Genomic DNA, 68,891 nt, shown 5'->3' on the forward strand with positions numbered 1-68,891 from the left:
CCTCTCCCCCTCTCGCTCAACCCCTCTCTCTCACTCACTCTCTCAATCACACCCTCTCCTTCTCACTCCACTCTCTCTCTTACCACCTCTCCACTTTCTCTCTCTCAATCACCCCTTGTCTCTCTCATCCTCTCTCTCACCCCTCTTTCTCATTCCCTGTGTCTCTCCCCCCCCCCACCACCCCCTCTCTCAACCCTCCTCACTCTCTCATCCCCTTTCACTCTTATCCTGCGCTCTCTCTAACCCCTCCCCCTCTCACCCCTCTCGCTCACTCACTCTCTCTTCCCCTCTCTCTCGCACCACTCTCTTTCTCTCTCAACCCCTCTCTCTCACCACTCTCTCTCACACTCTCTCTCTCACCCCTCTCTCTCTCTCACCCCTCGCTTTCTCAATGAACCCCTCTCTCACCCCCCTCTCTCACCACTCCCCCTCTCTCTCTCACCCCCCTCTCTCCCATCCCCTCTCTGTCACTCACTCCCACCTCTCCCTCTCAGCGCCCTCTCACCCAGCTCTCTCTCTCACCCCCTCTCTCTCACCCCCTCTCTCTCACCCCCTCTCTCTCACCCCCTCTCTCTCTCACCCCCCTCTCTCCCATCCACTCTCTGTCACTCACTCCCACCTCTCCCTCTCACTGCCCTCTCACCCAGCTCTCTCTCTCTCACCCCCTCTCTCTCATCCCCTCTCTCTCACCCCCTCTCTCTCACCCCCTCTCTCTCACCCCCTCTCTCTCACCCCCTCTCTCTCTCACCCCCCTCTCTCCCATCCCCTCTCTGTCACTCACTCCCACCTCTCCCTCTCACTGCCCTCTCACCCAGCTCTCTCTCTCTCACCCCCTCTCTCTCACCCCCTCTCTCTCACCCCCTATCTCTCACCCCTCACTCTCTCACCCCTCGCTCTCTCACCCCTCTCTCTCTCACCCCTCTCTCTCACCCACACTCTCTCACACACCTTCTCCTTCTCACTCCACTCTCTCTCTTACCTCCTCCCCACTTTCTCTCTCACAATCACCCCTTGTCTCTCACCCCCTCTCTCGCACACCTCTCTCTCACTCCCTGTGTCTCTCACCACCCCTCTCTCACTATCCCCTCTCTCAACCCCCTCACTCTTTCACCCCTCTCTCTCTCACCACAGTCTCTCTCTCTCTCTCTGTCCCATCAACTCTGTCTCTCACCCCTTCTCTCTCAACCTATTCTCACCCCACCCCCTCTATCTCACCCCTCGCTCTCTCACCTGGTCTCTCTTTCTCACTCACTCTTTCTCTTTCTAACTTACACTCTCTCTCTTTTTCACTCACTCACATTCTCTTTCTCACTCCCTCTCTCTCACGCCCTCTCTCTCAACTCCTCTCTCTCTCCCTCAACTCCTCTCTCTCCTTCTCTCTCTCACTTCTCTCTACACCCTCTCTTGCCCCCCACTCTCTACCCCCCTCTCTGCCCCTGTCTCTCACACCCCCTCTCTCTCACTCCCATCTCACTCTCTCACCCCACACTGACTCTCTCACCTCACACTCACTCTCTCACCCCACTCTCTCTCTCTCTAAGCCCGCGTCTCTCTCTCTCTCACCCCTTATTTCCCCCATCTCTCTCAACCCGTCTCTCTCAACTCCTCTCTCTCAACCCTCTCTCTCAACCGCGCTCTCTCAACTTCTCTGTCTCTCAATTCCTCTCTCTCTCTCCCCTCTCTCTCCCGCTCTCTCTTGCCCCCACCCTCTACCCCCTCTTTCCCGCGTCTCTCACATCCCCTCTCTCTCACTCCCATCTCACTCTCTCACCCCACTCTCACTCTCTCCCCCCATGTCTCTCTCTCTCTCCCGCCCCCTCTGTCTCCCACCCTTTCTCTCTCACACCCGTTCTCTCTCTCACACCCCTGTTTCTCACCTCCCCTCTCAATTCCTCTCTTTCACCCCCTCTCTCTCAACACCTCACTCTCTCACCCTCTCTCTCCCCCTCTCTCCCCCCTCTCCTCCACTCTCTCCCCCTCTATCCGCCCATCTCTCTGCCCCCTCTCTCTCCCCTCTCCCCTCTCCCTCCCCCTCCCCCGCCCCCTCTCTCTCTCCTCCTGTCTCCTCTCCTCTTTCGCCCCTCTCTCTCACACCCCTCTCTTATGTCTCTCTCTCTCACACTTCAGCTCGCTCTCTTCCCCTTGCGGTCTCTCTCACTCTCTCATCCTCTTCTCACACTATCTCTCTATCCCTGCCTCTCTCCCTCTCTCTTGCCTCCCTCTCTTATCTCACGGTCTCTCTCATTCGCTCTCTCTTGCTCGTGCTCTCTCTCTCTCTCTGTCGCTCATGCTCTCTCTGTCTGGCACTCTCACTCTCTCTCTACCTCTCTCTCAGTCCACCCTACCTCCCTCACCTCTTCTCTCTCACTCTTGCTTTATCTCTCTCTCTGTCTGTCGCTCTCTCTCTCCATCTCTCTCTCAGTATCCCCCCTCACCTCCTCTCTCTCAACCCATCTTTCTCAACCCCTCATTCCCCCCTCTCTCTCACCCCACTTCTCTCTCACCCCCTTCTCTCTCTCAACCCCACTCTCTTTCAATCCCGCTCTTTCTCACCCCTTTCTCACCCCACCATCACCACCACCTCGCTCAAATCCCCTCACTCTCTGATCCCCTCACTCTCTCACCCCATCACTCACCCCTCTCTCTTTTCCACTCTCTCTCTCAACCCTGTCTTTCTCTGTCAACCCCTCGCTCTCACCCCTCTCTCTCTCATTCCCTCTCTCTCTCACCCCCCTTTCTCTTCACCCCCTCTCAATCCCCCTCAATCACTCATCCCCTCACTCTCTCACCCCATCAGTCTCTCACCCCCTCTCTCTCAACTATCTCTCTTTCTCACATCCATCTCTCTCTCACCCCCCCTCTCTCTCCCCTCTCTCTCCGTCACCCCTCTCTCTCCCACCCCAATCTCTTTTACATTCCCCCCTCTCTCTCTCACACACTCTCACACACCCTCTCTCTCGCACCCCCTCTCTCTCTCGCCCCCTCTCTCCCACACCCTCTCTGTCACTCACTTAAACCTCTCCCTCTCACCGCCCTCTCACCCCTCTCTCTCTCACACCGCCCTCTCTCTCAACCCTCTCTTTCTCCCACCTTCCTCTCTCTCAACCCCTCTCTCTCTCACCCCTCTCTCTCACACCCTCTCTCTCACCCCTCTCTCTCACCCCCTCTCTCAACACCCCCTCTCTCAACACCCCTCAAACTCTCATCTCCTCATTCTCTAACCCCCTCAGTCTCTCACCCCCTCTCTCTCAACCCCTCTCTCACACATCCATCTCTCTCTCACCCCCCTCTCTCTCCCCTCTCTCTCTGTCGCCCCTTTCTCTCCCACCCCAATCTCTTTCACATCCCCATCTCTCTGCCTCTTTCTCCTCCCCTCTCTCTCCTTCTCGCTCCCTCTCTCACCCCCATTCTCTCACCCCTCTCTCTCCCACTCCCTCTGTGTCACTCACTCCCACCTCTCCCTCTCACTGCCCTCTCACCCCATTCTCTCTCTTACCCACTCCCCACTTTCTCACTCTCAAACACCCCTTGTCTCTCACCCCTCTCTCTCACACCTCTCTCTCACTCCCTGTGTCTCTCACCACCCCTCTCTCACCACCCCCTCTCTCAAGCCCCCTCACTCTCTCATCCCCTCTCTCTCACCCCTCTCTCTGACACCCCCTCTCACCCCTCCTCTATCTCTCACCCCCTCACCCCTCTCCCTTTCTCTCTTACCCTGCGCTCTCTCTCTCTCTAACCCCTCCCCCTCTCACCCCTCTCGGTCACCCCCTCTCTCTAACCCTCTCTCTCACCCCTCTCTTTCTCTCTCAACCCCTCTCTCTCTCACCACTTTCTCTCACACCCCCTCTCTCTCACCCCTCTCTCTCTCACACTTCTCTTTCTCTGTCAACCCCTCTCTCTCACCGCTCTCTCTCTCACTCCCTCTCTCGCTCACTGCCCCCCTCTCACCACACCCTCTCTCAACAACCCTCACTCTCTCACCCCCTCTCTCTCAACCCTCTCTCTCTCACATCCATCTCTCTCTCACCCCTCTTTCTCTCCTCTCTCTCTCTCTCCGTTATCCTTCTCTCTCCCACCCCAATTTCTTTCACATCCCCCCTCTCTCACACACACTCTCACACACACTCGCTCTCACTCCCCGCCCTCTCTCTCGCCATCTCTCTGCCTTTTTCTCATCACCTCTCTCTCCTCTCACTCCCTCTCTCTCATCCCCTCTCTCTCTTAATGCCTCTCTCTCCCACCCCCTCTCTGTCACTCACTCCCACCTCCTCCTCTCACCCAACTCTCTCTCTCTCACCCCCTCTCTCTCCCACCCCCCTCTCTCACCCCTCGCTCTCTCACCCCTTTCTCTCTCTCACCCTCTCCTTCTAACTCCACTCTCTCTCTTACCCCTTCCCCACTTTCTCTCTCAATCACCCCTTTTCTCTCACCCCCCTCTCTCTCCCACCTCCCTCTCTCACACCCCCTCTCACTCCCATCTCACTCTCTCACCCCTCTCTCTCTCTCACCACAGTCTCTCTCTGTCCCATCACCTCTGTCTCTCACCCCTTCTCTCTCAACCCCTTCTCACCCCACCCCCTCTCTTCACCCCTCACACTCTCACCCCCTCTCTCTTTCTCACTTACACTCTCTCTCTTTTTCACTCACTCTCTCTTTCTCACCCCTCTCTCTCACACCCTCTCTCTCAACTCCTCTCTCTCCCCCCTCTCTCTCCCCTCTCACTACCCCCTCTCTTGCCCCCACTCTCTACACCCTCTCTCCCCTGTTTCTCACACCCCCTCTCTCTCACTCCCATCTCACTCTCTCACCACACTCACTCCCTCACCCCACGCTCACTCTCTCACCCCACTCTCTCTCTCTCTTAGCCCACGTCTCTCTCTTTCTCACCCCTTATTTCCCCCCATCTCTCTCAACCCCTCTCTCACCCCCTCTCTCTCTCAACCCCCTCTCTCAACCGCGCTCTCTCAGCCCTCTCTCTCACTCCCCTCTCTCTCACTCCACTCTGTCTCTCACTCCCCTTCTCTCTCTCTCTTACCCCCTTCTCTCTCTCAACCCCTCTCTATCTCAACCCCGCTCTCTCACTCCTCTCTCTCTCTGACCATCCTCTCGCCCAGCTCTCTCTCTCAACCCCCCCTCTCTCCCACACCCCTCTCTCTCACCCCCCTCTCTCTCATTCCCCTCTCTCTCACTCCACTCTGTCTCTCACTCCCCTTCTCTCTCTCTCTTATCCCCTTCTCTCTCTCAACCCCTCTCTATCTCAACCCCGCGCTCTCTCTTACCGTCTCCCCACTTTCTCTCTCACCCCTCGCTCTCTCACCCCTCGCTCTCTCACCCCCTCTCTCTTTCACACTCACGCTCTCTCTTTCTCACTTACACTCTCTCTTTTTCACTCACTGTCTCTCTTTCTCACCCCCTCTCTCACGCCCTCTCTCTCAACTCCTCTCTCTCTCCCCCTCTCTCTCCCTTCTCTCCACCCCCTGTCTTGCCCCCACTCTCTACCCCCTCTCTCCCCTGTCTCTCACACCCCCTCTCTCTCACTCCCAGCTCACTCTCTCACCCCACTCTCTTTCTCTTAGCCCACGTCTCTCTCTCACTCACCCCTTTTCCCCCATCTCTTTCAACCCCTGTCTCTCACCCCCTCTCCCTTTCAACTCTCTCTCTCAACCTCTCTCTCTCAACACCTCTCTCTCACCCCACTCTCTCTCACCCCCTCTCTCTCCCCCTCGGTCTCTCACCCACCCCCCTTCTCTCTCACCCCTCTCTCTCTCACCCCCTCTCTCTCCCCCTCGCTCTCTCACCCCTCTCTCTCACCCACTCTCTCTCTTACCCCGCGCTCTCTCTAACCCCTCCCCACTCTCTCACCCCTCTCTCTCACCCACTCTCTCAATCACACCCTCTCCTTCTCACTCCACTCTCTCTCTTAACCCCTCCCCACTTTCTCTCTCTCAATCACCCATTGTCTCTTATCCCCTCTCTCACCCCTCTCTCACTCCTTGTGTCTCTCACCCCACTCTCACCACCCCCTCTCTCAACCCCCTCACTCTCTCATCCCCTCTTTCTCACCCCTCTCTCTTTCACCCCCTCTCACCTCTTCTCCCTCTCTCACCCCCTCACCCCCTCCCTCTCTCACACCCTTTCTCTCTTACCCCGCCCTCTCTCTCTCTAACCACTCCCCCTCTCGCTCACCCCCTCTCTCACCCACTCTCTCTCACCCCTCGCTCTCTCACCACTCTCTCTCACCCACTCTCTCTCTCATACCCTCTCCTTCTCACTCCACTCTCTCTCTTACCCCCCACTTTTTCTCTCTCAATCAACCCTTCTCTCTCAACCCCTGCTCACCCCCAGCGCCCTCTCTCTCCACCTCTCTCTGCCCCCTTTCTCTCCCCTCTCTCTGCCCCCCTCTCTCTCCCCCTCTATTTCCCTCTGTCTCTCACACCCCCTCTCTCTCCATCCCAGCTCACGCTCTCACCCCACTTTCTCGCTCTCACCCCACATCTCTCTCTCTCTCCACTTCCTATTCCTTACACCCCTTCTCTCTCACACCCCTTCTCTCTCACACCTCTTCTCGCTCTCACACCCCTTCTCTCTCACTCCATCTCTCTCTCACCACCCCTTTCTCAACCCCCCTCACTGTCTCATCCCCTCACTCTCTCACACCCTCAATCTCTCATGCCCTTTCTCTTTCTCAACCCCTCTCTCTCACCCCTCTCTCTCTCTCTCATCCCCTCTCTCACCCCTCTCTCTTACTCCCTCTCACATCCTTTCTCTCTTGCCCCACGCGCTCTCTGTAACCCCTCCCCCTCTCACCCCTCTCGCTCACCACTCTCTCTCACCCACTCTCTCAATCACACTCTCACCTTCTAACTCCACTCTCTCTTACCCTCTCCCCACTTTCTCTCTCTCAATCAGCCCTTATCTCTCAACCTCTCTCTCGCACCCTCTCTTTCACCCACTCTCTCTTTCTCACTCAAGCTCTCTCTTTCTCACTTATACACTCACTTTTTCACTCACTCTCTCTCTTTCTCATCGCCTCTCTCTCACCCCCTCTCTCTCACCCCCTGGTCTCTCACCCTCTCTCTCTCTCCCCCCTCTCTCTTCCCTCTCTCTCCCCTTCTCTCTACCCCCTCTCTTGCCTCACATTCTCTATCCTTTCTCTCCCCCTGTCTCTCACAACCCCTCTCTCTCACTCCCATCTCACTCTCTCACCCCACTCTCTCTCTTAGCCCACGTCGCTCTCTCTTTCCCACCCCCTCTGCCGCACACACCTTCTCTCTCACATCCCTTCTCTCTCACACCCCTTCTCTCTCACACCCCTGTTTCTCACCCCCCTCTCACTTCCTCTCTCTCATCCCCTCTCTCTCATCACCTCTCTCTCTCAGCCCCCTCTCTCCCCCTCTCTCTCCACCCCTCTCTCTCCCCCTCTCTCTCCCCCACTCTCTTTCCCCCCTCTCTCTCCCCCCTCCCCCTCTCTCTCCTCCTCTCTCTCTCCTCCTCTCTCTCACCCCCCTCTCTCAACCACTCTCTCTCACACCCTCTTTCTCACTCCACTCTCTCTCTTACGCCCTCCCCACTTTCTCTCTCTCAATCACCCTTTGTCTCTCACACCCTCTCTCTCACACCTCTCTCTCACTCCCTCTGTGTCTAACCGCCCCCTCTCACCACCCCCTCTCTCAACCCCCCTCACACTCTCATCCCCTCTCGCTTATCCCTCTCTCTGTCTCACCTCTCACCCCTCCTCCCTCTCACCCCCTCCCTCTCTCACCCACTTTCTCTCTTACCCCGTGCTCTCTCTCTAACCCCTCCCCCTCACCCCTCTCGCTCACCCCCTCTCTCTCACCCACTCTCTCTCTCACACCCTCTCCTTCTCACTCCACTCTCTCTCTTACCCCCCACTTTTTCTCTCTCAATCAACCCTTCTCTCTAAACCCCTTCTCACCCCCACCCCCCTCTCTCTCCACCTCTCTCTGCACCCCCCTCTCTCCCCTCAATCTCCCTCTGTCTCTCTCAAACCCCACTCTCTCCATCCCAGCTCACTCTCTCACCCCCTCTCTCGCTCTCACCCTACGTCTCTCTCTCCCTCTCCACCCCTAATTCTCACACCCCTTCTCTCTCACACCCCTTCTCTCTCTCTCACCCCTCTCTCTCACCCCTCTCTCTCTCACACCGACTCTCTCTCAAACACACCCTCTATCTCACACCAACTCCTTCATCCCCTCTTTCTCATCCTTCTCTCACTCCCCTCTCTCTCTCCTCCCCCCTCTCTCCCCTCTTACCCCCAACCTCTCTCTACCCTGTCTCTCCACCCTCTCTACACGCTTTCTCTCCAGCCCCTCCCCCCTCTCTCTCTCCCCTCTCTCTCCCCCCTTTTTCTCCATCTATCTCTCCCCACTCTCACACCCTCTCTTACCATCCCCCTCTCTCCCCCCTCTCTTTCTCTCTCCCGCTATCTGTCTCCCCTCTCTCTCTGTCGACCTCTCTCTGCCCCCTCTCTGTCACCGTCCCTCTGTCTCCCCTCCCTCTGTCCCCCTCTCTCTGTCCCCATCTCTCGGTACCCCCCTCTGTCCGCATCTCTCTGCCCCCTCTCTCTTTCGCACTCTCTCTGCCCCTTCTCTCTCACCCGCTCTCTGACCCCCTCTCTCTGTCGCCCTCTCTCTGCCCACTCTGTCACCGTCTCTCTGTCCCCCCTCCCTCTGCACCCCTCCGTCTGCCCCCCTCCCTCTGTACCATTCTCTCTGTCCCCCCTCACTGTCCCCTCTCATTGTCGTACTCTCTATGCCCCCTCTCTGTCACCGTCTCTCTGCACCCCTCTCTCTGTCGCCCCTCTCTCTGTCCCCGTTTCTCTGTCCCCCTGCTCTCTGTCCCCCTCTCTCTGCCCGCTCTCTGTCACCGTCTATCTGTCCCACCTCCCTCTGTCCCTCTCCCTCTGTCACCCCTCCCTCTGTCCCCCTCTCCCTGTCCCCTCTCTCTGTCCCCTCTCTCTTCCCCCCTTTCTCTGTCCCCTCTCCCTCTGTCCCCCTCTCTCTGCCCCCCTCTCTCTGTCCCCCTCTCTCTGCCCCCCTCTCTCTGCCCCCCTCTCTCTGCCCCCCTCTCTCTGCCCCCCTCTCTCTGCCCCCTCTCCCTCTGTCCCCCTCTCTCTTTCACCCTCTCTGTGCCCCCCCTCTGCCCCCCTCTCTCTGACCCCCTCTCTCTGACCCCCTCTTTCAGCCCCCCTCTCTCTGCCCCCTCTCCCTCTGTCCCCCTCTCGCTTTCACCCTCTCTCTGCCCCCCCTCTCTCTGTCCCCCTCTCTCTGTACCCACTTTCTGTCCCCCCTCTCCGACCCCCCTCTCTCTGCCCCCTGCTCTGTTCCCCCCTCTCTGTCCCCCTCTCTCTCTGTACCCCCTCTCTCTCTGTTCTCCCTCTCTCTGTACCCCCTCTCTCTCTGTACCCCCTCTCTCTGTCCCCCCTCTCTCTGTCCCCCCTCTCTCTGTTCTCCCTCTCTCTGTCCCCCTCTATCTGTCCCCTTCTCTCTGCCTCCTCTCTATCACCGTCTCTCTGCACCCCTCTCTCTGTCGCCCCTCTCTCTGTCCCCGTTTCTCTGTCCCCCTGCTCTCTGTCCCCCTCTCTCTGCCCGCTCTCTGTCACCGTCTATCTGTCCCACCTCCCTCTGTCCCCCTCCCTCTGTCACCCCTCCCTCTGTCCCCCTCTCCCTGTCCCCTCTCTCTATCCCCTCTCTCTGCCCCCTTTCTCTGTCCCCTCTCCCTCTGTCCCCCTCTCTCTTTCACCCTCTCTCTGCCCCCCTCTCTCTGTCCCCCTCTCTCTGCCCCCCTCTCTCTGCCCCCTCTCCCTCTGTCCCCTCTCTCTTTCACCCTCTCTCTGCCCCCTCTCTCTGTCCCCCCTCTCTGCCCCATCTCCCTCTGTCCCCCTCTCTCTTTCACCCTCTCTGTGCCCCCCCTCTGCCCCCCTCTCTCTGACCCCCTCTTTCAGCCCCCCTCTCTCTGCCCCCTCTCCCTCTGTCCCCCTCTCGCTTTCACCCTCTCTCTGCCCCCCCTCTCTCTGTCCCCCTCTCTCTGTACCCACTTTCTGTCCCCCCCTCCGACCCCCCTCTCTCTGCCCCCCGCTCTGTACCCCCTCTCTCTCTGTACCCCCTTTCTCTCTGTACCCCCTCTCTCTCTGTACCCCCTCTCTCTCTGTACCCCCTCTCTCTGTACCCCCTCTCTCTGTTCTCCCTCTCTCTGTCCCCCTCTCTCTGTCCCTCCTCTCTCTGCACCCCCCTCTGTCGCCTTCTCTCTGCCCCCACCATCTGTCTGTCCCCTCTCCCTCTGTCACCTCTCGCTCTGTCCCCTCCCTCTGTCCCCCCTCCCTCTGTCCCCCTCTCTATCTGTCCTGCCCTGACTGTCCCCTCTCTTTGTCGCCCTCTCTCTGCCTCCTCTCTGTCCCCTCTCTCTCTCTGTCCCCCCCTTTCTGCCCCCTCTTTCTGTTGCCCCTCACTCTGTCCCACCTCTCTCTGGCCCCCTCTCTCTGTTCCCCCCTCAGTCCCCCCGTCCCTCCCTCTGTCCCCTCTCTCCCTGTCACCCTCTCTCTCTGTGCCCCCTCTCAGTCCCCCTCTCTCTGTTCCCCCCTCTGTTCCCCCCCACGGTGTCCCCCCTCTGTCCCCTCTCTCTGTCCCCCTCTCTCTGTCCCCCTCTCTCTGTCACCCTCTCTCTGTCCCCCTGTCTCAGTCCCCCTCTCTCTGTGTCCCCCCTCTGTTCCCCTCCTCTCTGTCCCCCTCTCTCTCTGTCCCCCTCTCTCTCTGTCCCCCTCTCTCTCTGTCCCTCTCTCTCTCTGCCCCCTCGCACTGTTCCCCGCTCTCTGTCCCCCCAGCTCTATCGCCCTCTCTCTGCCCCCTCTCCCTCTGTCCCCTCTCTCTTTCACCCTCTCTCTGCCCCCTCTCTCTGTCCCCCCTCTCTGCCCCATCTCCCTCTGTCCCCCTCTCTCTTTCACCCTCTCTGTGCCCCCCCTCTGCCCCCCTCTCTCTGACCCCCTCTTTCAGCCCCCCTCTCTCTGCCCCCTCTCCCTCTGTCCCCCTCTCGCTTTCACCCTCTCTCTGCCCCCCCTCTCTCTGTCCCCCTCTCTCTGTACCCACTTTCTGTCCCCCCTCTCCGACCCCCCTCTCTCTGCCCCCCGCTCTGTACCCCCTCTCTCTCTGTACCCCCTTTCTCTCTGTACCCCCTCTCTCTCTGTACCCCCTCTCTCTCTGTACCCCCTCTCTCTGTACCCCCTCTCTCTGTTCTCCCTCTCTCTGTCCCCCTCTCTCTGTCCCTCCTCCCTCTGCACCCCCCTCTGTCGCCTTCTCTCTGCCCCCACCATCTGTCTGTCCCCTCTCCCTCTGTCACCTCTCGCTCTGTTCCCTCCCTCTGTCCCCCCTCCCTCTGTCCCCCTCTCTATCTGTCCTGCCCTGACTGTCCCCTCTCTTTGTCGCCCTCTCTCTGCCTCCTCTCTGTCCCCTCTCTCTCTCTGTCCCCCCCTTTCTGCCCCCTCTCTCTGTTGCCCTTCACTCTGTCCCACCTCTCTCTGGCCCTCTCTCTCTGTTCCCCCCTCAGTCCCCCCGTCCCTCCCTCTGTCCCCTCTCTCCCTGTCACCCTCTCTCTCTCTGTGCCCCCTCTCAGTCCCCCTCTCTCTGTTCCCCCCTCTGTTCCCCCCCACGGTGTCCCCCCTCTGTCCCCTCTCTCTGTCCCCCTCTCTCTGTCCCCCTCTCTCTGTCACTCTCTCTCTGACCCCCTGTCTCAGTCCCCCTCTCTCTGTGTCCCCCCTCTGTTCCCCTCCTCTCTGTCCCCCTCTCTCTCTGTCCCCCTCTCTCTCTGTCCCCCTCTCTCTCTGTCCCTCTCTCTCTCTGCCCCCTCGCACTGTTCCCCGCTCTCTGTCCCCCCAGCTCTATCGCCCTCTCTCTGCCCCTCTCTCTCCCCCCTCTGTTCCCCCCCACGGTGTCCCCCCTCTGTCCCCTCTCTCTGTCCCCCTCTCTCTCTCCCCCACTCTGTACCCTCCATCTGTCCCCCTCCCTCTGTCCCCCTCCCTCTGTCCCCCTCCCTCTGTCCCCCTCCCTCTGTTCTCCCTCTCTCTGTCCCCCCCTCTCTGTCCCCTTCTCTCTGTCCCCTTCTCTCTGCCCCCCCCCCACTCTGGTCTCCCCCGTCCCCCCCTCTGTCCTCTCTCTCTCTGTCCCCTCTCTCTCTGTCCCCCTCTCTCTCTATCCCTCTCTCTCTCTGCCCCCCTCTCTCTGCCCCCTCGCTCTGTTCCCCGCTCTCTGTCCCCCATCTCTATCACCCTCTCTCTGCCCCTCTCTCTCCCCCCTCTGTTCCCCCCCACGGTGTCCCCCCTCTGTCCCCCCTCCCTCTGTCCCCCTCTCTATCTGTCCTGCCCTGACTGTCCCCTCTCTTTGTCGCCCTCTCTCTGCCTCCTCTCTGTCCCCTCTCTCTCTCTGTCCCCCCTCTTTCTGCCCCCTCTCTCTGTTGCCCCTCACTCTGTCCCACCTCTCTCTGGCCCCCTCTCTCTGTTCCCCCCTCAGTCCCCCCGTCCCTCCCTCTGTCCCCTCTCTCCCTGTCACCCTCTCTCTCTGTTCCCCCCTCTCAGTCCCCCTCTCTCTGTTCCCCCCTCTGTTCCCCCCTCTGTTCCCCCCCACGGTGTCCCCCCTCCGTCCCCTCTCTCTGTCCCCCTCTCTCTGTCACCCTCTCTCTGTCCCCCTGTCTCAGTCCCCCTCTCTCTGTTCCCCCCTCTGTTCCCCTCCTCTGTGTCCCCCCTCTGTTACCCTCTCTCTGTCCCCCTCTCTCTCTGTCCCCCTCTCTCTCTGTCCCCCTCTCTCTCTGTCCCCCTCTCTCTCTGTCCCTCTCTCTCTCTGCCCCCTCTCTCTGCCCCCTCTCTCTGCCCCCTCGCACTGTTCCCTGCTCTCTGTCCCCCCATCTCTATCGCCCTCTCTCTGCCCCTCTCTCTCCCCCCTCTGTTCCCCCCACGGTGTCCCCCCTCTTTCCCCTCTCTCTGTCCCCCCCTCTCTCTCCCCCACTCTGTACCCTCCATCTGTCCCCCTCCCTCTGTCCCCCTCCCTCTGTCCCCCTCCCTCTGTTCTCCCTCTCTCTGTCCCCCCCTCTCTGTCCCCCCTCTCTGTCCCCTTCTCTCTGCCCCCCCCCCACTCTGGTCTCCCCCGTCCCCCCCTCTGTCCTCTCTCTCTCTGTCCCCTCTCTCTCTGCCCCCCTCTCTCTCTATCCCTCTCTCTCTCTGCCCCCCTCTCTCGGCCCCCTCGCTCTGTTCCCTCTCTCTCTGCTCCCACTTTCTCTGTCTCACTCATTCTGACCCCCTCTCTCTGCCCCCCCTCTGAAACCCTCTCTCTCTGTCCCTCTCTCTCACTGCCCCCCTCTCTCTGCCACCTCGCTTTGTTCCCCGCTCTCTGTCCCCCCATCTCTATCGCCCTCTCTCTGCCCCCTCTCTGTCACTGTCTCTCCAACCCCTCTCTCAGTCCACCCTCTCTCTGTCCCAAACCTCTGTGCCCCCCCTCTCTGTAGCCCTCTCTCTGCCCCCTGTCAGTCACCATCTCTCTGTTCCCCCCCCCCCGTCCACCCCTCTCTGTCGCCCGCTCTCTGCCCCCTCTCCGTCACCATCTCTCTGTACTCACTCGGTCTTTCCCCCTCCCTCTGTCCCCCTCTCTCTGTCCCACTCTCTCTGTCCCCCCTCTCTGTCCCCCTCTCTCTGCCCCCTCCCAGTCACCATCTCTCTGTCCCCCCTCCTTCTGTCCCCCTCACTCTGTCCCCCTCACTCTGTCCCCCTCACTCTGTCCCCCTCTCTCTGTCCCCCTCCGTCTGTCCCCCTCTCTCTGTACCTCCCTCTCTGTCCCCCCCTCGCTCTGTAGCCCCTCTCTCTGTCCCCCCTCTCTCTGTCCCCCACTCTCTCTGTTCCCCCCTCTCTCTGACCCCCTCTCTCTCTGTACTCCTCTCTCTGACCCCTCTCTCTGTCCCCCTCTCTCTGTCGCCATATCTGTCACCGTCTCTCTGTCGCGCTCTCTCTGTCCACCTCTCTCTCTGTTCCCATCTCTCTCTGTCTCCCCCCCTCTCTGTCCTCCCTCTCTGTCCCCATCTCTCTGTCCCCCTCTCTCTGTCACCCCTCTCTGTCCCCGGGCACTCTGTCCCCCTCTCTCTGTCCCCCTCCCTCTGTCCCCCTCTTTCTGTTCCCCCTCTCTCTGTCGCCCTCTTTCTGACCCCCTCTCTCTCTGTCCCCCTCTCTCTGTCCCACTTCTCTCTGTCGCCCTCTTTCTGACCCCCACTCTCTCTGACCCCCCTCTCAGTCCCCCTCTCTCTGCCCCCTCTCTCTGTCCCCCTCTCTGTTCCCTCCCTCTGTCCCCCTCTCTCTGTCCACCCCTCTCTCTGTTCCCCCCTCTCTCTGACCCCCTCTCTCTCTGTCCCCCTCTCTCTGTCGCCATATCTGTCACCATCTCTCTGTCCCTCTCTCTCTGTCCACCTCTCTCTCTGTCCCCATCTTGCTCTGTCCCCCCCTCTCTGCCCCCCCCTCTGTCCCCCTCCCTCTCTGTCCCCCCTCTCTGTCCCACTCTCTCTGCCCCCTCTCTGTCACCGTCTCTCTGTCCCCGCTCAGTCTGTCCCCTTCTCTCTGTCCCCGTGTCCCGCTGTCCCCCTCTTTCTGTCCCACTCTCTCTGTCCCCCTCTCTCTGTCTCCCCCTCTCTCTCCCACACACTGTACCCCCTCTCTGTCCCCCTCTCTCTGCCCCCCTCTCTCTCCCACACTGTACCCCCTCTCTGTCCCCCAATCACTGTCGCCCCTCCCTCTGACCCCCTGTATCTCCCCCCCTCTGTCCTGCTCTCTCTGTCCCCCTCTACCTCCCCCTCTTTCCGTCCCCTCTATCTGACCCCATCTATCACCCACACTCTCTGTACCTTCTCTCTGCCCCCTCTCTCTCTGTCCCCGCACTCTGTCCCCTCTCTCTCTGTCCCCCCTATCTCTGCCCCCCCCTATCTCTGTCCCCCCTCTCTCTGTCCCCCCTCTCTCTGCCCCCTCTCTCTCTGTCCCTCTCTCCCTGCCAACTCGCTGTCCCCCTCTCTCTCTGTCCCCCTTTCTGACCCACACTCTCTGTCCACCACTCTCTGTCCCCCACTCTCTGTCCCCCTCTCTCTAACCCCCAATTTCTGTCCCCCACACTCTGTCCCCTCCTCTCTCTGACCCCCTCTAACTCCTTCACTCAATGTGACCCTCTCTCTGTCGCCCACTCTCTGCCCCCCACTCTCTGTCCCCGCGTCCCTCTGTCCCCCTCTTTCAGTCCCACTCTCTCTGTTCCCCCCTCTCTGTCCCCCCCTCTCTGTCACCCTCTCTCTGTACCCCCTCTCTGTCCCCCTCTCTCTGTCCCCCTCTCTCTCTGTCCCCCTCTCTCTCTGTCCCCCTCTCTCTCTGTCCCCATCTCTCTCTGTCCCCATCTCTCTCTGTCCCCCTCTTTCTGTCCCCCTCTCTCTCTGCCCCCTCTCTCTGTCCCCCTCTCTCTGTCACCCTCTCTCTGTACCCCCTCTCTGTCCCCCTCTCTCTCTGTCCCCCTCTCTCTCTGCCCACTCTCTCTGTCCCCCTCTCTCTGTCACCCTCTCTCTGTACCCCCTCTCTGTCCCCCTCTCTCTCTGTCCCCATCTCTCTCTGTCCCCATCTCTCTCTGTCCCCTCTTTCTGTCCCCCTCTCTCTCTGCCCAATCTCTCTGTCCCCCTCTCTCTGTCCCCCTCTCTCTGTCACCCTCTCTCTGTACCCCCTCTCTGTCCCCCTCTCTCTCTGTCCCCATCTCTCTCTGTCCCCATCTCTCTCTGTCTCCCTCTTTCTGTCCCCCTCTCTCTCTGCCCACTCTCTCTGTCCCCCTCTCTCTGTCCCCCTCTCTCTGTCCCCCTCTCTCTGTCACCCTCTCTCTGTACCCCCTCTCTGTCCCCCTCTCTCTCTGTCCCCATCTCTCTCTGTCCCCATCTCTCTCCGTCCCCCTCTTTCTGTCCCCCTCTCTCTCTGCCCACTCTCTCTGTCCCCCTCTCTCTGCCCCCCCTCTCTGTCCCCCCTCTCTGTCCCTCTCTCTCTCTGTCCCTCTCTGTCCCCCTCTCTCTCTGTCCCCGTCTCTCTGTCCCTCCTTCTCGCTGTCCCCCTCTCTCTGTCCCACTTTCTCTGTTCGCTCTCTCTCTCTGCCCCCCTCTCTATCTCTCCTCTCTCTGTCCACTCCCTCTCCGTCCACCCCTCCCCCCATTCCCCACTCAGTCCACCCCCCTCTCTCTGTCCCCCAGTCTCTGTCCCCCCTCCCTCTGTCCCGCTCTCTCTGTCCCCCCTCTCTCTGCCACATCTCTCTCTGTCCCCCCGTCTCTGTCCCACTCTCTCTGCCCCCTCTCTGTCACCGTCTCTCTGTCCCCGCTCACTCTGTCCCACTCTTTCTGTCCCCCTCTCTCTGTCCCCCTCTCTTTCTGTCCCCCTGTCTCTGTCCCCGCTCACTCTGTCCCCTTCTCTCTGTCCCCGCGTCCCTCTGTCCCCCTCTTTCTGTCCCACTCTCTCTGTCCCCCCTCTCTGTCCCCCTCTCTCTGTCCCCCTCTTTCTGCCCCCTCTCTCTGTCCCCCTCTCTCTGTCCCCCTCTCTCTGTCCCCCTCTCTCTGTCCCCCTCTCTTTGTCCCCCTCTCTCTGTCCCCCTCTCTCTCTGTCCCCCTCTCTCTCTGTCCCTCTCTCTCTCTGCCCCCTCTCTCTGCCCCCTCTCTCTGCCCCCTCGCACTGTTCCCTGCTCTCTGTCCCCCCATCTCTATCGCCCTCTCTCTGCCCCTCTCTCTCCCCCCTCTGTTCCCCCCACGGTGTCCCCCCTCTTTCCCCTCTCTCTGTCCCCCCCTCTCTCTCCCCCACTCTGTACCCTCCATCTGTCCCCCTCCCTCTGTCCCCCTCCCTCTGTCCCCCTCCCTCTGTTCTCCCTCTCTCTGTCCCCCCCTCTCTGTCCCCCCTCTCTGTCCCCTTCTCTCTGCCCCCCCCACTCTGGTCTCCCCCGTCCCCCCCTCTGTCCTCTCTCTCTCTGTCCCCTCTCTCTCTGCCCCCCTCTCTCTCTATCCCTCTCTCTCTCTGCCCCCCTCTCTCGGCCCCCTCGCTCTGTTCCCTCTCTCTCTGCTCCCACTTTCTCTGTCTCACTCATTCTGACCCCCTCTCTCTGCCCCCCCTCTGAAACCCTCTCTCTCTGTCCCTCTCTCTCACTGCCCCCCTCTCTCTGCCACCTCGCTTTGTTCCCCGCTCTCTGTCCCCCCATCTCTATCGCCCTCTCTCTGCCCCCTCTCTGTCACTGTCTCTCCAACCCCTCTCTCAGTCCACCCTCTCTCTGTCCCAAACCTCTGTGCCCCCCCTCTCTGTAGCCCTCTCTCTGCCCCCTGTCAGTCACCATCTCTCTGTTCCCCCCCCCCGTCCACCCCTCTCTGTCGCCCGCTCTCTGCCCCCTCTCCGTCACCATCTCTCTGTACTCACTCGGTCTTTCCCCCTCCCTCTGTCCCCCTCTCTCTGTCCCACTCTCTCTGTCCCCCCTCTCTGTCCCCCTCTCTCTGCCCCCTCCCAGTCACCATCTCTCTGTCCCCCCTCCTTCTGTCCCCCTCACTCTGTCCCCCTCACTCTGTCCCCCTCACTCTGTCCCCCTCTCTCTGTCCCCCTCCGTCTGTCCCCCTCTCTCTGTACCTCCCTCTCTGTCCCCCCCTCGCTCTGTAGCCCCTCTCTCTGTCCCCCCTCTCTCTGTCCCCCACTCTCTCTGTTCCCCCCTCTCTCTGACCCCCTCTCTCTCTGTACTCCTCTCTCTGACCCCTCTCTCTGTCCCCCTCTCTCTGTCGCCATATCTGTCACCGTCTCTCTGTCGCGCTCTCTCTGTCCACCTCTCTCTCTGTTCCCATCTCTCTCTGTCTCCCCCCCTCTCTGTCCTCCCTCTCTGTCCCCATCTCTCTGTCCCCCTCTCTCTGTCACCCCTCTCTGTCCCCGGGCACTCTGTCCCCCTCTCTCTGTCCCCCTCCCTCTGTCCCCCTCTTTCTGTTCCCCCTCTCTCTGTCGCCCTCTTTCTGACCCCCTCTCTCTCTGTCCCCCTCTCTCTGTCCCACTTCTCTCTGTCGCCCTCTTTCTGACCCCCACTCTCTCTGACCCCCCTCTCAGTCCCCCTCTCTCTGCCCCCTCTCTCTGTCCCCCTCTCTGTTCCCTCCCTCTGTCCCCCTCTCTCTGTCCACCCCTCTCTCTGTTCCCCCTCTCTCTGACCCCCTCTCTCTCTGTCCCCCTCTCTCTGTCGCCATATCTGTCACCATCTCTCTGTCCCTCTCTCTCTGTCCACCTCTCTCTCTGTCCCCATCTTGCTCTGTCCCCCCCTCTCTGCCCCCCCCCCTCTGTCCCCCTCCCTCTCTGTCCCCCCTCTCTGTCCCACTCTCTCTGCCCCCTCTCTGTCACCGTCTCTCTGTCCCCGCTCAGTCTGTCCCCTTCTCTCTGTCCCCGTGTCCCGCTGTCCCCCTCTTTCTGTCCCACTCTCTCTGTCCCCCTCTCTCTGTCTCCCCCTCTCTCTCCCACACACTGTACCCCCTCTCTGTCCCCCTCTCTCTGCCCCCCTCTCTCTCCCACACTGTACCCCCTCTCTGTCCCCCAATCACTGTCGCCCCTCCCTCTGACCCCCTGTATCTCCCCCCCTCTGTCCTGCTCTCTCTGTCCCCCTCTACCTCCCCCTCTTTCCGTCCCCTCTATCTGACCCCATCTATCACCCACACTCTCTGTACCTTCTCTCTGCCCCCTCTCTCTCTGTCCCCGCACTCTGTCCCCTCTCTCTCTGTCCCCCCTATCTCTGCACCCCCCTATCTCTGTCCCCCCTCTCTCTGTCCCCCCTCTCTCTGCCCCCTCTCTCTCTGTCCCTCTCTCCCTGCCAACTCGCTGTCCCCCTCTCTCTCTGTCCCCCTTTCTGACCCACACTCTCTGTCCACCACTCTCTGTCCCCCACTCTCTGTCCCCCTCTCTCTAACCCCCAATTTCTGTCCCCCACACTCTGTCCCCTCCTCTCTCTGACCCCCTCTAACTCCTTCACTCAATGTGACCCTCTCTCTGTCGCCCACTCTCTGCCCCCCACTCTCTGTCCCCGCGTCCCTCTGTCCCCCTCTTTCAGTCCCACTCTCTCTGTTCCCCCCTCTCTGTCCCCCCCTCTCTGTCACCCTCTCTCTGTACCCCCTCTCTGTCCCCCTCTCTCTGTCCCCCTCTCTCTCTGTCCCCCTCTCTCTCTGTCCCCCTCTCTCTCTGTCCCCATCTCTCTCTGTCCCCATCTCTCTCTGTCCCCCTCTTTCTGTCCCCCTCTCTCTCTGCCCCCTCTCTCTGTCCCCCTCTCTCTGTCACCCTCTCTCTGTACCCCCTCTCTGTCCCCCTCTCTCTCTGTCCCCCTCTCTCTCTGCCCACTCTCTCTGTCCCCCTCTCTCTGTCACCCTCTCTCTGTACCCCCTCTCTGTCCCCCTCTCTCTCTGTCCCCATCTCTCTCTGTCCCCATCTCTCTCTGTCCCCTCTTTCTGTCCCCCTCTCTCTCTGCCCAATCTCTCTGTCCCCCTCTCTCTGTCCCCCTCTCTCTGTCACCCTCTCTCTGTACCCCCTCTCTGTCCCCCTCTCTCTCTGTCCCCATCTCTCTCTGTCCCCATCTCTCTCTGTCTCCCTCTTTCTGTCCCCCTCTCTCTCTGCCCACTCTCTCTGTCCCCCTCTCTCTGTCCCCCTCTCTCTGTCCCCCTCTCTCTGTCACCCTCTCTCTGTACCCCCTCTCTGTCCCCCTCTCTCTCTGTCCCCATCTCTCTCTGTCCCCATCTCTCTCCGTCCCCCTCTTTCTGTCCCCCTCTCTCTCTGCCCACTCTCTCTGTCCCCCTCTCTCTGCCCCCCCTCTCTGTCCCCCCTCTCTGTCCCTCTCTCTCTCTGTCCCTCTCTGTCCCCCTCTCTCTCTGTCCCCGTCTCTCTGTCCCTCCTTCTCGCTGTCCCCCTCTCTCTGTCCCACTTTCTCTGTTCGCTCTCTCTCTCTGCCCCCCTCTCTATCTCTCCTCTCTCTGTCCACTCCCTCTCCGTCCACCCCTCCCCCCATTCCCCACTCAGTCCACCCCCCTCTCTCTGTCCCCCAGTCTCTGTCCCCCCTCCCTCTGTCCCGCTCTCTCTGTCCCCCCTCTCTCTGCCACATCTCTCTCTGTCCCCCCGTCTCTGTCCCACTCTCTCTGCCCCCTCTCTGTCACCGTCTCTCTGTCCCCGCTCACTCTGTCCCACTCTTTCTGTCCCCCTCTCTCTGTCCCCCTCTCTTTCTGTCCCCCTGTCTCTGTCCCCGCTCACTCTGTCCCCTTCTCTCTGTCCCCGCGTCCCTCTGTCCCCCTCTTTCTGTCCCACTCTCTCTGTCCCCCCTCTCTGTCCCCCTCTCTCTGTCCCCCTCTTTCTGCCCCCTCTCTCTGTCCCCCTCTCTCTGTCCCCCTCTCTCTGTCCCCCTCTCTCTGTCCCCCTCTCTTTGTCCCCCTCTCTCTGTCCCCCTCTCTCTGTCCCCTCTCTCTGTCCCACTCTCTCTGTAGCCCTCTCTCTCCCCCTCCCTCTCCCCCACTCTGTCACCCACTCTCTGTACCCCCACTCTCTTTCCCCCGTCACTATGACCCCCCCCTGTCTCTCGCTCTCTCGGTCCCCCCTCCCTCTGTCCCCCTCTTTCTGCCCCCTTTCTGCCCCCCCATCCCCGTCTCTTTGTCCCCATGCTCTCTCTGTTCCCATCTCTTACTGTCCCCCCTCTCCCTCCACTCTCTGTCCTCTCCCTTTCTGTACCGCACGACCCCAACTGTCCCCCTCTCTCTGACCCTCTCTCTGTCCCCCTCTCTCTGTTCCCGCTCTCTGTCCCCCGCTCTCTGTCCCCCTCTCTCTGTCCCCCCTCTCTCTGTCCCCCCTCTCTCTGTCCCCCTCTCTCTGTCCCCCTCTCTCTGTCGCCCTCTCTGTCACCGTCTCTCTGTCCTCCCTCGGTCTGTCCCCCTCTCTCTGTCCCCCTCTCTCTGTCCCCCTCTCTCTGTTCCCCCCTCTCTGTCCCCCTCTCTCTGCCCCCTCCCAGTCACCATCTCTCTGCCCCCCCTCCCTCTGTCCCCCTCGCTCTGTCCTCCTCTCTCTGTCCCCCTCGGTCTGTCCCCTCTCTCTGAACCTCCCTCTCTGTCCCCCCTCTCTCTGTCCCCCCTCTCTCTGTAGCCCCTCTCTCTGTCCCCCACTCTCTCTGTCCCCCACTCTCTCTGTTCCCCCCTCTCTCTGACCCCCTCTCTCTGTCCCCCTCTCTCTGACCCCTCTCTCTGTCCTGCTCTCTCTGTCCCCCTCTACCTCCCGCTCTTTCCGTCCCCTCTATCTGACCCCATCTATCACCCACACTCTCTGTGCCCCTTTCTCTCTGTACCTTCTCTCTGCCCCCTCTCTCTCTGTCCCCGCACTCTGTCCCCTCTCTCTCTGTCCCCTCTCTCTGTCCCCCTCTCTCTCTGTCCCCTCTCTCTCTGTCCCCTCTCTCTGTCCCCCCTCTCTCTGTCCCCCCTCTCTCGGTCCCCCTCTCTCTGTCCCTCTCTCTCTGTCCCCCCTCTCTGTCCCCCTCTCTCTGTCCCCCTCTCTCTGTCCCCCTCTCTCTCTGTCCCCCTGTCGCTGTCCCCCTCTCTCTGTCCCCCTCTCTCTCTGACCCCCTCTTTCTGCCCCCTCTCTCTGTCCCCCCTCTCTCTGTCCCCCTCTCTCTGTCCCCCTCTCTCTGTCCCCCTCTCTCTGTCCCCGCCTCTCTCTGTCCCCCCCTCTCTCTGTCCCCCTCTCTCTCTGTCCCCCTCTCTCTGTCCCCCCATCTCTCTGTCCCCCTCTCTCTCTGTCCGCCTCTCTCTGTCCCCCCTCTCTCTGTCCCCCCTCTCTCTGTCCCCCCTCTCTCTGTCCCCCATCTCTCTGTCCCCCCTCTCTGTCCCCCTCTCTCTGTCCCCCCTCTCTCTGTCCCCCCCTCTCTCTGTCCCCCCTCTCTCTGTCCCCCCCTCTCTCTGTCCCCCTCTCTCTCTGTCCCCCTCTCTCTGTAACCCTCTCTCTCTGTCCCCGCTCTCTCTGTCCCCCTCTCTCTGTCCCTCTCTTTCTGCCCCCTCTCTCTGTCCCCCTCTCTCTGTCCCCCTCTCTCTGTCCCCCTCTCTCTGTCCCCCCCTCTCTCTGCCCCCCTCTCTCTGTCCCCTCTCTCTGTCCCCCTCTCTCTGACCCCTCTCTCTGTCCTGCTCTCTCTGTCCCCCTCTACCTTCCGCTCTTTCCGTCCCCTCTATCTGACCCCATCTATCACCCACACTCTCTGTGCCCCTTTCTCTCTGTACCTTCTCTCTGCCCCCTCTCTCTCTGTCCCCGCACTCTGTCCCCTCTCTCTCTGTCCCCTCTCTCTGTCACCCTCTCTCTCTGTCCCCTCTCTCTCTGTCCCCTCTCTCTGTCCCCCCTCTCTCTGTCCCCCCTCTCTCGGTCCCCCTCTCTCTATCCCTCTCTCTCTGTCCCCCCTCTCTGTCCCCCTCTCTCTGTCCCCCTCTCTCTGTCCCCCTCTCTCTCTGTCCCCCTGTCGCTGTCCCCCTCTCTCTGTCCCCCTCTCTCTCTGACCCCCTCTTTCTGCCCCCTCTCTCTGTCCCCCCTCTCTCTGTCCCCCTCTCTCTGTCCCCCTCTCTCTGTCCCCCCCTCTCTCTGTCCCCCCCTCTCTCTGTCCCCCTCTCTCTCTGTCCCCCTCTCTCTGTCCCCCTCTCTCTCTGTCCGCCTCTCTCTGTCCCCCCTCTCTCTGTCCCCCCTCTCTCTGTCCCCCCTCTCTCTGTCCCCCATCTCTCTGGCCCCCCTCTCTGTCCCCCTCTCTCTGTCCCCCCTCTCTCTGTCCCCCCTCTCTCTGTCCCCCCCTCTCTCTGTCCCCCCCTCTCTCTGTCCCCCTCTCTCTCTGTCCCCCTCTCTCTGTAACCCTCTCTCTCTGTCCCCCCTCTCTCTGTCCCCCTCTCTCTGTCCCTCTCTTTCTGCCCCCTCTCTCTGTCCCCCTCTCTCTGTCCCCCTCTCTCTGTCCCCCTCTCTCTGTCCCCCCCTCTCTCTGCCCCCCTCTCTCTGTCCCCTCTCTCTGTCCCACTCTCTCTGTAGCCCCCTCTCTCCCCCTCCCTCTCCCCCACTCTGTCACCCACTCTCTGTGCCCCCACTCTCTTTCCCCCCTCCCTAAGACCCCCTCTGTCTCCCGCTCTCTCGGTCCCCCACTCCCTCTGTCCCCTCCTTCTGTCCCCTTTCTGCCCCCCCCGTCCCCGTCTCTCTGTTCCCATCTCTTACTGTCCCCCCTTTCCCTCCACTCTCTGTCCTCTCCCTTTCTGTACCGCACGACCCCAACTGTCCCCCTCTCTCTGACCCTCTCTCTGTCCCCCTCTCTCTGACACACTCTCTGTCCCCCTCTCTCTGTCCCCGCTCTCTGTCCCCCTCTCTCTGGCCCCCTCTCTCTGGCCCCCTCTCTCTGTCCCCCCTCTCTCTGTCCCCCCTCTCTCTGGCCCCCTGTCTCTTTCACCCTCTCTCTTTCACCCTATCTCTGTCCACCCCTCTCTGTCCCCCTCTCTCTGTCGCCCTCTCTGTCACCGTCTCTCTGTCCTCCCTCCCTCTGTCCCCCTCCCTCTGTCCCCCTCTCTCTGTCCCCCTCTCTCTGTCCTCCCCCTCTGTCCCCTTCTCTCTGCCCCCTCCCAGTCACCATCTCTCTGCCCCCCCTCCCTCTGTCCCCTTCTCTCTGTCCTCGCGTCCCTCTGACCCCCTCTTTCTGTCCCACTCTCTCTGTCCCCCTCTTTCTGTCCCACTCTCTCTGTCCCCCCCTCTCTGTCCCCCTCTCTCTCTGTCCCCCTCTCTCTCTGTCCCCCTCTCTCTGTCCCACTCTCTCTGCCCCCTCTCTGTCACCGTCTCTCTGTCCCCGCTCACTCTGTCCCACTCTTTCTGTCCCACTCTTTCTGTCCCCCTCTCTCTGTCCCCCTTCTTTCTGTCCCCCAATCTCTGTCCCCGCTCACTCTGTCCCCGTCTCTCTGTCCCCGCGTCCCTTGGTCCCCCTCTTTCTGTCCCACTCTGTCTGTCCCCCCTCTCTGTCCCCGTCTCTCTGTCCCCCTCTCTGTCTGTCCCCCTCTCTGTCTGTCCCCCTCTCACTCTGTCCCCCTCTCTCTGTCCCCCTCTCTCTGTCCCCCTCTCTCTGTCCCCCTCTCTCTCTGTCCCCCTCTCTCTGTCCCCCTCTCAGTCTGTCCCCCTCTTTCTGCCCCCTCTCTCTGTCCACCCTCTCTCTGCCCCATCTCTCTCTGTCCCCCCTCTCTCTGGCCCTCTCTCTCTCTGTCCCCCTCTCACTGTCCCTGCTCACTCTGTCCCCTTCTCTCTCTCCCCGCGTCCCTCTGTCCCCCTCTTTCTGTCCCACTCTGTCTGTCCCCCCTCTCTGTCCCCCTCTCTCTCTGTCCCCCTCTCTCTCTGTCCCCCTCTCTCTCTGTCCCCCTCTCTCTCTGTCCCCCCCCCTCTGTCCCCTTCTCTCTGTCCCCCTCTCTCTGTCCCCCCCTCTCTCTGTCCCCCTCTTTCTGCCCCCTCTCTCTCTGTCCCCCTCTCTCTGTCCCCCTCTCTCTGTCCCCCTCTCTCTGTCCCCCTCTCTCTCTGCCCCCCTCTCTCTGTCCCCCTCTCTCTGTCCCCTCTCTCTGTCCCACTCTCTCTGTAGCCCTCACTCTCCCCCTCCCTCTCCCCCACTCTGTCACCCACTCTCTGTGCCCCCACTCTCTTTCCCCCCTCCCTATGACCCCCTCTGTCTCCCGCTCTCTCGGTCCCCCCCTCCCTCTGTCCCCCTCTTTCTGCCCCCTTTCTGCCCCCCTGTCCCAGTCTCTCTGTCCCCATGCTCTCTCTGTCCCCATCTCTTACTGTCCCACCTCTCCCTCCACTCTCTGTCCTCTCCCTTTCTGTACCGCACGTCCCCAACTGTCCCCCTCTCTCTGACCCTCTCTCTGTCCCCCTCTCTCTGTCCACGCTCTCTGTCCCCCGCTTTCTGTCCCCCTCTCTCTGTCCCCCCTCTCTCTGTCCCCCTCTCTCTTTCACCCTCTCTCTTTCACCCTATCTCTGTCCACCCCTCTCTGTCCCCCTCTCTCTGTCGCCCTCTCTGTCATCGTCTCTCTGTCCTCCCTCGGTCTAGCCCCCTCCCTCTGTCCCCCTCTCTCTGTCCACGCTCTCTGTCCCCCGCTTTCTGTCCCCCTCTCTCTGTCCCCCCTCTCTCTGTCCCCCCGCTCTCTGTCCCCCCTCTCTCTGTCCCCCTCTCTCTTTCACCCTCTCTCTTTCACCCTATCTCTGTCCACCCCTCTCTGTCCCCCTCTCTCTGTCGCCCTCTCTGTCATCGTCTCTCTGTCCTCCCTCGGTCTAGCCCCCTCCCTCTGTCCCCCTCTCTCTGTCCCCCTCTCTCTGTCCCCCCCTCTCTGTCCCCCTCTCTCTGCCCCCTCCCAGTCACCATCTCTCTGCCCCCCCTCCCTCTGTCCCCTTCTCTCTGTCCCCGCGTCCCGCTGACCCCCTCTTTCTGTCCCACTCTCTCTATCCCCCTCTTTCTGTCCCACTCTCTCTGTCCCCCCTCTCTGTCCCCCTCTCTCTCTGTCCCCCTCTCTCTGACCCCCCTTTCTCTGTCCCCCTCTCTCTCTGTCCCACTCTCTCTGTCCCCCCTCTCTGTCCCCCTCTCTCTGTCCCCCTCTTTCTGCCCACTCTCTCTGTCCCCCTCTCTCTGTCCCCCTCTCTCTGTCCCTCTCTCTGTCCCCCTCTCTCTCTGTCCCCCTCTCTCTCTGTCCCCCTCTCTCTCTGTTCCCATCTCTCTCTGTCCCTCCTTCTCGCTGTCCCCCTCTCTCTGTCCCCCCTCTCTCTGTCCCTCCTCTCTCTGTCCCCCCTCTCTCTGTCCCCCTTCTCTCTGTCCCCCTGTCTCTTTCACCCTCTCTCTTTCACCTATCTCTGTCCACCCCTCTCTGTCCCCCTCTCTCTGTCGCCCTCTCTGTCACCGTCTCTCTGTCCTCCCTCGGTCTGTCCCCCTCCCTCTGTCCCCCTCTCTCTGTCCCCCTCTCTCTGTCCCCCTCTCTCTGTCCACTCCCTCTCCGTCCACCCGTCCCCCTCCCCGTTCCCCACTCAGTCCATCCCCCTCTCTCTGTCCCCCAGTCTCTGTCCCCGGCTCACTGTCCCCCTCTCTCTGCCCCATCTCTCTCTGTCCCCCCTCTCTGTGGCACTCTCACTGCCACCTCTCTGTCCCCGCTCACTCTGTCCCCCTCTTTCTGGCCCACTCTCTCTGTCCCCCCTCTCTCTGTCCCCCTCTCTCTTTCACCCTCTCTCTTTCACCCTATCTCTGTCCACCCCTCTCTGTCCCCCTCTCTCTGTCGCCCTCTCTGTCATCGTCTCTCTGTCCTCCCTCGGTCTAGCCCCCTCCCTCTGTCCCCCTCTCTCTGTCCACGCTCTCTGTCCCCCGCTTTCTGTCCCCCTCTCTCTGTCCCCCCTCTCTCTGTCCCCCCGCTCTCTGTCCCCCCTCTCTCTGTCCCCCTCTCTCTTTCACCCTCTCTCTTTCACCCTATCTCTGTCCACCCCTCTCTGTCCCCCTCTCTCTGTCGCCCTCTCTGTCATCGTCTCTCTGTCCTCCCTCGGTCTAGCCCCCTCCCTCTGTCCCCCTCTCTCTGTCCCCCTCTCTCTGTCCCCCCCTCTCTGTCCCCCTCTCTCTGCCCCCTCCCAGTCACCATCTCTCTGCCCCCCCTCCCTCTGTCCCCTTCTCTCTGTCCCCGCGTCCCGCTGACCCCCTCTTTCTGTCCCACTCTCTCTATCCCCCTCTTTCTGTCCCACTCTCTCTGTCCCCCCTCTCTGTCCCCCTCTCTCTCTGTCCCCCTCTCTCTGACCCCCCTTTCTCTGTCCCCCTCTCTCTCTGTCCCACTCTCTCTGTCCCCCCTCTCTGTCCCCCTCTCTCTGTCCCCCTCTTTCTGCCCACTCTCTCTGTCCCCCTCTCTCTGTCCCCCTCTCTCTGTCCCTCTCTCTGTCCCCCTCTCTCTCTGTCCCCCTCTCTCTCTGTCCCCCTCTCTCTCTGTTCCCATCTCTCTCTGTCCCTCCTTCTCGCTGTCCCCCTCTCTCTGTCCCCCCTCTCTCTGTCCCTCCTCTCTCTGTCCCCCCTCTCTCTGTCCCCCTTCTCTCTGTCCCCCTGTCTCTTTCACCCTCTCTCTTTCACCTATCTCTGTCCACCCCTCTCTGTCCCCCTCTCTCTGTCGCCCTCTCTGTCACCGTCTCTCTGTCCTCCCTCGGTCTGTCCCCCTCCCTCTGTCCCCCTCTCTCTGTCCCCCTCTCTCTGTCCCCCTCTCTCTGTCCCCCAGTCTCTGTCCCCGGCTCACTGTCCCCCTCTCTCTGCCCCATCTCTCTCTGTCCCCCCTCTCTGTGGCACTCTCACTGCCACCTCTCTGTCCCCGCTCACTCTGTCCCCCTCTTTCTGGCCCACTCTCTCTATCCCCCTCTCTCTGTCCCCCCCCCTCTGTCCCCCTCTCTCTCTGTCCACCTCTCTCTGTCCCCCTCTCTCGCTGTTCCTCCTCTCTCTGTCCCCCTCTCTCTGTCCCCCTCTCTCTCTGTCCCCCTCTTTCTGCCCCCTCTCTCTGTCCCCCTCTCTCTCTGTCCTCCTATCTCTCTGTCCCCCTCTTTCTGCCCACTCTCTCTGTCCCCCCTCTCTCTGTCCCCCTCTCTCTCTGTCCCCCCCCTCTCTCTGTCCCCCTCTCTCTGTCCTCCTCTCTCTCTGTCCCCCTCTCTCTCTGTCCCCCTCTCTCTGTCCCCCTCTCTCTCTGTCCCCCTCTTTCTGCCCACTCTCTCTGTCCCCCCTCTCTCTGTCCCCCTCTCTCTCTGTCCCCCTCTCTCTCTGTCCCCCCCTCTGCAAGGGTACGTGATGTCTCTGTCCCCCTCTTTCTGTCCCCCTCTTTCTGCCCACTCTCTCTGTCCCCCCTCTCTCTGTCCCCCTCTCTCTCTGTCCCCCTCTCTCTCTGTCCCCCCCTCTGCAAGGGTACGTGATGTCTCTGTCCCCCTCTCTCTGTCCCCCTCTCTCTCTGTCCGCCTCTCTCTGTCCCCATCTCTCTCTGTCCCCCTCTCTCTCTGCCCACTCTCTCTGTCCCCCTCTCTCTCTGTCCCCTCTCTCTGTCCCCCTCTCTCTGTTCACTCTCTCTCTCTGTCCCTGTGCTCTCTCTGTCCGCATCTCTTTCTGTCCCCCCTCTCTATCCCTCCTCTCTGTCCACTCCCTCTCCGTCCACCCCTCCCCCCCGTTCCCCACTCAGTCCACCCCTCTCTCTGTCCCCCAGTCTCTGTCCCCGGCTCACTGTCCCCCTCTCTCTGACGGACTCTCTCTCCCCAACTCTGTACCCCACTCTCAGTCCCCCACTCTCAGTCCCCCACTCTCTGTCCCCCCTCTCTCTGCCCCATCTCTCTCTGTCCCCCTCTCTGTCCCACTCTCTCTGCCCCCTCTCTGTCACCGTCTCTCGGTCCCCGCTCACTCTGTCCCCCTCTCTCTGTCCCCTCTCTCTGTCCCCCTCTCTCTGTCCCCCTCTCTCTGTCCCCCTCTCTCTGTCCCCCTCTCTCTCTGTACCCCTCTCTCTCTGTCCCCGCTCACTCTGTCCCTTTCTCTCTGTCCCCGCGTCCCTCTGTCTCCCTCTTTCTGTCCCACTCTGTCTGTCCCCCCTCTCTGTCCCCCTCTCTCTGTCCCCCTCTCTCTGTCCCCCTCTCTCTCTCTGTCCCCTCTCTCTGTCCCCTCTCTCTGTCCCCCTCTCTCTGTCCCCCTCTCTCTGTCCCCCTCTCTCTGTCCCCCTCTCTCTCTGTCCCCCTCTCTCTCTCTGTCCCCCTCTCTCTCTGTCCCCCTCTCTCTCTGTCCCTCTCTCTCTCTGTCCCCTCTCTCTGTCCCCTCTCTCTGTCCCCCTCTCTCTGTCCCCCGCTCTCTGTCCCCCTCCCTCTGTCCCCCCTCTCTCTGTCCCCCCTCTCTCTGTCCCCCCTCTCTCTGTCCCCCCTCTCTCTGTCCCCCTCTCTCTGTCCCCCTCTCTCTGTCCCCCTCTCTCTGTCCGCCTCTCTCTGTCCCCCTTTCTCTGACACTCCCTCTTTCCCCCACTCTGTAACCCTCTGTCTGTCCCCACTCCCTCTGACCCCCTCTATCTTCCCCACTCTCTGTGCCCCCCTCCCTGTCCCCTTCTTTGTGTCCCCTCTCTGTCCCCCTCTCTCTCTGTCCCCCCCTCTCTCTCTCTGTCCCCCTCTCTCTGTCCTCCTCTCTCTGTCCCCCCTCTCTGTCCCCCTCTCCCTCTCTATCCCCCTCTCTCTCTGTCACCCTCCCTCTGCGCCCTCTCTCCCACCCGATCTCTGTCCCCCTCTCTCTGTTGCCCTCTCTCTGCCCACTCTCTGTCCCCTCTCTCTGCCCCCCTGTCTCTCCCACTCTGTACCCCTCTCTCTGTCCCCCACTCTCTGTCCCCCTCTCTCTGTACACCTCTCTCTCTGCCCCCCTCTTCCCCCCTCTCTCTGTCCCCGCCTCTCTCTGTCCCCCACTCTCTGTCCCCCTTCTCTGTCCCCCTCTCTCTCTCTGTCCACCTCTCTCTCTGTCCCCCTCTCTCTCTCTGTCCACCTCTCTCGCTGTTCCCCCTCTCTCTGTCCCCCTCTCTCTGTCCCCCTCTCTCTGTCCCTCCTCTCTCTGTCCCCCTCTCTCTGTCCCCCTCTCTCTGTCCCTCCTCTCTCTGTCCCCCTCTCTCTGTCCCCCTCTCTCTGTCCCTCCTCTCTCTGCCCCCACTCTGTCACTATCTCTCTGTCCCCTCTCCCTCTGTTCCCTCTCGCTCTCTCCCCCTCTCTCGGCCCCCCCACTCTGGTCCCCCCGTCCCCCCTCTGTCCACTCTCTCTCTGTCCCCTCTCTCTCTGTCCCCCTCTCTCTCTATCCCTCCCTCTCTCTGACCCCCTCTCCCTGCCCCCTCGCTCTGCTCCCCGCTCTCTGTTCCCCCTCTCTGTCCCTCTCTCTCTGTCCCCCTCTCTGTCCCCCATTTCTCTGTCCCCTCTCTCTCCCACCTGCCTCTCTCTGCCCTCCTCTCTCTGCCCCCCTTTCTCTGACACCCTCTCTTTCCCCCACTCTGTAACCCTCTCTCTGTCCCCACTCCCTCTGACCCCCTCTATCTTCCCCACTCTCTGTCCCCCACTCTCTGTCCCCCACTCTCTGTCCCCCGCTCTCTGTCCCCCGCTCTCTGTCCCGCGCTCTCTGTCCCGCGCTCTCTGTCCCCCATTCTCTGTCTCCCTCTCTCTGTCCCCCAGCTCTCTGTCTCCCCCGCTCTCTGTCCCCTCTCTCTCTCTTTCCCGCCCTCTCTCTGTCCCGCTCTCTCTCTGTCCGCCTCTCTCTGTCCCCTCTCTCTGTCCCCCTCTCTCTCTGTCCCCCTCTCTCTCTGTCCTCCTATCTCTCTGTCTCCCTCTCTCTGTCCCCCTCTCTCTGTCCTCCTCTCTCTCTGTCCCCCTCTCTCTCTCTGTCCCCCTCTCTCTGTCCCCCTCTCTCTCTGTCCCCCTCTCTCTCTGTCCCCCTCTCTCTCTGTCCCCCCTCTCTCTGTCCCCCTCTCTCTCTCTGTCCCCCTCTCTCTCTCTGTCCCCCTCTCTCTCTCTGTTCCCCTCTCTCTCTCTGTCCCCCTCTCTCTCTCTGTCCCCCTCTCTCTCTCTGTCCCCCTCTCTCTCTGTTCACTCTCTCTCTCTGTCCCGGTGCTCTCTCTGTCCCCCCTTCTCTCTGTCCCCCCCTCTCTCTGTCCCCCCCTCTCTCTGTCCCCCCCTCTCTCTGTCCCCCTCTCTCTCTGTCCCCCCTCTCTCTGCCCCATCTCTCTCTGTCCCCCTCTTTCTGTTCTCCTCTCTCTGTCCCCCTCTCTTTCTGTCCCCCTCTCTTTCTGTCCCCCTCTTTCTGTCCCACTCTCTCTGTCCCCCTCTCTCTGTCCCCTTCTCTCTCTGTCCAACTCTCTCTGTCCAACTCTCTCTGTCCCCCTCTCTCTGTCCCCCTCTCTCTGTCCCCCTCTCTCTGTCCCCCTCTCTCTGTCCCCTCTCTCTGTCCAACTCTCTCTGTAGCCCTCTCTCTCCCCCTCCCTCACTCTGTCACCCCCACTCTCTTTCTCCCCTCCCTATGACCCCCTCTGTCTCCCGCTCTCTCGGTTCCCCCCCCCTCCCTCTGTCCCCCTCTTTCTGCCCCCTTCCCCCCCCCCCCGTCCCCGTCTCTCTGTCCCCATGCTCTTTCTGTCCCCATCTCTTACTGTCCCCCCTCTCCCTCCAATCTCTGTCCTCTCCCTTTCTGTACCGCACGACCCCAACTGTCCCCCTCTCTCTGTCCCCCTCTCTCTGTCCCCGCTCTCTGTCCCCCGCTCTCTGTCCCCCGCTCTCTGTCCCCCTCTCTCTGTCCCCCCCTCTCTGTCCCCCTCTCTCTGCCCCGTCCCAGTCACCATCTCTCTTTGCCCCCTCCCTCTGTCCCCTTCTCTCTGTCCCCGCATCCCGCTGACCCCCTCTTTCTGTCCCACTCTCTCTGCCGCCCTCTTTCTGTCCCACTCTCTCTGTCCCACTCTCTCTGTCCCCCTTCTCTCTGTCCCCCTCTCTCTGCCCCACTCTCTCTCCCACACTGTACCCCCACTCTCTGCCCCCTCTCTCTCTGTCCCCGCGTCCCTCTGTCCCCCTCTTTCTGTCCCACTCTCTCTGTCCTCCCCTCTCTGTCCCCCTCTCTCTCTGTCCCCCTCTCTCTCTGTCCCCCTCTCTCTCTGTCCCCCTCTCTCCCTGTCCCTCTCTCTCTGTCCCCCTCTCTCTCTGTCCCACTCTCTCTCTGCCCACTCTCTCTGTCCCCCTCTCTCTGGCCCTCCTTCTCGCTGTCCCCCTCTCTCTGTCCCCCTCTCTCTGTTCACTCTCTCTCTCTGTCCCGGTGCTCTCTCTGTCCGCATCTCTTTCTGTCCCCCCTCTCTATCCCTCCTCTCTCTGTCCACTCCCTCTCCGTCCACCCCTCCCTCCCGTTCCCCACTCAGTCCACCCCCCTCTCTCTGTCCCCCAGTCTCTGTCCCCGGCTCACTGTCCCCCTCTCTCTGATGGACTCTCTCTCCCCAACTCTGTACCCCTCTCTCAGTCCCCCACTCTCTGTCCCCCCTCCCTCTGTCCCGCTCTCTCTGTCCCCCCTCTCTCTGCCCCATCTCTCTCTGTCCCCCTCTCTGTCCCACTCTCTCTGCCCCCTCTCTGTCACCGTCTCTCTGTCCTCGCTCACTCTGTCCCCCTCTTTCTGGCCCACTCTCTCTATCCCCCCTCTCTCTGTCCCCCCACTCTGTCCCCCTCTCTCTCTGTCCCTCTCTCTCTCTGTCCCCCTCTCTCTGTCCCCGCTCACTCTGTCCCTTTCTCTCTGACCCCGCGTCCCTCTGTCTCCCTCTTTCTGTCCCACTCTGTCTGTCCCCCCTCTCTGTCCCCCCCTCTCTGTCCCCCTCTCTCTCTCTGTCCCCTCTCTCTGTCCCCCTCTCTCTCTGTCCCCCTCTCTTTCTGTCCCCCTCTCTCTGTCCCCCTCTCTCTGTCCCCCTCTCTCTGTCCCCCTCTCTCTCTGTCCCCCTCTCTCTCTGTCCCCCTCTCTCTCTGTCCCCCTCTCTCTCTGTCCCCCTCTCTCTGTCCCCCTCTCTCTGTCCCACTCTCTCTGTAGCCATCCCTCTCCCCCTCCCTCTCCCCCACTCTGTGCCCCACTCTCTGTCCCCCCTCCCTATGACCCCCTCTATCTTCCCCACTCTCTGTGCCCCCCTCTCTGTCCCCCCCTCTCTGTCCCCTTCTTTGTGTCCCCTCTCTGTCCCCCTCTCTCTCTGTCCCCCCCCTCTCTCTGTCCCCCTCTCTCTGTCCTCCTCTCTCTGTCCGCCCTCTCTGTCCCCCTCTCTCTCTCTATCCCCCTCTCTCTCTGTCACCCTCCCTCTGCGCCCTCTCTCCCACCCGATCTCTGTCCCCCTCTCTCTGTAGCCCTCTCTCTGCCCACTCTCTGTCCCCTCTCTCTGCCCCCCTGTCTCTCCCACTCTGTACCCCTCTCTCTGTCCCCCCTCTCTCTGTCCCCCCTCTCTCTGTCCCCCCTCTCTCTGTCCCCCCTCTCTCTGTCCCCCTCTCTCTGTCCCCCCTCTCTCTGTCCCCCCTCTCTCTGTCCCCCCTCTCTCTGTCCCCCCTCTCTCTGTCCCCCCTCTCTCTGTCCCCCCTCTCTCTGTCCCCCTCTCTCTGTCCCCCCTCTCTCTGTCCCCCCTCTCTCTGTCCCCCCTCTCTCTGTCCCCCCTCTCTCTGTACCCCTCTCTCTGTCCCCCTCTCTCTGTCCCCGCCTCTCTCTGTCCCCCTCTCTCTGTCCCCCCCTCTGTCCCCCTCTCTCTCTCTGTCCACCTCTCTCTGTCCCCCTCTCTCGCTGTTCCCCCTCTCTCTGTCCCCCTCTCTCTGTCCCCCTCTCTCTGTCCCCCTCTCTCTGTCCCCCTCTCTCTGTCCCCGTCACTCTGTCCATCCTCTCTCTGTCCCCCTCTCTCTGTCCCTCCTCTCTCTGCCCCCACTCTGTCACTATCTCTCTGTCCCCTCTCCCTCTGTTCCCTCTCGCTCTCTCCCCCTCTCACGGCCCCCCCACTCTGGTCCCCCCGTCCCCCCTCTGTCCACTCTCTCTCTGTCCCCTCTCTCTCTGTCCCCCTCTCTCTCTATCCCTCCCTCTCTCTGACCCCCTCTCCCTGCCCCCTCGCTCTGTTCCCCGCTCTCTGTTCCCCCTCTCTGTCCCTCTCTCTCTGTCCCCCTCTCTGTCCCCCATTTCTCTGTCCCCCTCTCTCTCCCACCTGCCTCTCTCTGCCCTCCTCTCTCTGCCCCCCTTTCTCTGACACCCTCTCTTTCCCCCACTCTGTAACCCTCTCTCTGTCCCCACTACGTATGACCCCCTCTATCTTCCCCACTCTCTGTCCCCCACTCTCTGTCCCCCGCTCTCTGTCCCGCGCTCTCTGTCCCGCGCTCTCTGTCCGGCGCTCTCTGTCCCGCGCTCTCTGTCCGGCGCTCTCTGTCCCGCGCTCTCTGTCGCTCGCTCGCTGTCCCCCACTCTCTGTCCCGCGCTCTCTGTCCGGCGCTCTCTGTCCCGCGCTCTCTGTCCCGCGCTCTCTGTCGCTCGCTCGCTGTCCCCCACTCTCCGTCCCCCTCTCTCTGTCCCGCGCTCTCTGTCCCTCGCTCTCTGTCCCCCATTCTCTGTCTCCCTCTCTCTGTCCCCCAGCTCTCTGTCTCCCCCGCTCTCTGTCCCCTCTCTCTCTCTCTTTCCCGCCCTCTCTCTGTCCCCCCTCTCTTTCCCCTCTCTCTCTGTCCCGCTCTCTCTCTGTCCCCTCTCTCTGTCCCCCTCTCTCTCTGTCCCCCTCTCTCTCTGTCCCCCTCTCTCTCTGTCCCCCTCTCTCTCTGTCCCCCTCTCTCTGTCCCCCTCTCTCTCTGTCCCCCTCTCTCTCTGTCCGCCTCTCTCTGTCCCCCCTCTCTCTCTCTGCCCCCTCTCTCTATTTGCCCCCCTCTCTGTCCCCCAGCTGTCTGTCTCCCCCGCTCTCTGTCCCCCCTCTCTTTCCCCCTCTCTCTCTGTCCCTCTCTCTCTCTGTCCCCCTCTCTCTGTCCCTTTCTCTCTGACCCCGAGTCCCTCTGTCTCCCTCTTTCTGTCCCACTCTGTCTGTCCCCCCTCTCTGTCTCCCTCTCTCTGTCCCCCTCTCTCTCTCTGTCCCCCTCTCTCTCTCTGTCCCCCTCTCTCTCTGTCACCCTCTCTCTCTGTCCCCCTCTCTCTGTCCCCCTCTCTCTCTGTCCCCCTCTCTCTCTGTCCCCCTCTCTCTGTTCCCCCTTTCTCTGTCCCCCTCTCTCTCTGTCCCCCTCTCTCTCTGTCCCCCTCTCTCTCTGTCCCCCTCTCTCTGTCCCCCTCTCTCTGTCCCCCCCTCTCTCTGTCCCCCTCTCTCTCTGTCCCCCTCTCTCTCTGTCCCCCTCTCTCTCTGTCCCCCTCTCTCTGTCCCCCTCTCTCTGTCCCCCTCTCTCTGTCCCCCTCTCTCTGTCCCACTCTCTCTGTAGCCATCCCTCTCCCCCTCCCTCTCCCCCACTCTGTGCCCCACTCTCTGTGCCCCCACTCTCTGTCCCCCCTCCCTATGACCCCCTCTATCTTCCCCACTCTCTGTGCCCCCCTCTCTGTCCCCCCCTCTCTGTCCCCTTCTTTGTGTCCCCTCTCTGTCCCCCTCTCTCTCTGTCCCCCCCCCCTCTCTCTGTCCCCCTCTCTCTGTCCTCCTCTCTCTGTCCGCCCTCTCTGTCCCCCTCTCTCTCTATCCCCCTCTCTCTCTGTCACCCTCCCTCTGCGCCCTCTCTCCCACCCGGTCTCTGTCCCCCTCTCTCTGTTGCCCTCTCTCTGCCCACTCTCTGTCCCCTCTCTCTGCCCCCCTGTCTCTCCCACTCTGTACCCCTCTCTCTGTCCCCCTCTCTCTGTCCCCCTCTCTCTGTCCCCCTCTCTCTGTCCCCCACTCTCTGTACACCTCTCTCTGTACACCTCTCTCTGTACACCTCTCTCTCTGTCCCCCTCTCTCTCTCTGCCCCCCTCTGTCCCCCCTCTCTCTGTCCCCGCCTCTCTCTGTCCCCCCCTCTGTCCCCCTCTCTCTCTCTGTCCACCTCTCTCGCTGTTCCCCCTCTCTCTGTCCCCCTCTCTCTGTCCCCCTCTCTCTGTCCCCGTCTCTCTGTCCCCGTCTCTCTGTCCCCGTCTCTCTGTCCCCCTTCTCTGTCTCCCTCTCTCTCTCTGTCCCCCTCTCTCTCTCTGTCCCCCTCTCTCTGCCCCCTCTCTCTGCCCCGGTCTCTGTCCCCCTCTCTCTGTTGCCTTCTATCTGCCCACTCTCTGTTCCCCTCTCTCTGCCCCCTCACTCTCTCCCATTCTGTCCCCCACTCTCTGTCCCCCTCTCTCTGTACCCCTCTCTCTCTGTCCCCCTCTCTCTGTTGCCTTCTATCTGCCCACTCTCTGTTCCCCTCTCTCTGCCCCCTCACTCTCTCCCATTCTGTCCCCCACTCTCTGTCCCCCTCTCTCTGTACCCCTCTCTCTCTGTCCCCAGTCTCTCTGCCCCCCACTCTTCCCCCCTCTCTCTGTCCCCCTCTCTCTCTGTCCCCCTCTCTCTGTCCCCCCCTCTCTCTGTCCCCCCCTCTCTCTGTCCCCCCCTCTCTCTGTCCCCCCTCTCTCTGCCCCTCTCTCTCTGTCCCCCTCTCTCTCTGTCCCCCTCTCTCTCTGTCCCCCTCTCTCTCTGTCCCTCCTCTCTCTGTCCCTCCTCTCTCTGTCCCTCCTCTCTCTGTCCGCCTCTCTCTGTCCCTCCTCTCTCTGTCCCCCTCTCTCTGTCCCCCCCTCTCTCTGTCCCCCTCTCTCTGTCCCCCTCTCTCTCTGTCCCCCTCTCTCTCTGCCCCCTCTCTCTCTCTGCCCCCCTCTCTCTGCCCCCTCTCTCTCTGCCCCCTCTCTCTCTGCCCCCCCCTCTCTCTGTCCCCTCTCTCTGTCCCCTATTTCTCTGTCCCCCTCTCCCCGTTCCTTCTTTTCTCTGTCCCCCCTCTCTGTCCCCCCTCTCTGTCCCCCCTCTCTGTCCCCCTCTCTCTCTGTCCCCCTCTCTCTCTGTCCCCCTCTCTCTCTGTCCCCCTCTCTCTCTGTCCCCCCTCTCTCTGTCCCCTCTCTCTGTCCCCTCTCTCTGTCCCCTCTCTCTGTCCCCTCTCTCTGTCCCCCTCTCTCTGTCCTCCTCTCTCTGTCCCCCTCTCTCTGTCCCCCTCTCTCTGTCCCCCTCTCTCTGTCCCCCTCTCTCTCTGTCCCCCCCTCTCTCTGTCCCCCCCCTCTCTCTGTCCCCCCCCTCTCTGTCCCCCCCTCTCTCTGTCCCCCCCTCTCTCTGTCCCCCCCCTCTCTCTGTCCCCCCCTCTCTCTCTGTTCTCCCTCTCTCTCTGTTCTCCCTCTCTCTGTCCCTCCTCTCTCTGCCCCCACTCTGTCACCATCTCTCTGTCCTCTCTCCCTCTGTTCCCTCTCGCTCTGTCCCCCTCTCTGTGCATCCCCACTCTGGTCCCCACCCCTCCCCCCCTCTGTCCTCTCTCTCTCTCTGTCCCCTCTCTCTCTGTCCCCCTCTCTCTCTATCCCTCTGTCTCTCTGACCCCCTCTCCCTGCCCCCTCGCTCTGTTCCCCGCTCTCTGTTCCCCCATCTCTATCGCCCTCTCTCTGTACCCCCCTGTCACCGTCTCTCTGCCCCCTCTCAGTCACCGTCTCTCTGTTCCCCCCCGTCCACCCCTCTCTGTCGCCCGCTCTCTGTCCCCTCTCTGTCACAGTTTCTCTGTCCTCCCTCTCTCTGCCCCCTCGTCCCCCCCTCTCTCTGTCCCCCCCTCACTGTCCCCTCTCTCTCTCTCCCGCTCTCTGCCCCCTCTCAGTCACCGTCTCTCTGTTCGCCCCCCCGTCCCCCCTCTCTCTGTCCCCTACTTCACTGTCCCCTCTCTTTGCTGGCCTCTCTCTGCCCCGTCTCTCTGCCCCTTCTCTCTCTGGCCCCCCTCTTTCTGCCCCCTCTCTCTGTCCCCCTCTCTCTGTCCCTCCTCTCTCTGTCCCCCTCTCTGTCGCCCGCTCTCTCTGTCCCCCCCTCTCTGTCCCCCCCCTCTCTGTCCCTCCTCTCTCTGTCCCTCCTCTCTCTGTCCCCCTCTCTCTCTGTCCCCCTCTCTCTCTGTCCCCCTCTCTCTCTGTCCCCCCTCTCTCTCTGTTCTCCCTCTCTCTGTCCCTCCTCTCTCTGTCCCTCTCTCTGTCCCCCTCTCTCTGTCCCCCTCTCTCTCTGTCCCCCTCTCTCTCTGTCCCCCTCTCTCTCTGTCCCCCTCTCTCTCTGTCACCCTCTCTCTCTGTCCCCCTCTCTCTCTGTCCCCCTCTCTCTCTGTCCCCCTCTCTCTCTGTTCTCCCTCTCTCTCTGTTCTCCCTCTCTCTCTCTGTACCCCCTCTCTCTCTGTTCTCCCTCTCTCTCTGTTCTCCCTCTCCCTCTGTTCCCTCTCGCTCTGTCCCCCTCTCTCTGCATCCCCACTCTGGTCCCCCCCCCCCTCCCCCCTCTGTCCTCTCTCTCTCTGTCCCCTCTCTCTCTGTCCCCCTCTCTCTCTATCCCTCTCTCTCTCTGACCCCCTCTCTCTGTTCCCCGCTCTCTGCTCCCCATCTCTATCGCCCTCTCTCTGTCACCCCCCTGTCACCGTCTCTCTGCCCCCTCTCAGTCACTGTCTCTCTGTTCCCCCCCCCGTCCACCCCTCTCTGTCGCCCGCTCTCTGCCCCCTCTCTGTCACAGTTTCTCTGTCCCCCCTCTCTCTGTCCCCCTCGTCCCCCCCTCTCTCTGTCCCCCCCTCACTGTCCCCTCTCAGTCACCGTCTCTCTGTTCGCCCCCCCGTCCCCCCTCTCTCTGTCCCCTCTCTTTGCTGGCCTCTCTCTGCCCCGTCTCTCTGCCCCTTCTCTCTCTGCCCCCCTCACTCTGTCCCCCTCTGTCTTCCCCCCTCTGTCTGCCCCCATCGATCTCTGCCCCTCTCTCTCTATCTCCCCCACTCTCTGTTCTCCCTCTCTCTCTGCCCCTATCTCTGTCCCCCTCTCTCTGTCTCCTCTATCTCTCCCTCTCTCGCTCTGCCCCCTCTCTGTCCCCCTCTCTCTCTGCCCCCACTCTCTCCATCCACCCACTCTCTGTCCCCCTCTCTCTGTCCCCCTCTCTCTGTTCCCTCTCTGGTCCCCCTCCCCTCTGCCCCCCCTCTGTTCCCCTCTCTCTCTGTACCCCCTCTCTCTCTGTACCCCCTCTGTCTCTGACGCCTCTCTCTCTGACCCCTCTCTCTCTGACCCCTTCTCTCTCTGACCCCCCTCTCTCTCTGTACCCTCTCTCTCTGACCCCCTCTCTCTCTGTCTCCCCCTCCCCGTCCCCCCCTCTCTGTCCCCCCTCTCTGTCTCCCTCTCTCTGCCCCCTCTCTCTGTCACCGTCTCTATCCCCCTTCTCTCTGTCCCACCTTTCTCTGTTCCCCCTCTCTTTGTCCCTCCCTCTCTCTGTCCCCCTCTCTCTCTGTCCCCCTCTCTCTGTCCCCCTCTCTCTGTCCCCCCTCTCTGTCTCCCTCTCTCTGCCCCCTCTCTCTGTCACCGTCTCTATCCCCCCTTCTCTCTGTCCCACCTTTCTCTGTTCCCCCTCTCTTTATCCCTCCCTCTCTCTGTCCCCCTCTCTCTCTGTCCCCTCTCTCTGTTGCCTCATTCTGCCCCCTCTCTCTCTGTCCCCCCTCTCTCTCTGACCCCCTCTATCTCCCCCACTCTCTGTCCCCCTCTCTCTGTTGCCCTCTCTCACTGTCGCCCCTCTCTCTGTCCCACTCTCTCTGTCCCACTCTCTCTCTGTTCCCCTCTCTCTATCCCCCTCTCTCTGTCCCCTCTCTCTCTCCCCTGCTCTTTGACTCCCCTCTGTCTCCCTCTCTCTCTCTGTCCCCTCTCTCTGTCCCCCTCTCTCTATCCCCATCTCACTGTCCCCTCTCTCTCTCTCCCGCTCTCTGACCCCCTCTCTGTCATCCTCTCTTTCTGCCCCCTCTCTCTGCCCCCTCTCTCTCTGCCCCCTCTCTTTGCCCCCTCTCTCTGACCCCCGTCCCCCTCTCTCTGTGTCCTCTCTCTCTCCCCGCTCTCTGACCCCCCTCTCTGTCGCCCGCTCTCTCTGTCCCTCTCTCTGTCCCTCCTCTCTCTGTCCCCTCTCTCTGTCCCCCTCTCTCTGTCCCCCTCTCTCTCTGTCCCCCTCTCTCTCTGTTCTCCCCCTCTCTCTGTCCCCCTCTCTCTGTCCCCCTCTCTCTGTCCCCCTCTCTCTCTGCACCCCCACTATGGTCTCCCCCCTCCCCCCTCTGTCCTCTCTCTCTCTGTCCCCTCTCTCTCTGTTCCCCCTCTCTCTCTGTCCCCCTCTCTCTCTATCCCTCTCTCTCTCTGACCCCCTCTCTCTGCCCCCTCGCTCTGTTCCCCGCTCTCTGTACCCCCATCTCTATCGCCCTCTCTCTGTCCCCCCCCCCCTCTGCCACCGTCTCTCTGCCCCTTCTCTCTCTGGCCCCCCTCTTTCTGCCCCCTCTCTCTGTCCCCCCCCTCTGTCACCGTCTCTCTGCCCCTTCTCTCTCTGGCCCCCCTCTTTCTGCCCCCTCTCTCTGTCCCCCTCTCTGTTCCCTCTCTGGTCCCCCCCCTCTGCCCCCCCTCTCTGTTCCCCTCTCTCTCTGTACCCCCTCTCTCTCTGACCCCTCTCTCTCTCTGACCCCCTCTCTCTCTGTCCCCCCCTCTCTGTCCCCCCTCTCTGTCTCCCTCTCTCTTCCCCCTCTCTCTGTCACCGTCTCTCTATCCCCCCTTCTCTCTGTCCCACCTTTCTCTGTTCCCCCTCTCTTTGTCCCTCCCTCTCTCTGTCCCCCTCTCTCTCTGTCCCCCCCTCTCTGTCCCCCCCTCTCTGTCCCCCCCTCTCTGTCCCCCCTCTCTGTCTCCCTCTCTCTGCCCCCTCTCTCTGTCACCGTCTCTCTATCCCCCCTTCTCTCTGTCCCACCTTTCTCTGTTCCCCCTCTCTCTGTCCCCCCCTCTCTCTGTCCCCCCTTCTCTCTGTCCCCCCCCTCTCTCTGTCCCCCCCCCTCTCTGTTGCCCTCTCTCACTGTCGCCCCTCTCTCTGTCCCACTCTCTCTGTCCCACTCTCTCTGCCCCCCGACCCCTCTCTCTGTCCCACTCTCTCTCTGTTCCCCTCTCTCTATCCCCCTCTCTCTGTCCCCTCTCTCTCTCCCCTGCTCTTTGACTCCCCTCTGTCTCCCTCTCTCTCTCTGTCCCCTCTCTCTGTCCCCCTCTCTCTATCCCCATCTCACTGTCCCCTCTCTCTCTCTCCCGCTCTCTGACCCCCTCTCTGTCATCCTCTCTTTCTGCCCCCTCTCTCTGCCCCCTCTCTCTCTGCCCCCTCTCTCTGCCCCCTCTCTCTGACCCCCGTCCCCCTCTCTCTGTGTCCTCTCTCTCTCCCCGCTCTCTGACCCCCTCTCTGTCGCCCGCTCTCTCTGTCCCTCTCTCTGTCCCTCCTCTCTCTGTCCCCTCTCTCTGTCCCCCTCTCTCTGTCCCCCTCTCTCTCTGTCCCCCTCTCTCTCTGTTCTCCCCCTCTCTCTGTCCCCCTCTCTCTGTCCCCCTCTCTCTGTCCCCCTCTCTCTCTGCACCCCCACTATGGTCTCCCCCCCTCCCCCCTCTGTCCTCTCTCTCTCTGTCCCCTCTCTCTCTGTTCCCCCTCTCTCTCTGTCCCCCTCTCTCTCTATCCCTCTCTCTCTCTGACCCCCTCTCTCTGCCCCCTCGCTCTGTTCCCCGCTCTCTGTACCCCCATCTCTATCGCCCTCTCTCTGTCCCCCCCCCTCTGCCACCGTCTCTCTGCCCCTTCTCTCTCTGGCCCCCCTCTTTCTGCCCCCTCTCTCTGTCCCCCCCCTCTGTCACCGTCTCTCTGCCCCTTCTCTCTCTGGCCCCCCTCTTTCTGCCCCCTCTCTCTGTCCCCCTCTCTGTTCCCTCTCTGGTCCCCCCCTCTGCCCCCCCTCTCTGTTCCCCTCTCTCTCTGTACCCCCTCTCTCTCTGACCCCTCTCTCTCTCTGACCCCCTCTCTCTCTGTCCCCCCCTCTCTGTCCCCCCTCTCTGTCTCCCTCTCTCTTCCCCCTCTCTCTGTCACCGTCTCTCTATCCCCCCTTCTCTCTGTCCCACTTTTCTCTGTTCCCCCTCTCTTTGTCCCTCCCTCTCTCTGTCCCCCTCTCTCTCTGTCCCCCCCTCTCTGTCCCCCCCTCTCTGTCCCCCCCTCTCTGTCCCCCCTCTCTGTCTCCCTCTCTCTGCCCCCTCTCTCTGTCACCGTCTCTCTATCCCCCCTTCTCTCTGTCCCACCTTTCTCTGTTCCCCCTCTCTTTGTCCCTCCCTCTCTCTGTCCCCCTCTCTCTCTGTCCCCCCCTCTGTCCCCAACTCTCTCTGTCCCCCCTCTCTGTCTCCCTCTCTCTGTCCCCCTCTCTCTCCGTCCCCCTCTCTCTGTTGCCTCTTTCTGCCCCCTCTCTCTCTGTCCCCCTCTCTCTCTGACCCCCTCTATCTCCTCCGCTCTCTGTCCCCCTCTCTCTGTTGCCCTCTCTCGCTGTCGCCCCTCTCTCTGTCCCACTTTCTCTGTCCCACTCTCTCTGCCCCCCGACCCCTCTCTCTGTCCCCTCTCTCTCTGTTCCCCTCTCTCTATCCCCCTCTCTCTGTCCCCTCTCTCTCCCCTGCTCTTTGACCCCCCTCTGTCTCCCTCTCTCTCTGTCCCCTCTCTCTGTCCCCCTCTCTCTATCCCCATCTCACTGTCCCCTCTCTCTCTCTCCCGCTCTCTGACCCTCTCTCTGTCATCCTCTCTTTCTGCCCCCTCTCTCTGCCCCCTCTCTCTCTGCCCCCCTCTATCTCTGACCCCCTCTCTCTGACCCCCATCCCCCTCTCTCTGTGTCCTCACTCTCTCCCCACTTTCTGACCCCCTCTCTGTCGCCCGCTCTCTCTGTCCCCCTCTCTCTCTCTCTCTGTCCCCCACTCTCTCCATCTCCACACTCTCTGTCCCCCTCTGTCCACTCTCTCTCCCACCCGCATCTCTCTGTCCCTCCTCTTTGTCCCCCTCTCTCTGTGTCCCCCACTCTCTCTGTCCCCCCTCTCTCTGTCCCCCCTCTCTCTGTCCCCCTCTCTCTCTGTACCCCTCTCTCTCTGTCCCCCTCTCTCTCTGTCCCCCTCTCTCTCTATCCCCCTCTCTCTCTGTCCCCCTCTCTCTGTCCCCTCTATCTCTCCCTGTCTCTCTGCCCTCTCTCTGTCCCCCACTCTCTCCATCCCCCCACTCTCTGTACCCCTCTCTCTGTTCCCACTCTCTGACCCCCTCTATCTCCCCAACTCCCTGTCACCCTCTCTCTGCCCCTCTCTCTTTCCCCTCTCTCTCTGCCCCTCTCTCTCTGCCCCTCTCTCTCTGTCCCTCTCTCTCTGCCCCCTCACTCTGTCCCCCTCTGTCTGCCCCCCTCTGTCTGCCCCCATCGCTCTCTGCCCCTCTCTCTCTATCTCCCCCACTCTCTGTTCCCCCTCTCTCTCTGCCCCTCTCTCTCTGCCCCTCTGTCTCTGGCCTCCTCTCTCTGTCCCCCTCTCTCTGTCTCCTCTATCTCTCCCTCTCTCGCTCTGCCCCCTCTCTGTCCCCCTCTCTCTCTGTCCCCCACTCTCTCCATCCACCCACTCTCTGTCCCCCTCTCTCTGACACCCTCCTCTCTCTGTCGCCTCTTTCTGCCCCCCCTCTCGCTGTCCCCCCTCTCTCTGTCCCCCTCTCTCTGTCGCCCTCTCTCTGTCCCCTCTCTCTGTCCCCCTCTCTCTGCCCCCTCTCTCTGTCTCCTCTATCTCCCCCTCTCTCGCTCTGCCCCCTCTCTGTCCCCCTCTCTCTCTGTCCCCCACTCTCTCCATCCACCCACTCTCTGTCCCCCTCTCTCTGACACCCCGTCTCTGACCCCCCCCGTCTCCCTCACTCTGTACCCCTCTCTCTGTTCCCACTCTCTGACCCCCTCTATCTCCCCAACTCCCTGTCACCCTCTCTCTGCCCCTTTCTCTTCCCCTCTCTCTCTGCCCCCTCTCTCTGTTCCCCTCTCTCTCTGCCCCCCTCTCGCTGTCCTCCTCTCTCTGTCCCTCTCTCTCTGCCCCCCTCACTCTGTCCCCCTCTGTCTTCCCCCCTCTGTCTGCCCCCATCGCTCTCTGCCCCTCTCTCTCTATCTCCCCCACTCTCTGTTCCCCCTCTCTCTCTGCCCCTCTCTCTGCCCCCCTGTCTCTGGCCTCCTCTCTCTTTGGCCCCCTCTCTCTGTCGCCTCTCTCTGCCCCCCCTCTCTCTGTCCCCCCTCTCTCTGTCCCCCCCTCTCTCTGTCCCCCCCTCTCTCTGCCCCCCCCTCTCTCTATCCCCCTCTCTCTCTGTCCCCTCTCTCTGTCCCCCTCTCTCTGTCTCCTCTATCTCTCCCTCTCTCGCTCTGTCCCCCTCTCTCTCTGTCCCCCACTCTCTCCATCCACCCACTCTCTGTCCCCCTCTCTCTGACACCCCCTCTCTGACCCCCCCTATCTCCCTCACTGTGTACCCCTCTCTCTGTTCTCACTCTCTGACCCACTCTATCTCCCCAACTCTCTGTCACCCTCTCTCTGCCCCCCTCTCTCTGTCCCCCTCTCTCTGTCCCCCTCTCTCTGTCCCCCTCTCTCTGTCCCTCTCTCCCTGCCCCCCTCACTCTGTCCCCCTCTGTCTGCCCCTATCCCTCTCTGCCCCTCTCTCTCTGTTCCCCTCTCTCTGTCCCCCTCTCTCTCTGTCCCCCCTCTCTCTGTCCCCCCTCTCTCTGTCCCCCTCTCTCTGTCCCCCTCTCTCTGTCCCCCTCTCTCTGTCCCCCTCTCTCTCTGTCCCCTCCTCTCTCTGTCCCTCCTCTCTCTGTCCCCCCTCTCTCTGTCCCCCTCTCTCTGTCCCCCTCTCTCTCTGTCACCCTCTCTCTGTCCCCCTCTCTCTGTTCCCCCTCTCTCTGTCCCTCCTCTCTCTGCTCCCACTCTGTCACCATCTCTCTGTCCCCTCTCCCTCTGTTCCCTCTCGATCTGTCCCCCTCTCTCTGCACCCCCCCCCCCCCGCCCCACTCTGGTCCGCCCTCCCCCCTCCCCCCTATCTCTCTCTGTCCCCTCTCTCTCTGTCACCCTCTCTCTCTATCCGTCTCTCTCTCTCTGACCGCCTCTCTCTGCCCCCTCGCTCTGTTCCCCGCTCTCTGTTCCCCCATCTCCATCGCCCTCTCTCTGCCCCCTCTCAGTCACCGTCTCTCTGTCCCCCTCTCTCTGTCCCCGTCTCTCTGCCCCCTCTCAGTCACCGTCTCTCTGTTCGCCCCCCCGTCCACCCCTCTCTGTCGCCTGCTCTCTGCCCCCTCTCTGTCACAGTTTCTCTGTCCCCCCTCTCTCTGTCCCCCTCGTCCTCCCCTCTCTCTGTCCCCCCCTCACTGCCCCCTCACTGTCACTGTCTCTCTCTGTCCCCTCTCTCTCTGTCCCCGTCTCTCTGCCCCCTCTCTCAGTCCACCCTCTCTCTGTCCTAAACCACTGTCGCCCCCCCTCTCTGTCACAGTCTCTCTGTCCCCCCTCTCTCTGTCCCCCTCTCTCTGTCCCCCCTCTCTGTCTCCCTCTCTCTGTGCCCCCCTCTCTGTAGCCCTCTCTCTGCCCCCTCTCAGTCACCATGTCTTTGTTCCCCCCCCGTCCACCCCTCTCTGTCCTCCCTCGGTCTGTCCCCCTCCCTCTGTCCCCCTCCCTCTGTCCCCCCTCGGTCTGTCCCCCTCTCTCTGTCCCCCTCTCTCTGTCCCCCTCTCTCTGTCCCCCTCTCTCTGTCCCCTCTCTCTGTCCCCCTCTCTCTGTCCCCCTCTCTCTCTCTCCCACTCTATCTCCCTCTCTCTGCCCCCTCCCAGTCACCATCTCTCTGTCCCCCCTCTGTCCCCCCCTCTCTGTCCCCCCCTCTCTGTGCCCCCCTCTCTGTTCCCCCCTCACTCTGTAGCCCCTCTCTCTGTCCCCCCTCTCTCTGTCTCCCCCTCTCTCTGTTCCCCCTCTCTCTGTCCCCATCTCTCTCTGCCCCTCTCTCTATCTCCCCCACTCTCTGTTCCCCCTCTCTCTCTGCCCCCCTGTCTCTGGCCTCCTCTCTCTCTGGCCCCCACTCTCTGCCCCCCCTCTCTCAGTCCTCCTATCTGCCCCCCTCTCTCTGTCCCCCTCTCTCTCTCTGTCCCCCTCTCTCTCTGTCCCCCTCTCTCTCTGACCCCCTCTCTCTCCCCCACTCTCTGTCGCCCTCTCTCTGACCCCCACTCTCTCACACCCGCCTCTCCCTGTACCAACTCACTGACACCCCCCCCCCCGTCGCCCCTCTCTCTGTCGCCGTCTCTCTGTCCCCCTCTCTCTGCCCCCTCTCTCTCTGCCCCCTCTCTCTCTGACCCCTCTCTCTCTGCCCCCTCTCTCTGTCCCCATCTCTCTGTCCCCTCTCTCTACCCCCCCCTCTCTGACCCCCTCTCTGTCACCCTCTATCTGTCCCCCTCTCTCTCTGCCCCCCTCTCTGTCCCCCTCTCTCTCTGTATCCCTCTCTCTCTCTATCCCCCGCTCTCTCCATCCGCCCACTCTCTGTCCCCCTCTCTCTGACCCCCCCTCTCTCCCCCACACGGTACCCCTCTCTCTCTCCCTCTGCCCCCTCTCTCTGTCACCGTCTCTCTGTCCCCCTTCTCTCTGTCCCACCTTTCGCTGTCCCCCCTCTCTCTGCCCCCCCCCTCTCTCTGACCCCTTCTCTCTCTGTCCTCCTCTCTCTCTGTCCCCCTCTCTCTGTCCCCCTCTCTCTTTTCCCCTCACTCCTGTCCCCCTCACTCTGTCCCCTCTCTCTCTCCCCCGCTCTTTGACCCCCTCTCTGTCGCCCTCTCTCTCTGCCCCCTCTCACTCTGCCCCCCTCTCTCTCTCTCCCGCTCTCTGACCCCCTCTCTGTCACCCTTTCTCTCTGCCCACTCTCTCTCTGCCCCCACTCTCTCTCCCCCCACTCTCTGTCTCCCTCTCTCTGCCACCCCCCCGTCACCGTCTTTCTATCCCCCCTCCTCTCTGTTCCCCCTTTCTCTGTTCCCCCTCTCTCTGTCCCCCCTCTCTCTGTCCCCCCTCTCTCTGTCCCCCCTCTCTCTGTCCCCCCCTCTCTGTCCCCCCTCTCTCTGTCCCCCCTCTCTCTCTGACCCCCTCTATCTCCACCACTCTCTGTCCCCTGCTCTCTGTCGCCCTCTCTCTGACCCCCCCTCTCTCCCCCGCTCCCTGTCCCCCCTCTCTCTGTTGCCCTCTCTCTGTTCCCCTCTCTCTGTCCCCCTGTCTCTTTTGCCCTCACTCCTGTCCCCCTCACTCTGTCCCCTCTCTCTCTCCCCCGCTGTTTGACACCCTCTCTGTCGCCCTCTCTCTCTGCCCCCTCTCTCTCTGCCCCCCTCTCTCTGCCCCCCTCTCTGTCCCCCCCACTCTCTGTCCCTTTCTCTCTGACCCCCTCTCTCTCCCCCACTCTGTACCCCTCTCTCTGTCTCCCTCTCTCTGCCCCCCCTCTGTCACCGTCTTTCTATCCCCCCTTCGCTCTGTTCCCCCTTTCTCTGTTCCCCCTTTCTCTGTTCCCCCTTTCTCTGTTCCCCCTTTCTCTGTCCCCCCTTTCTCTGTCCCCCCTTTCTCTGTCCCCCCTCTCTCTGTCCCCCCTCTCTCTGTCCCCCCTCTCTCTGTCCCCCCCTCTCTCTGTTCCACCTCTCTCTGCCCCCCCTCTCTCTGACCCCCATCTTTGTCCCCCCCTCTCTCTGTCCCCCTCTCTCTGTGTACTCTCTCTCTCCCCGCTCTCTGACCCCCTCTCTCGCCCGCGCTCTCTGTTGCCCCTCTCTCTGTCGCCGTCTCTCTGTCCCCCTCTCTCTGCCCCCTTTCTCTCTCTTCCCCCTCTCTCTCTGCCCTCTCTCTCTCTGCCCCCCATCTCTCTGCCCCCCTCTCTCTCCCCCGCTCTCTGACCCGCTCTCTGTCGCCCTCTCTCTGCCCCCCCTCTCTCTGCCCCCCTCTCTGTCCCCCTCTCTCTCTGTCCACCCTCTCTCTCTATCCCCCACTCTCTCCATCCGCCCACACTCTGTCCCCCTCTCTCTGACCCCCTGTCTCTCCCCCACACTGTACCCCTCTCTCTCTCCCTCTGCCCCCTCTCTCTGTCACCGTCTCTCTATCCCCCTTCTCTCTGTCCCACCTTTCTCTGTTCCCCCTCTCTTTGCCCCCCCTCTCTCTGTCCCCCCCTCTCTGTCCCCCCCTCTCTCTGACCCCTTCTCTCTCTGTCCTCCTCTCTCTCTGTCCCCCTCTCTCTGTCTCCTCTTTCTGCCCCCTTCTCTCTCTGTCCCCCTCTCTCTCACTGACCCCCTCTCTCTCTGACCCCCTCTATCGCCCCCACTCTCTGTCCCCCTCTCTCTGTCGCCGTCTCTCTGTCCCCCACTCTCTCTGTCCCTCTCTCTCTATCCCCCTCTCACTGCTCCTCTCTCTCTCTCCCACTCTCTGACCCCCTCTCTGTCACCCTTTCTCTCTGCCCCCTCTCTCTCTGCCCCCACTCTCTCTGCCCACTCTGTACCCCTCTCTCTGTCTCCCTCTCTCTGCCCCCATCTCTGTCACCGTCTTTCTATCCCCCTTCTCTCTGTTCCCCCTTTCTCTGATCCCCCTCTCTCTGTCCCCCTCTATCTGTCCCCCCCTCTCTCTGTCCCCCCCTCTCTCTGTCCCCCCTCTCTCTGTCCCCCCTCTCTCTGTCCCCCCTCTCTCTTCCCCACTCTCTGTCCCCTGCTCTCTGTCGCCCTCTCTCTGACCCCCACTATCTCTGTCCCCCTCTCTCTCTCTGACCCCCTCTCTCTCTGACCCCCTCTATCTCCCCCGCTCCCTGTCCCCCCTCTCTCTGTTGCCCTCTCTCGCTGTCGCCCTCTCTCTGTCGCCCTCTCTCTGACCCCCTCTCTCACACCCGCCTCTCCCTGTACCACCTCACTGTCCCCTCTCTCGCTGTCGTCCCTCTCTCTGTTTCCGTCTCTCTGTCCCACCCCTCTCTCTGTCCCCCTCTCTCTCTGTCCCCTCTCTCTCTACCCTCTCTCTCTGTCCCCTCTCTCTCTCCCCCGCTCTCTGCCCCCTCTCTCTCTGCCCCCCGACCCCTCTCTCTGTCCCCCTCTCTCTCTGTCCCCCTCTCTCTCTGTCCCACTCTCTCTCTTTCCCCCCCCTCTCTGCCCCCCTCTCTCTGTGTCCCTCTCTCTGTCCCCTCTCTCTCCCCCCCGCTTTCTGACCCCCTCTCTGTTGCCCTCTCTCTGCCCCACTCTCTCTGCCCCCCGACCCCTCTCTCTGTCCCCCTCTCTATCTCTGTCCCCCTCTCTCTGTCTCCGTCTCTCTGCCCCCCCGTCACCGTCTCTCTATCCCCCCTTCTCTCTGTTCTTCCTTTCTCTGTTCCCCTCTCTCTGTCCCCATCTCTCTGTCCCCCTCTCTCTCTCTGTCCCCCTCTCTCTGTCCCCCCCTCTCTCTGTCCCCCCCTCTCTCTGTCCCCCTCTCTCTCTGTCCCCCTCTCTCTGTCCCCCACTCTCTCTGTCCCCCTCCCTCTGCCCTCCTCTCTCTCTCTCCGCCCCTCTGTCTCTGTCCCCCTCTCTCTCTGTCCCCCTCTCTCTCTGTCCCCTCTCTCTCTGCCCCCCTCTCTCTCTGACCCCCTCTGTCTCTGACCCCCTCTCTCTCTGCCCCCCTCTCTCTCGGTACCCTCTCTTTCTGTCCCCCTCTCTCTCTGTACCCTCTCTCTGTCCCCCTCTCTCTCTGTACCCTATCTCTCTGTCCCCCTCTCTCTTTGTCCCGCTCTCTGTTCCACCCCTCTCTGTCGCCCTCTCTCTGACCCCCTCTCTCTGTCCCACTCTCTCTGTCCCCCTCTCTCTCTGTCCCTCTCTCTCTCTACACCTCTCTCTCTCTGTCCCCTCTCTCTCTGTCCCCTCTCTCTGTCTCCCCTCTCTCTCTCCCGGTGCTCTCTCTGTCTCCCCTCTCTCTGTCTCCCCTCTCTCTCTGTCTCCCTCGCTCTCTGTCTCCCCCACTCTGTTCCCCTCACTCTGTCACCCTCTTTCTGCCCCCTCTCTCTCTGTCCCCCTCACTCTCTGTCCCCCTCTCTCTGCCCCCCTCTATCTACTCCACTCTCTGTCCCCCTCTGTCTGTCGCCCTCTCTCTGACCCCCTCTCTCTCCCAACCGCCTCTCTCTCTCTCTCTCCCCCGCTCTCTGCCCCCTCTCTCTGTCGCCCTCTTTCTGTTCCCCTCTTTCTGACCCCGTCTGTCTCCCACCTGCCTCTCCCTCTGCCCCGCTCTCTGCTCCCTCTCTCTGTCGCCCTCTCTCTGTCCCCCTCTGTCTCCTACCCGCCTCTCTCTATCCCCCTCTTTGTCCCACTCTCTCTCTGTACCCCTCTCTCTGTTCCCTCTCTCTCTGTCCGCCTCTCTCTGCCATCTGCCTCTCTCTGACCCCCTCTCTCTCCCACCCGCCTCTCTCTCTGTCCCCCTCTTTTTCTCTGCCTCTCTCTCTGTACCCCTCTCTCTGCCCCCCTCTCTCTGTTCCCCTTTCTCTCTGGCCCCCTCTCTGTCACCCTCTCTCTGCCCCCTTCTCTCTGCCCCTCTCTCTCTGTCCCCCTCTCTCTCTCTGTCCCCCTCTCTCTCTCTGTCCCCCACTCTCTCCATCCCCCCACTCTCTGTCCCCCTCTCTCCCCCCACTCTGTACCCCTCTCTGTCCCCTACTCTCTGTCCCCCTCTCTCTGTCCCCTATATCTCCCCTCTCTCTGTCGTCCTCTCTCTGTCCCCTATCTCTCTCCCCCGCTCTCTGACCCCCTCTCTGTTACCCTCTCTCTGCCCCCTTCTCTCTGTCCCCCTCTCTCTCTGTCCCCCTCTCTCTCTGTCCCCCACTCTTTCCATCCCCACACTCTCTGTCCCCCTCTCTCTGACCCCCTCTCTCCCCCCCCACTCTGTACCCTCTCTGTCCCCCACTCTCTGTCCCCCTCTCTCTATCCCCTCTATCTTCCCCTCTCTCTGTCCCCCTCTCTCTGTCCCCTCTATCTCCCCCTCTCTCTCTGTCCCCCTCTCTCTGTCCCCTCTCTCTCTCCCCCCCGCTGTCTGACCCCCACTCTGTCGCCCTCTCTCTGCCCCCTCTCTCTGTCCCCCACTCTCTCCATGCTCCCACTCTCTGTCCCCCTCTCTCTGACCCCCTCTCTCTCTCCCACTCTGTACCCCTCTCTCTGTCCCCATCTCTCTGTCACCATCTCTCTGTCCCCCCTTCTCTCTGTCCTAATCTCTGTCAATCCCCCTCTCTCTGTCCCCTCTCTCTCCCCCACACTCTCTGTCCCCCTCTCTCTGTCCCGTCGATCTCTCCCTCGCTCTCTGCCCCCTCTGTCGCCCTCTCCCTGCTCCCTCTCTCTCTGCCCCCTCTCTCTCTGTCCCCCTCTCTCTCTCTCTGTCCCCCACTCTCTCCATCCCCCACTCTCTGTCCCTCTCTCTCTGACCCCCCTCTCCCTCCCCCCACTCTGTACCCCTCTCTCTGTTCCCCTCTCTCTGTCTCCCTCTATATCCCCTCTCTCTGTGCCCCTCTCTCTGTCACCCTCTCTCTGCCCCTTCACCCTCCCACCCGTCTCTCTCTTTCCCCCATCTCACTGTCCCCCTCTCTCTCTGTCCCTCTCTATCTTCCCCACACTCTGTCCCCCTCTCTCTCTGCCCTCCTCTGTCTCTGTCCCCCTCTCTCTCTGTCACCCTCTCTCTGTCGCCATCTCTCTGTCCCCCTCTCTCCCTGATCCCCCTCTGTCTCCCTCACTGTCGGTGTCCCTCTCTCTGTTCCCCTCTCTCTGACACCCTCTATCTCCCCCACTCTCTATGCCCCTCTCTCTGTCGCCCTCTCTCTGTCCCCCCTTTCCCTGCCCCCCCTCTCTCTGTCGCCCCTCTCTCTGTCCCCTCTCTCATTGTGTCCTCCCCTATTTCTCTCTCTCCCTCCCTCACCTTATCTCTCCCTTTCCTCTCTCTCTCCCTCTGTCTCTCCCTGCTCCTTCGCTCTCTCAATCTTCTCCCACTCTCGATCCCCCTACCTTGGTCTCTCTCTCTCCCCACCTCCCTCCGTTTCTCTCTGACTCAATCTCTCTCCCTCCTGCCCTGCTCTTCCTCTCTCTCTGACACACTCTGTGTCCCTAGTCCTTCCCTCTCCCTCTGACCCAGAGACTGGGGGTTGGTGGTGAGGCTGCGTGTGGGGGGTGGGGGTGAGATGATTGAGAGATGTCGGAAGTGGGAGGTGGGGAAAATGGGGTAGAGACGACATTGCGGGAGGGAGAGAGAGACGGCAGGAGAGAGAGAGAGTGAGGGTGAGGGGGAGAGAAAAGAATGGAGGCAGGTGGAGAAACCCATGTTGGGGTGTGAGAGAGAGAGGGGGAGTGAGGCAGAAAGAATAGTGGAGGCAGGTGGAGAAACCAAGGTTGGGGGCGGTGTCTGAGAGGGGACCAGAGAGAGTGAAAGGGAGAGGAGGTGAGAGAGACACAGTGTGCAGAAAGAGAGAGAGAGGGAGAGAATTGAGGAGGAAGAGTCGGGGAGAGGAAATGGGGAGGCCAGGTTGGAGTAGGGGGGTGTCAGAGGGAGTTAAACCCAGCTCCTGAGCTCAGGGCCCGGTGCCCTCCCCTTCCCTGAGGACCAGGACTTGGGGTTGAGTCTGTCTCTCTCCAGCTCAGCTTCTCCAACACAAACACACCCAACAACATCGGTCACTCTGCTGCTCGGCACGCTTTAATCAACATTTTTATTGGTTACAAATGGAAGTGATGGATACAGTCAGTGGGATGGTGCCTTTTCTCACCGGCCCCTGAGTTGTGAGAAACATTGAAATATTTCCCTGTAACCCCCCTGTGGGATAAGGATGGACAACCCAGCGCTACCCTCAGTCTGTTACCGCAGCGACAGGCTGCTCCATCGCTGAAACACTGAACTGAAATGAGAAAATCCCTGATGGATTGATTAATGCGGGAATTTGATGGATGGATGGATCTGGGTGAAGGGATATTTCAGCACATTCTTCAGCTGCTGCCTGAACTTAGTCTGGGTCACGGCATAAATCACGGTGTTTGTGCAGCAACTGAGGAGCTGCAGCATGAAGCCCAATTCCTGCACAAAGTCATCGAGATACACAGAGTCATACCCAAACACCCACATCCGACTCCATATAGAATACAGCATGAACGTTGACCATAACAGGATGAAATTGGCCGAGATCACAAACAGTAAAATGATGGATTTTTTTCGGTTTCTCATTTCAGTGTCAGACTGAGCGTCCCCATTGGTGTGAGCGCGGAGTCTCCTGCGGGCTCTGCTGGTCACTACAATGTGTCTGACGGTGAGAACATTGAGCAGCAGAACCAGGAGAAATGGGAGACACGGGGTTAGAATGTGGTGGAGGGACTCGATTGTGACCCAGACACTGGAGAATAGAACAGTGACTGTTACCTCACAAAACCAGGGGGCGTTATCCAGCCGATACCGAGCCGTGAGCATAAAATACCAGAAAATGTTCTTTAAACAGCTCAGCACAGTCACTGCTCCCAGAACCACAGCCGCCGTTTTCTCACTGCAATATTTACCTTTCAGCTTCGGGCAACAAATGGCCACAAACCGATCAAAGGTGAAAGTGACGGTGAACCAGACAGAGCAGTCAGTGGCTGCATAAAGCAGGACGACGTGGATATTACACACGCGGATGGAGTCCCTCAGGAAATAAAACTGTTCCCAATAAACAACGGGAATGTGTCTCAGGATCAGGTCGAGGATAATGACCAGGAGATCCGCCGCTGCCATGGCCACCAGGTAACGTCTGACACATGGAGACAATCCACAATCTTTATAAAGCAGGACGTAGATGGTCACTACGTTAACTGTGAGGAAGGAAAACAAACCCATTATCCATCAGCCTGGAGGGAAAGGGACCCGTTTGATCGGGGATCCAGTGAGATTTCCAAATGTGTCCCTGTATTCAGGGATTTATTAAAATAATCGGAGCTGGAGTAACAAATGGGAAGGTCGGAATTACTGACAAAAATGTCAGTTACAGAATGTCAGGGACAGAACGTTCCGGGGAATGACAGTTATAGAATGTCGGGGACAGAACGTTCCGGGGAATGTCAGTTATAGAATGTCGGGGACAGAACGTTCCGGAGAATGTCAGTTATAGAATGTCAGGGACAGAACGTTCCGGGGAATGTCAGTTATAGAATGTCAGGGACAGAACGTTCCGGGGAATGACAGTTATAGAATGTCGGGGACAGAACGTTCCGGGGAATGACAGTTATAGAATGTTTGGGACAGAACGTTCCGGGGAATGTCAGTTATAGAATGTCGGGGACAGAACGTTCTGGGGAATGTCAGGTATAGAATGTCAGTGACAGAACGTTCCGGGGTGTGTCAGTTATAGAATGTCGGGGACAGAACGTTCCGGGGAATGTCAGTTATAGAATGTCAGGGACAGAACGTTCCGGGGTGTGTCAGTTATAGAATGTCAGGGACAGAACGTTCCGGGGAATGTCAGTTATAGAATGTCAGGAACAGAACGTTCCGGGGAATGTCAGTTATAGAATGTCGGGGACAGAACGTTCCGGGGAATGACAGTTATAGAATGTCGGGGACAGAACGTTCCGGAGAATGTCAGTTATAGAATGTCGGGGACAGAACGTTCCGGGGAATGTCAGTTATAGAATGTCAGGGACAGAACGTTCCGGGGAATGTCAGTTATAGAATGTCAAGGACAGAACGTTCCGGGGAATGACAGTTACAGAATGTCAGGGACAGAACGTTCCGGGGAATGACAGTTATAGAATGTCAGGGACAGACGTTCCGGGGTGTGTCAGTTATAGAATGTCGGGGACAGAACGTTCCGTGGAATGTCAGTTTTAGAATGTTAGGGACAGAACGTTCCGGGGAATGTCAGTTACAGAATGTCGGGGACAGAACGTTCCGGGGTGTGTCAGTTATAGAATGTCGGGGACAGAACGTTCCGGGGAATGTCAGTTATAGAATGTCAGGGACAGAACGTTCCGGGGAATGTCAGTTATAGAATGTCAGGGACAGAACGTTCCGAGGAATGTCAGTTATAGAATGTCGGGGACAGAACGTTCCGGGGAATGACAGTTATAGAATGTCGGGGACAGAACGTTCCGGGGAATGTCAGTTATAGAATGTTAGGGACAGAAAGTTCCGGGGAATGTCAGTTATAGTATGTCGGGGACAGAACGTTCCGGGGAATGTCAGTTATAGAATGTCGGGGACAGAACGTTCCAGGGAATGTCAGTTATAGAATGTCGGGGACAGAACGTTCCGGGGAATGTCAGTTATAGAATGTCAGGGACAGAACGTTCCGGGGAATGTCAGTTATAGAATGTCGGGGACAGAACGTTCCGGGGAATGTCAGTTATAGAATGTCAGGGACAGAACGTTCCGGGGAATGTCAGTTATAGAATGTCAGGGACAGAACGTTCCGGGGAATGTCAGTTATAGAATGTCGGGGACAGAACGTTCCGGGGAATGACAGTTATAGAATGTTAGGGACAGAAAGTTCCGGGGAATGTCAGTTATAGAATGTCGGGGATAGAAAGTTCCGGGGAATGACAGTTATAGAATGTCGGGGACAGAACTTTCCAGGATCTCCTTGACCAGTCCATCACCTTTCCCCTTAATCCTCCCCACCAGCATGATGTACTGTGCACAGGCTACATTTCTGTCCAACACTGGGAGCTGTGCAGACCACATCAGGGCACTAATGTGTGAAGCTGGAACAAATATCCATCCAGCACGAGGAGCTACACAAACCACTTCAGTGCATGATCGAGAAACCTCAACCAGATAGTCTGACCAGCACAGCGAACTATGCAGTGATCACCTGTGAATTAATCTGTAACCCAGGAGCAGTTACCATCCCAGCATCTAGAGCTGTGTACACCACCCCACTGCATTGATCTGTAACCCAGGAGCAGTTACCCTCCCAGCATGTAGGGCTGTGTACCCCACCCCAGTGCATTGATCTGTAACCCAGGAGCAGTTACCCTCCCAGCATGTAGGGCTGTGTACACCAAACCAGGGCATTGATCTGTAACCCAGGAGCAGTTACCCTCCCAGCATTTAGGACTGTGTACATCCCCCCCCCCCCCCCCCCCCAGTACATTGCTCAGCAACACTGTGTTAGATCCCTGCCCACCGTGGGGAAACTAGCAGCCCGTGCTGGAAGTGACAGGTTGTGCAGCTTCCACCCATTTACAGCTCCATATCCCCATTGTGCCCTGACAAGGGGGTGTTGTGGGTGTGAACATCACTGCCAGAGAGAGATGGCGGGGGAATCAGTTTAAATATCACCGCATGGGAGTGGGTTGGGAAGTAGACAGAGAGGGGGAGACTGAGAGACAGTGTCATGGAAGGCTGTGTTCCCAGGTTTCAGAATGCTGAAATGTCAGCAATTCGATAGCATCCTGTAACATGAGCCAGTCTTCCCAGGAAAGATGGGAAAAAGGGATATTAATGTGAAGTCAGATGAACATTTGTTCTGCATCTTTGTAACTGGAATTGGTTTCAACAGAATATATGACTCATTGGGCAGATTCTAACAATAATTTATCTTTGTTTAATTTTCCTTGAGTGTGACAGAGGGACCGTCTGCACGAGGCTGAGCTATTTCCCGGTGCTATCACTTCAAACTTACCTCATTAACTACCCACCCCACCCCATGATGTCCCTCTCATTCAATAATGGCCTGATTCTCCCATCCATCATGGCGGGTGGTACTCACCATCGCCCGGATGCCCCTGGATATTCAGTGATCGCTGGCGCTGGTGCCATCTTTAAAAGGCCAAGGGGCACACGGTTGAGCTTTCTCAGTTCGGAGCTGCCTGCACAGTTTACCTCGAGCATGGCAGATAAGAGGCACTTACATCACGGTTTGTCGACAGGGGCATGGAAGTCCTGGTGGAGGGGCTAGTATAGAGGGGGGCCATACCACCAGACACACCGAGCATGGTCTGAGCTCACCACCCAGTTCAGTGCAGTATCTGAGGTCTGAGGAAACGTCCAGCAATACAGGATAAGCAGCAATAATCTTCCCCGCTCTGTCAGGATACAGCTCACCATATTCTTTCTGCTCCCTCACACTCACTGTATATCTGTTGTAGCACCTACTCCCCAAACAAGATTCATGCTCCACCACTCTCACTGCTGCGTGCAGCACTTTCTCTCTCTCTCTGTCTCTGTCTCTGTCTCTGTCTGTCTGTCTGTCTCTCTCTCTCTCTCCACGTTACCCCCCTTCAATAAAAACACTGCATGGATACAACAAAGTGGACTGACTGCCTCCGGACACCTCACCATGACCATGTCCCCCACCTACACCAGCACTAACAGCAGGGCCACCCACTCCCACCCTCCCTCTCTCCCTCCTTTTCTCCCATTTCAGGAGAAACAGTCTGGAATAGGACAGAAAGGGCCTATCCGGGTGGTGGAGTGCCCGATATCCGTTCCCTCACCCCCCTCCCCTCCCCCACGCCCCCCCCCCCCCCCCACCCCATGTGGGGAGGACCCTGGTACGAGCCGGAGAGCACTGGGATGCCTCGTGTGAAGCTTCTGAAACATCCACGTCCCACCGACCGAGTAAGGAGCAATGTTCAGTGAAGGGCAATTCTCACTTTAAACCCACTGGCAGCTCCGTTTCCCCCCGGCACAACTTAGAAGCCGTGGCCCTGATGCCATCTCCCTTTTGTGTTGAGCTGGTACAAATGGAGTCCCCACGGTCTCGGTGGGCAGGAGGGTGGGCTCACATCGTCACCACCACCTCCCAGGAAGGGAGCACGGAGGCTCCCTCCACACCTCCCCCTGTAAACAGCTCAGATACAGAAACTAATCTGTGACAGTTACTGCTCTCCCCACCTGTCCTGACATCTTCAACAATCTGTGCTCATATACACGCAGCGCTCTCTGGTCCTGCAGCTCCATTGTAATGGCACAGCCTGTTTTAAACTGTCTTTCATTGCCTTTCCTACCAAAGTGTATCATCTCACACTGCTCTGCACTGATCCCCATCTGCCTTACACCTGAACACGACACCAACGTGTCACTGTCCTGTTAGAGTTCCACACTGTCCTCCATAGACTTCACAATTCTTCCAGGTTTGGTGCCATCTACAAACATTGAGATTGCCATAGCTTCACAGTTCCCATGAAACAACTGAAATCCTACCCCACTCATGAGTGTGAGCAAGTGAAATACTGATATATTCCCTATACTGCTATGTTTAGTTTAAATTACCAGATGAGCTCAATGTTGTGTCCTAACAATTGCTGTGTGTGTATCTGTGTGTCTCTGTGTGGGGCAGGTCTGGCAGTCTCTGTGGTGTTTAAAGTGATGCAATGACACCCTCTGCTGGCCTCCACACGCCACTGCATAGGCATTGGCAGAGGGTGAAAACCAACAGGGATTCATTCAGAGAAGGGGAGGGAGAGGGCAGCTGCTCACAGCACCATCCAAACTGATGTCTTATCCATGGACTGATCTAAATGTCCTTTAAACGTTGTAAGTGTCCCTGCTTTCACCACTTCCTCTGGAAGTTCATTCCACACCCAAGCCAGCTTCTGTCTAAAATAATTACCGCTCATGACTTTTGTAAATCTTTTTCCTCGCACCTTAAAATATCCCTCAGTTTTGAATCCCCAACTCTAGGGAAAAGACATGAGCCCTCCAGCTTATCTGTACCCCTCATTATTTTGTAAACCTCTGTAAAGTTGCCCCTTAATCTCATATTCTTCAGTGAAAAAAGTCTCAGCCTATCCAGCCACTCCTTATCGATCACTTCCTCCATTCCCAACAACATCCAGATTACTCTCCTCTGAACCCTCTCCAGCTTAATAATATCAAGGTCAATAACATTAACGTGAAAAGTCAATGTATTTTATAAGTGTAGGGGAGACTGAAACTAGAGGGCATAGTTTTAAGGTGAGAGGGAAACATTTAAAAGTGACCTAAGGGGCAGCGTTTTCACCCAGAGGGTGGTGTGCCTATGGAATGAGCGGGCAGGATGATCAGGCTGGACACAGTATTCCAGAAGAGGTCTCACCAATGTCCTGTACAACCACAACATGACGTCCCAATTCCGATACTCAAAGGTCTGACCAATGAGGACAAGTGTGTAAAACACCTTCTGAACCACACTCTCTGTATGAGATGCAAATTTTAAAGGACTATGCCTGACGGCCTAGGTCTCTGTTCTGAAACACTACCAAGGGCCCTGCTTGTATAGATTCTGCTCTTGTTTGATTTACCAAATCCAATACCTGTTGCAGAGGTATGTCACATCATGTCAGAACAGGCTGATGAACAAACACACAGGAGAATAATGTTACAGCTTTTTGGGTATTGCTGAGTGATGCTAGTGTCCCTACCTCCAGGCACAAAGGTCTAGGTGTAAATCCCACAGAAGTGCCTCATGATACATCTGAACAAACTGATTAAAATGGATTTAGAATTGTGACCTGATGGAGAAGGAAGAGGTGTCAGTATTGCATTTCAGAATTTAGGCCCAGGATGACTGAAAGTGCAGCCATTCGTGTTGATTGGGGTCACATTTCGCAGCAGTAGCGGTTTATAATATCCGAATGGTTATGGATAGGGTGAGTAGTCAGGGTTTTTCCCCAGGTTAGGGGCGTCCAATACTAGAGGACATTAGTGGAAAGTGAGAGGGGAAAGGTTTTGATGAGGCCTAAAGGGCACCATTTCACACAGAGGGTGGTGTGTGTATGGAATGAGATGCCAGAGGGAGTGGTGGAGGCTGGTACAAATACAGCATCTGGGTACTGAGAGACCTGGCGAGCTTTTCCAGCAATTTCTGCATTTCTTTAAAAATGCATTCATTTTAACACAGGTATTCTGAATAAATTCAACATTTTATTTTTTAATGACGCAGAGCCATGTAAACATGTTTCAAATTGACCGAGACCATTTTCTGCTAAGGGTATGGCTCTGTGTATGACAGCAGCAATGATGCACCTACATGGAGCAGGGAATGTGATGGAGACATAGTTTGGACAATGTACAAGGAGAACTCACATGGTCCAGTTTGGGAGAGGATGACATTACTGTGTGATTCAACTCAGAGAGGGATAAAATGTAATCTGTCCGAGAAGGAATGACCTATTGCACTCTCTCTCCTTCATTGTTCCTCATCACAGCAATGTGTGCGAGCTAAAAAAACCTCTAAAGTCATCGTTACCATTCGTATTTTTATAGAATCCCTGCAGAGTTGAAACAGGCCCTTCGGCACAACAAGTCCACACCAACCTTCCCAACCCATTCCCCTATATTTACCCCTGACTAATGCACCTAACCTAGAAATCCCTGGACACTATACTCAATTTAGCATGACCAATTCACCTAACCTACACAGTTTGAGCTGTGGTAGGAAACGGGATCACCCATTAGAAGCTCACACAGACAAGGGGAGAATGTGCAAACTCCACAGAGACAGTCACCCAAGACTGGAATCGACCCCAAGTCCATGGTGCTGTGAGACAGCAATGCTTCCCTTTGGGTGATCCCTGACCAGAATTCACTGGAATCTACTCACTGCCTAAAGCAAAGGGAATTCAGTCAAATCCAACTTCCCAGGATAGAACCCCATTGCTAGCAGCTATGTGAGTGCAATATCTTCAGAAGCAGAATAACATTTTGGACAATCTCAATTTTTACTTTTGTCATGAATTCCAGTAAGATCTGGACAAAGTTCTTTCAAGTTAAAAATGCAGAGATTTTGTTAACCTGTTTGTTTGTGTGTGTGTATGTGTGTCGCAGTGTTTTAAACAGGGAAATATCGATTATATATTTGCAATACCCAAACACTTTTCCATTCATCGTTCCATCATAGCTTGAGTAACATTGCTGTGGATCTTAAACGTGTTAAAGAAACTAGCCTGAGTTGTTGCTAAAACTGACCCTGACCCAGTCTGAGATGGATATCATCGACCATATCACCAACCTGGTTCCATTTGATATTTGTTGTTAGCAGTGGAGGAGTGGGACTAGAAAGGAAACAGTGACCCCAAAAGCCAGGGAACTATAGACCGGTGAGCCTGATGTCAGTGGCAGGTAAGTTGTTGGAGGGGATTCTGAAGGACAGGATTGACATACATTTGGGAAGGCAAGGGCTGATCAGGATAGTCAACGTGGCTTTCTGCATGGGAAATCATGGGTCATTAATTTGGTTTAGTGTTATGAAGTTGTGACAAAGAAGATTGATGAAGGCTGTGTGTTAGATATTGTCTACATGGACCTCAGCCAGGTGTTCATAACATTCCGATTAGCAGACAGATTAGTAAGGTTCAGTCACTTGGGATACAGGGGAATCTAGTCACAATTGGCTTGAAGGAAGAGGGGTATTTTTCAGATTGGAGGCTTCCGAGAAGCAGTGTGCTGCAAGAATCAACACTGAGTTCACTACATTTTATCATTTATATCAATGATTTGGATGTCAACACTAGGGCCATAGTTAGTAAGTTTACAGATTGCATCAGAAAGGTGGTCTAGAAGATTATCTCAGAGTACAACGAGACCACAATTAGATGGGGCAAAGAAGCAAGGCCTGAGAGATGAAGTTTAATTTAGATAAATACGAGGTTTTGCAGTTTGGAAAGGTAAATCATGGAGAAATTATATACTTAATGGTAAGGTCCTGAGGCGTGTTGTGGAACAAAGGGACCTCGGGCTGCAGGTACATTGTTCCTTGAAAGTGGAGTCGTAGGTAGACAGTGGTGCTGAACACATTTGGCACATTTGACTAATCAGTCAGAGCATTGAGTATAGGAGCTGTGGTGGCATGTTGCATCTGTAGTAGGAAACTGGAGCACGCATGAGAAGCTCACACAGACAAGGGGAGAATGTGCAAACTCCACACAGACAGTCACCCAAGGCTGGAATCGAACCCAAGTCCCTGGTGCTGCGAGGCAGCAGTGCTAACCACTGTGCTGCCCTTGGGATGACCCCTGACCAGCATCCATTGGAATCTACTCACTGCCTAAAGCAAAGGGAATTCAGCCAAATCCAACTCTCCCAGGATGTTGGTGAGGCCACTTTAAGAATACTGCGTACAACTCGGTTGTCTGGAGAAAAGATTTACCTAGATGTTCCAGGATTGGAGGTTTGAGCTTCGGGGAGAGGTTGATTAGGTTGAAGTGCTTCCTGGAGTGTCAGAGACTGAGGGGTGACATTATAGAGGTTTTTAAAATCATCAGGGGTATGGATATTCTAAATAGCCATGGTCTGATCCCAGGATAGGGGAGTCCAGAATAAGACAGCACAGGTTGAATTGGAGAGGGCGAATGATTTAGAAGGAACATGAAGATAAATGGTTCACACAGAGAGTGGTGTGTGTACAGAAAGTGCTGTCAGAGGAAGTGGTTAAGGCAGGTACAGTCATAGGAGGAATATTGGGCAAATGCTGGCAAATGGGACTAATGGGTTTTGGTATCTGATCGGAGAGAATATATTGGACTAACGGGTCTGTTTCCATTCTGCATGACTCTTTGATTCTATAAGAGGGATGGAGAAAAATTCTTAAAGGACCTTTCAAGTGGGAATTCTCTTCACTGGAAGTTTTTATTGCGCCTCTATGTTCACATGGACTGAAAGCTGTGTTAGTTAATTATTTGATAGGGAAGTGAGTCACAGATAATTGGACGCAGACAGGAAAGTGGGGCTGAGACCATAACCTGATCAGCCACAATTTTAGTGCCTTGTGGAGAAGGATCAAAGTATCTAATGCCCCACTCCTGCTCCTCAGTCCCATGTTTCTGTGTTCCATTCAGCCCATCAAACCTGCTAGACAGGAGCAGTTGGAGGCTACTTACATCTATAACCTGATGCACAGGAACAGAGGAGACCATTCAGCCCTTTAAGGCTATCACACGCTTTGATGTGATTTGGGAAATGTAATTGGAAAACCCAGGTTGGGTATGAAAGAGGCACCTCATCTCTTTTTACAGAGATACCCGTCTCTGAAACTTGTGTTTCATTTATTGATCATGTTATAGACCCACATTCACTGTGAATACAGCCCACATACCTCACCCAGACATGGCTCACAAACTCCTCTGGTCTCCCTGACTGCAATATTCAGTAATTTGCACATTCATGAAAATAACACCCCCTAACTTTCCAATAACAGAATGTGAGAACATCAGAAAGAGGGGCAGGTCGTTCACTCCCCAAGCCTGCCTTGCCCTTCACTAAGATTATGGCTGATCTGCTCTTGGTCTCAAATCCTCTTTCATTCCCAATTCTTCATCGCCCTCAACTCGCTGTCAGGTCAATATCCATCTACCCCCTCTTCAAATCCTTTCAGTCATCTAGCTCCCCGAACAGTCTTGAGAACAGAAATCCTGACATTCAATCCCACCTGTTTGAAGAAAACACTTGCTGCTCCTGTACCATGGCTTATTGATGTGAACAAAAGAGGCTGATACAAGGGTTCAGGTAAAAATGACTGACCCCGATATCAAGGCAGTGTTTGCCTTCTGTTGACATCAAGAAGTTCATTCAGCAGCTCACGCTGGTTTCACAGGAATATGAGGAAGCCATTCAGCCCATTGACATTATTGGAGAAGAACAGGGACAGCCCATTCAGTGCCTCTAGCCTATTACTCAGGAAGGGAAGGAGTCCAGTGTGATGGACCACACCAGAGCCCTTCAAAAATATTTGAGGGCGGTAGCCTAGACTCTAATATTTTTATATTTAAAAGGAAACGTAAACTGTCTGTTCCAGATGCAACGTGAATGGTCAAACTACTTGGTGTGAAGCAAAACACCATTTATTTAAACACGGAAGATAAAATGAAACGAAAGAAAGGGGAAATTAGAATAACTTAATTCTATTGGACAAGTTAACAGAATAATAGATCTAGGAACTATTACTGATGAACTGTTCCAGTATAGGGAAATCCCATAAACACAGCCCATGGCAAAAAGAAATATTTAGACACAGACAGTCACAAACATTTCTCCAATCCAGGAATTAAAAACAGCATCAAGAGAAAATTCAGAGAGAGAAGCAGCCAGGAGATAGTCACTGAAGATTCCAACTCTGTGTAGACCCCAATAGTTTCTGATGTTACTGAGAAACCAAAACCCAGAGATCTTAATCTGTGAGAGCTGGCCACACCCATTCAGGCTGCATTAAAATAAACCCAAGCCCTCCCTAGCTGTTACTCAAGTGGTCTTAACTAGCCAGCTTGGTAACTATCGCTCAATCTCTCTCTTTAAAGAAACCAGGACAAATAACCTCTTAAAGCTGCAGCATTGTCACACTTGTCAGCATATTGAACCGTCAAACAGGAACCAGGGGTAACCCAGTCAGGCCCTTGGCCCTGTCCAATGGGACTAGAAAGAAGCCAGTCAGTCTGTTGAGTCACTGACACAACAATAGGATGAGGCCATTCAGCCCCTTGAGCCACTTATACAGGAACAGGAGGAGGCCATTCCCCCTCAACACACTTACACAGGGACAGAATGAGTTAATTGATGCTGATTCCTGATGAATGGCTTATGCCCGAAACATCAATTCTCCTGCTTCTCGGATGCTGCCTGACCTGCTGTGTTTTTCCAGCAATCAATTCTCTATTCCAATCTCCAGCATCGGCAGTCCTCGCTGTCTCCTAATTGATGCTCTAACGTGATGAGTAAGTGGAGCAGAGGCTGCACAGACAGACTACTCCACATTGTTCCTCTTGGCTCTGTTGCTTAGGATACACAAATGGGACTTTAACATGGTTTTCTAGTAGTCAGCAGGGAAGCTTTATGTCTTGTGTGAAGTCTCAAGAAGGCATCTTTCATCTCCGAAAAGACAGCCTGGTGTTCTCGATGTAGGGCGGAAGCTGGTGGGAATGGCTACCTGATTCAGATGGAAGGTATTGTGGCTGCTGTTGGGGATTGTGAATAACCTGATGTTCAGTACAGGGTTCACACGCTGACTGCACAATAACGTGGGAAGAGTTAATTTAGGCATATAAACGATTAGGAAAGTCACATTACACTGATATGGACTCTCTAAGTTCAAATAATGATGATATTATTCATGTTGATCTTGTCTAGTGCTTGTCCTGTTCAGTGTAACCTGTATGCCTGACTCTGTCCAAGCCTATTTCCACCCTATGATCTGTCTGACCATGCTTACTATGACCTGTCTTCAATGCTTATAAATAAAGTGTTTCCCTATACTGAGATACACGTGACAATATATCAAACCAATTAATCCTGGGTAAAGTATGGAATTTCTCTCCCTGTCAATGTCTCTTTTGGAAATAAGTGATCGCTGCCACTCCTCGTGTTTCAGCATCACCATTTCTTCGTCTCTCACAGCTCTACAGATTAAACACTCAGCTTATTCACTCTATCCTCATGTTACCATCACCCATGTCTGTGGTCAGGAGATCATTCCTTACAAAGGAGATCAACTCTGTAGAGAGTGCCCCAAATGCTCTCTCAGCAAGGCTCTACAACAACAGGAAGATGGCTTTACTTATGTACTCGAATCATCTTACAGTGAAGGACAGCATACTATTGACTGCACCCATTACTTACACAGGGTTTGGTTCAAAGCAGAAGCGCATAGACTTGTGAGTAGGAGATCATGCTTCCCAAATTTGTTAGAGTTCTTTGATGAAGTGACCAAGAAAGTTGACGAGGGCAGAGCGGCAGGCGTAGTCTCCATGGATTTCAGTAAGACTTTGATAAGGTTCCACATGGCAGGCTGGTCAGGAAGGTGACATCACGTAGAATGTGGAGGGAACTGGCCAATTGGATACACAGTTGGCTTGATTGTAGGTAGCAGAGGGTTTAGTGGAAGGATGTTTGTCAGACCGGAGGCTTCGTCCATTGCTGTTTGTTATCTATGATTTGGTTGAGAATGTACAAAGCATGATTAGTAAGTTTGCAGATGACTCTAAAGTAATTGGGAGCATGATCATGAAGAAGTTTATCAGAAATTGCAGCAGGACCTTAATCAGGTGGGGAAGTGGGCCGAGAAATGACAAATGGAATTTAATATAGATGTGTGAGGTCTTGCATTTTGGAAACACAAATCAAGGTAGGAGTTTCATGGTGAATGGGAGGGTCTTAAGGGGTGCAGTGGGCAGAGAGACCTTTGTGTTTAGGTGTACACGGTTCTCTATGAGTGGAGTCAAACGTAAACAGGGCAGTGAAGAAGGCTTTTGGCACATTGGCCTTCATCAGGCAGGATATTAAGTATACAAGTTGGGAATTTATTTTGCAGTTACCCAGGACTTTGTAAAGGCCGCACTTGGAGTATTGTGTTCAGTTTTGTCACCTTGTTATAGGGAGGATGTTTTTAAATTAGAATGAGTGCAGAAGAAATTTACAAAGGCGTTGCCAGGACCCAATGGTCTGAGTTACAGGGAGAGGTTGGACAAGCTAGGAATTTTTCTTTAGCGTGCAGGAGACTGAGAGAGTCCTTATAGAGCTGTATAAGATTACGAGGACTATGGATAGGGTGAATACTCTCAGTCTTTTTCCAAAGTGTAGAGAATCGACGACTGGATGGGATCAGTTTATGGTTAAAGGGGAAGGAACAAAAGGGAACCTGAGGGGCCATTTCTTTACACAGAGGATGGTACGTGGATGAGCTGCCAGCAGATGTGGTTGTGGGGGTGGGGGGGGGGGGTACATTAACAACATTTCAAAAAGCATTTGGATAAACATGTGGATAGGAAAGGACTGGAAGGATATGGGCCAACTGCAGGGAATTGGGGTTAGCGTGGATGGATATTTACAAGGTGGAGTCGAAACCCCTCTGTTAATTAAAACCAAACACCCAGAAAAGCTCGCCTCACCTTGTAATCTGTTAAAATATGAGTGACACAGATCTCCTACATTCCACTATTTAATCAAAAAATGTCAAGTTGTTTTTTTAACTTTAAAAGTGAAAACTAAACAACAACTATTCACAAATACAAGTCCCTCTTGTCTTAGCTACTTACTATCAGACTCTGTAAAAATATGCTAGTCCAACAACCCACATATTAAACATTACAATCTCAAGACCACACAGAATGCATCTTCCCCGCTATGCTCACTCTTCCAGCTGCTGAACTCCCTGGGTCATGTTTTTTTTTATTGCAAGTAGCTTTTAAATGGACATGTATCTTTGATAGAAAATGTTTGCGATGGCCAGTTAGCACTTCTGCTCTACAGCAGTTACTCTGCTGTTGGGTGGCAGGAGCTATCACTTTCGTTTCAAAATGCTGGGTTTATATACTTTCCAGATGTCCAAACAATAATATTGAAACTCTGTTGGCTTCTGGTATCCTGAACGTTATTTAAACTCTTTGGCTGTATTTGAATTGTTGTCAAACAGCAACCAAATCTCAGGTATTCATTTCCCAGCTAATGGTGACATGTGGAACAGGCTGACCTTTAGCAGGCATCTGTGGTTGTACTTTCTATTCAGCAAAACCCATTCTGTCTTAAAGTGACCGGACATGCTTTCGGCTTCATAAGACCTCCCCCCTTCAGAAAAAAAAACATGGACCAGCAGAATGAAAAGATGGCTTCATTTCTTTTCCTCTAATTCTTAATCCCATTATTGTGAATTACGAAAGTTTTATTCTCAGCTATACCATGCATATTAATTCTGCACACATATATAACACTGCAATAAGTCAAATCTTATCCAAACTTTTTCTTTTAAATCTGCGATAACACATCTTTTAGGACCCACAGCATGTACATTTTGTAAATTTAAAGTCGGTAAGGTAAGACTCCAATTCAATATTCTCATATTCTGGCCTTTAAATATTCAAAAAATGTGAGGGTTTGTCGTTATACTCAACCATCTCCGACAATTTGTTTGTCATATATAAACATTAAAATATTGTCAGGCCAGTGCGAAACTTCATCATTCTTTCTCAATAATTGAGACATCGTATTTTTTTTTGTGGTGAATATTGAGTTTTTTTGACAAGTAGCCAATTGGCCATTCAATTCCATCATCATCTTTCTGCATCAATACATCTCCGACCCCTATATCCCGAGCATCAAACACAATTTTCAAAGGGTTTCAAAATATTTGGTATAGCTAAAACTGGTGCGGTGATTAATCCTGCTATAAAATTCTCGAATGCCTCTTGGCATTGTTCTGTCCACCACAATTCTGTGTTCTTCTTTAATAAATCCAGCAGTGGTGCCAAGACGCTGCTGAAGTTTGCAACAAACTTCCGATAGAATCCATTCAGTTCCAAAAATCGAAGCACCTCTTACTTCGAGGATGGTTGTGGAAATTCCTCAAAGCCCTTCGTTTTTATGTTCCATGGGGTCAACCTTCCATGGCCAATGTAATGTCCCAAGAACATCAGCTCTGCCTTCGCGAATTGTGTTTTCTTTAAGTTTATTACCAAGTTTGCTTTTTGTAATCGTTCAACATGCTCTGCCAAAGGTAACACGTGAGTTTTCACTCACTTGCTAAAGATCACTACATCATACAGATAAACTGCACAATTTGCTCATCTGGTCACAACTCTGTTCCCGAGTCTTCAATGTATCTCGAGCATTATTCATTCACATGACATTCTCTAACATTTTTTATCATATCCGGTATCTTTGCCAAATAGTTTAACTGATTCAACGTTTTTTTTTAATTTGAAAGGGGCCACTAAACCTGGCTTTGAAGGGGTTTTCTACCACTGGTAGCAATACTAATCCTTCATCCCCACGGGAAATCGTCAAAGTTTCAGAGTTTTTAATCTGCCACCTGCCTTACTCTATACTGTGCCTCTTTAGGTGCTGTTTAGCTAACTCACCTACACCATCTAATTTCTCCCTCATCTCAGATACATAATCCAAGTGTGAGATCTCCGACTTTGGTCCTGTCAATTTATATTTAATTAATTTCAAAGGACCTCTCACTTCATGTACTAATATTAACTCAAAGGACGTAAAGTGAGTAGTTTTGTTTGGGGCATCTCTAATGACAAACAAGATAATGAGACGCCTTTATTCGAATCATTCAGGTAATTCTGACAGTACGCTGTTAATATTGTCTTCAGCATCTGATACCAACTTTCCAAGGCTCCCTGGGATTAGGGATGCACTTGACTTAAACTGCTGTATGCCAAAGCTATCCATGACGTCCCTAAACAGCTGAGCGGTAAAATGAGATTCTTGGTCTGACTGAATCACACTGTGTAGCCCACAGCGAGTAAAGACAGCTACCAACTCCTCTACATCCCTTTTTGCCTTAAGACCCCATAATGGAATTATCCCTGGAAATCAGGTAGACACATCCATTATGATCAGCAGATATTGGTTTCCACTTTTATTTCAGAAAGGGGAGCTACACAACTAATCATAACCCACATGAAAGGTTCTTCGAATACAGGAATTGGCAACAAAGGTGCTAATTTTATTACTGCCTGTGACGTACCT

Source organism: Chiloscyllium plagiosum, unplaced genomic scaffold, assembly GCF_037043375.1.
Source record: "Chiloscyllium plagiosum isolate Xiang-an unplaced genomic scaffold, Cpla_swu_hap1 HiC_scaffold_48, whole genome shotgun sequence".
NCBI lineage: Eukaryota > Metazoa > Chordata > Chondrichthyes > Orectolobiformes > Hemiscylliidae > Chiloscyllium > Chiloscyllium plagiosum.